Source organism: Desmodus rotundus, chromosome 3 (genome assembly GCF_022682495.2).
Source record: "Desmodus rotundus isolate HL8 chromosome 3, HLdesRot8A.1, whole genome shotgun sequence".
Lineage (NCBI taxonomy): Eukaryota > Metazoa > Chordata > Mammalia > Chiroptera > Phyllostomidae > Desmodus > Desmodus rotundus.
The window spans coordinates 192,888,313-192,949,496 of NC_071389.1; the positions used below are offsets into that span (position 1 = coordinate 192,888,313).

The 61,184-nt window shown below is 54.4% G+C and overlaps 2 protein-coding genes across 2 annotated transcripts; one reads left to right on the forward strand and one right to left on the reverse strand.

The window, feature by feature from the left end:
- Window positions 1-28,914: 28,914 nt before the first annotated feature.
- MB (myoglobin) lies at window positions 28,915-38,251 on the reverse strand. The gene is made up of 3 exons (XM_024579374.4): window positions 38,071-38,251; window positions 32,800-33,022; window positions 28,915-29,617 (listed from the first exon to the last, which is right to left on the reverse strand). The coding sequence occupies exons 1-3, from the start codon at window positions 38,163-38,165 to the stop codon at window positions 29,471-29,473; spliced, it is 465 nt and encodes a 154-aa protein (XP_024435142.1). The 5' UTR covers window positions 38,166-38,251; the 3' UTR covers window positions 28,915-29,470.
- A 10,971-nt stretch (window positions 38,252-49,222) lies between these two features.
- APOL6 (apolipoprotein L6) lies at window positions 49,223-60,638 on the forward strand. The gene is given in 6 exon segments (XM_053919804.1): window positions 49,223-49,277; window positions 55,151-55,321; window positions 57,059-57,086; window positions 59,147-59,706; window positions 59,709-59,950; window positions 60,531-60,638. Coding segments are annotated over 6 exon segments (1,164 nt in total).
- The last annotated feature ends 546 nt before the right edge of the window (window positions 60,639-61,184 follow it).

Here is a 61,184-nt window from a genome sequence, read left to right on the forward strand (position 1 = left end):
TCTCCAAAATATATAAAGAACTCACATGACTGCACTCCAGGAAGACAAACAACCCAGTTAAAAAAAAATGGGCAAAAGACTTGAACAGACACTTCTCCAAAGCAGACATACAGAGGGCCCAGAGACATATGACAAGATGCTCAGCATCACTAGCCATGAAAGATGCAAATTAAAACCACAATGAGGTACCATTGCACACTCATCAGAATGGCCATCATAAACAAATCAACAAACAAGTGTTGGCAAGGATGTGGAGAAAAGGGAACCCTAGTGCACTGTTGGTGGGAATGCAGACTGGTGCAGCCACTGTGGAAAACAGTATGGAATTTCCTCAGAAAACTACAAATGGAACTGCCTTTTGACCCAGCAATTCCACTGCTGGGATTATATCCTAAGAATCCTGAAACACCAATCCAAAAGAACCTATGCACTCCAATGTTCACAGCAGCACAATTTACAATAGCCAAGTGCTGGAAGCAACCTAAGTGCCCATCAGCAAATGAATGGATCACAAAACTACTGTACATTTACACAATGGAATACTATGCAGCAGAAAGAAAGAAGGAGCTCCTACCCTTTGAGACAGCATGGATGGAACTGGAGAGCATTATGCTAAGTGAAATAAGCCAGGTGGTGAGGGACAAATACCATTTGATGTCACCTTTAACTGGAACTCAATCAACAAAACAAACGAGCAAGCAAAATAAAACCAGAGACATTGAAATTAAGAACAATCTGACAGTAACCAGAAGGGAGGTGGGAGGGGATAATGGGGGGAAGGGGGATAGGGTTTTCAGGAACAACTATAAAGGACACATGGACAAAACCAAGTGGGGGTGGAAGCAGGGGAGGGAGGTGGGGATGGCTGGGATTGGGGGGGAGTGGTGGGGGTAAATGCGGACTACTGTAATTGAACAACAATAAAATATTTTTTTTAAAAAAGAAAGGGAGACAATCAGGTAAAAATAAAATGAGGAAAAGGAAACCCCCTCCTCCAGGCCCTAACTGACTTTTTCTGGGGAGGGAGGGGGCGGGGAAATTGATGGAGAGATGAAAGGTCAGGGAGGAATGAGATGGCCGAGGCAGCTGGGCCCTGAGTGTGGTTAGAATCACAGAGCAGTGGTCCCGTCATGCTGGGCAATTTTCCTGGGAGGTCGGCACTGGGAGGTATCCACAGCCCAGCCAGCAGCGCGGCAGCATTCCCGCCAACGAGGCCGCTTGGAGCCTCAGCAGCTGCACCGGGAAATGAGCTGTTCAACCATCAGTCACTCCTGGAAGCTGGCACCACAATGCTCACTGGGTCCAGCCCCTCCTACCTGCAACCTCACAGCCTGCTGCACTGGGGCGACAATGTCCAGTGTCCTGACTCTCTCCCAGGGCCACACCTTCTGGGAAGTGGGGGTTATCTTGGCCACATGCTGAAAGCAGGTGCCGCCTCTCTGAGCCACCAGCAGCCCCGAAGACCATGGCTACAGCCCCTTCCTTAGGTCTCCCTGCTTCTTCCCATGGCCTGTGCCTGGGCCACACCGCAGATCAGACCTCTCCCTGATTCGAACCATCCCAGGCTCCCGCCTCCCTGGGGACACTCCTGGACTCTTTCCTGGGGCCACTGAGGTTCGTGCCTCTTCTCCGTTTGGAATTTCTTTTATCAGCCTTCCGGCTATTTCCTTACCTTGTGTTCCTCCCTTAAAAATACACCTCCTCCTCCTCACTTAATGCAGAAGTCCCAAAGTGGTGGGTTCTGGCTACGAACAACTTGAAGACATATGCCTTTTTTTGACCCAAATTATTCATTCATTTGTTCTCTCGCTGGTTGGGTTGTTATTTTATTCATTTAACAAGCACACTATGTGCCCATCCCCTACATGGGAACACAGAGCATCACACACTGTGGGTTTCGGAGCCGCTGCTTGGGCGAGACCTCCTCTCCAGCACGTGTTAGGGTGCCCACTCTGCCAGGGCTGCAGAGAGGAGAAGAAATGGTCCCTGCCCCCTTGAAATTCAGGGTAGTACACTCAGAGTCTGAAATGAGTAAACCACCCGCAACAACACAAAAAAACCCCTCTTCATCTCAAGTTCAAAGAGCACAGGCACCCATCATTTCTAGTTAGTGAGGCTGGGTATTTTCTGAAATTGGTGGATGCTTATAGCATACACAAGAAGAGCATTTTTGCAACAAAGCCTTTTATCTGGCTTACAGGCAGCTAAAAACATCCCCAAAGCATGCTCTTTAGCTGTCTTTCCTGAGGCTAATTTTCACAAACATCATTTTGAAAGTGGGCCATCTGTGCCAATGTGGGGAGAGTGGGCCTTGGGCTGGGACACACAGGCAGCTGGGTGAGCTAGAGGGTGCCACGCTCCTCTCCGAGCCTCGGTTTCTTTACCCTCAGAGTGAGCCCGGTGAACAAACAGGGCTGCACCAGGTGACCGCTTCTTGTTTTACGGCTCTTAGGCTGGACTCAGAATTTTAAGAACGTGTCCTTGTCCATCGGCTGAGTCCAAGTGCTCGCTGCCCGTGGGGTGGGGGGCAGTGGTCTCAGAGGAGTGGTCCCAAAGGAAGCTCCCTGTTCCCAGCCCAACAAGGCAAGGCTGGGCTTTGGGGCCCCCTCCCTAGCTCCCCACATGCATACCCCTAAACAGCTTCCAGACCACCTCCTGCCTTTCCTTCTCTGACCCCTTCTGTTTCCCCAGCCCCCCTCCCCGGCACTGCCCTCCCTGTACTCTGGCCCAGGGCCTTCTTGCTGGCTTCTTGCACGTGCCCAAGGGGTCACAGCCTCAGGGCTTTGCACTTGCTAGGCCCTCTGCCCAGAATGCACTCGCCCCAGATATCCATGTGGCCCCCACCTGACTTTCTTCAGTCTCCTGCTTAAATGCCATCACCACCCCCCACACAGAGAGACCTTCTGCGAATGACTCTCTACCTACAGAGCCCGGTCACTCCACACCTCTCTCCTCTGCTTCAGTCCCTTCACAGTGCTCGTCGCTGCCTGCTGCATGGAGCCTGGCTGCTCCCACCAGAACGTCCGCTTCCTAAGGCGAGACCTGCATCACTGCTATCCCCCCAGCCCCTAGAGTCTGGCACAGAGCAGGCGCGCAATAGGCATTTGTGGGGGGAGTGAGCAGGGGAGGGAATATGCAGGGCAGGAGAAGGCTGCCCCCATTGCCGCTCTCTCACACCCCCAGTCTGCCCAGGCTGACCCCTGGCCCTGTGAGCCTGGAGGTACCCGTCCAGCCCACAGGATGGTAAAGCGGATGCTGTTCTTGGGGACCCAGTTGTACAAAGAGGTCACTGAGGACCGGAGAGCTGTGGGGGGTCCTACACACAGCTCTGCAAGGTCACAGAGCAGGTTGTCCTGAGTCACTTTCCTGATGTCAAGAATCTGCGGCTTCTTCAGCCCCACAGGCACCCAGCCCACGCCGGGCCTCTGGCCATTGCCTCCGCTAACCTCCTGTCCCTACGACAAGATGCCAAAGGAGGCCACTTCTGTCTCAGACCAGGAGTCCCTCTCTGCCTCCAAAGGGGGCGGGTGGGAAGGAAGTGACAATGTCTCACATGCATGCTCCTTCTCCTATTACCCTCACCACAGCCCGGTGGGGCAGGGGCAACTGTCCCCATTTCATGCCTGAGCCAAGCGAGGCCCAGAGAAGTGCAGAAGCTTGCGCAGGTCGCACTAAGCCAGGAAGTGGCCCAGCAAAGCGCTCTCCAGGTTTCTGGTCTGTTAAAAGGCACCCGGGGTTAGGGCTGCAGCCCAGGGAGCTCCTGCCCCAGAGGGAACACTGTCAGTCAGCGGGAGCTCATCTCCTCCCCCCTCCCACGGCACCTGCCACCTGCCGCCCGCCAGTGTCACATGGCGCTGGGAGTGGAGCCTGCGGGGGTGCGTCCCCTGGGAGGCTCTGCAGGGAGCCCTGGGAGCTGCACCTTGTGGGTGGCGGCAGAGGATGCACACGTGTTCAGGTGCACACACGTGCTCGCTCACTTGCTCTCCCCCCACTTTCCGCAGCTCCTCCAGAGGCGGGGCAGCCGGCTGGGTCTGCGGCCCCCAGACTGGGGGCTCACGTGGAGAAGTCTCCAACAAGCTCCACCGTCAGAAATGGCAGGAAGCCTGGAGACCAGCCAGACCAGTCCCCCACTAGTTCCCTGTATGTCGGATTTAGGGCAGGCCTGGGGTAACATCAGGGTCCTTTGGAGAACATACGCTGAGCATATCTGTTAAATGCAAGGGCTCCGATGTCAGACCACCTGGGTGGTCATCTGGGCTGTCTCCCAGCTGGTCGACCCCAGACAAGTCCTTTGACATCTCTGAACCCCCATTTCCTCGTCTACTTTCCCTAAGATAAGATTTCCTAAGCCCTTGTTTGGTGCCAGGCATGGCTCCAGGCCCTGTGCCGGTATTTACTCCTCCAACCAGCCTCACAAAGCAAATGTCTGTCATCCGATTTATGTCAGAGGGAACCGAGGCATAGAGTGGTTAGGTAACTTGCCCAAGGTCATACAGCTAGGAAGCATTAGAGCCAGGTTTTGATCCCAACTAACAAGGCTCCCGAGTCTCTGAGCTACACCACTATTCCCATCTAGATCCACTGTCCCCTGAGGATTACAGTGAGATACAGAACATTGAACACCGAGCACTCTGTAAGTAATTACCAACAGCAACAATTCCATGGACCTGTTGAGAATCCAGTGAGAGAAACAGATCTTCCCCGCAAAAGATGGCGCATGTGCACACAAAACACCACACACAGTTTCAGGGGGTTCCTGCTCCCCCCACAAGCCCATCTTGGGAACCCTTGCTCAAGCCCAACCCTGTTATTTTCACACCAGGAAGGGAGAGGAGGGGCATGTTGAGTGCGCTCCCGCCCATCATTCATTTCATTGTCTGAGGTGGGTACTACTAGCCCACGGGGCAGATGAGAAAATGGAGGGAAATGTCCAGGCACCATAACAAGCTAGCGGCAGATGTGGTTCTCCTCTTTCGGGGGGCGCTGCTACCCTGGCTGTGTGTCGACTGGCCCCAGGGCCAAGGTGAGAAATGAAGTCCCCAGGTTCATGTCCTTGTGTGGTACATACTCAGCAAAGGGTTGCTGGTGAGAGAATGAGTGAAATGGAGTCATGGGTGGGTCCACACTGGGCCCAGCCATGTCCAAGGCCAGGGACTCAGAACTCCCCTGGCCCAGCTCTTCTCCTGGGCCTTCACAGCTTTTCAAATGAGGAGAAGGAGACGGGGATGGGGGGGTGGGAGGGAGGAATGGAGGAAGAGCTGGAGGAATCCCATGTCAGAAGGATGCCCACAATCCCCTCGTTTTACCAGCAAAAGAATCTCGTCTTACCAGAGGCCCTGAGCCTGACTTGGAACACACAGGCGCGGGTTCTTGGGGTGGCAGCCAGCACTGGACATCAGGTCCCTCAACACCAGCGGTGGTCAGAAGGAAAGAACTGTCCCTCTCGGGTGCCAGGACCCTGGGCACACCCCATGGCTTCAGTTTCCACATCTGCAAGATGGTGACAGTATCTGCCTTGCAAAGCTGCTTTAAGAAGGAAGCCGTCTGACAGCTTTCTCGCCAGAGGCTGTCCAGCACGTTTCCCTCGCTTGTCGAACGGGGACGGGAGGGTCCAGTGAGGACGCAGGCAGAGTGCCTGGCGTGAGACAAGCGTTCGGTGAGCTGCAGCTGCTGCTGTACACGTTACTGGTACAATGCTGGGCACACAAGACCTGCCTCTATGAATGAGGCGTGAGCAGTGGATGGACCAAGAGGCAGGCTGATAAGCTGGTTGGCAGAGGAGTGGGTGGGAGATGGGTGGATGGATGGGAGGAAGGTGGTGAGTGCGTGGATGGGTGGGGAAACTGGCAAGAGGACAGGTGGATGGGTGCATAGGTAGGACAATGGACAGGCAGAAAGATAGGTTTTGGGGTAAATAATAGGTGAATGAGACAGTGTAATAGATGGATGGATTGGATGGATAAGAGGATGGACCAATAGCAATCAGAGACTGATGGCTGAATGGATGGATGGGGTAATTGGGTAGATGGGTGAAAAGATGAAATAAGGAACCAGGGGCAGGAAGATAGGGCAATGGGTGGATGGAAGACCAGGGAGTGGATGGATGGTGCATGTTCCTTCCCCATGAACTGAAGCTGACGAGCTGGTAGTGGCAGCTGCAGAGCTGACATGAACATCCATAGGGTGGGGAAGAAAGAGGTCAGGAGCTTCTTGCTTTAACGGGCAACCGTGGCAGTGGGGCAGTGAGCAGCTGCTTATGGTGTCCCACCGTCTGTGTTCGGACGGAAGCCCTGTGGAGCAAGATGCCTGCGAGGAGGGCAAGCCCAGGGGCCCAGCCTTCATATTCACACAGGCTCCTCAGTGCCAAGTGTGGTGGGAGGGCGACCCTCAGAGGGCACAGCTTCTGCCAGACATGGCAGAAGCTCCACAGCCGGGAGGGGACCCTTAGCTGGAGAGGCCTTGGCAAAGGCAAACCAGAATGTGCCCCTGGGGACAACTGGATCCAGCTGCAAGAACAAAACGTTCCGTTCACTGAGGGCTCGGCAGCAAGAGGGACCTGCTTTGGGTGGGAGGAGCCCTGGGCTTTATCGCTGACCGCCTCTGATGGGCTCAGTGACCTTGGGCAAACCCCTTCCCCTCTCCAGACTCCTTTCCTCACTTGTCATTGAAGCCAAATCACCTCCAAGGTCCCTTTAAGTGATGACACCTTACGACGATCAGATTTCCAGGAGCATCATATGGAGGGGGCTGGGCCACAGAGAGGAGCTGGGCTTCAAAGGCATAGTTGACAAAGCGGACACCTTGGGATGGCTCCCACCTTGCTCAAGTGAAAGCCGGAGTCCGCGCGGTGGCCACCGTGGTCTTTGTCTCGGCTGTAACACCACCACGTCTCTGGCTTCTCACCGCTTGCCCCGCTCGGGCCACGCAGGCCTCTCTGTGCTGTGTGAACGTGCCAGGCAGGCCCCCCCACCCCCGCCCCACCCCCGCAGTCTTGCTCAGCAGGGAACAGCCCTCCCCCAGAGCACCACGTGGCCACTCCCTCCGGTCCTGCACCACCTGTTTCCATCGTACCCCTTGCCCCCCACCCCAGCATGCCCTGTCACCCCAGCATTTACTACTTTCTGACATACTCATTAAGGCTCTTACTTTGTTTATTGGTTGTCTTCCATTGGACCAGACTGTCAGTTCTAAGGGCAGGGACTTTTGTGTTGGGTTCTGTGAAAATTAACAAGGAAATTTCAACTAAAATCGGAGCTGGGACAGCCTGTAAAGAAAACTCCCTACCATTCATCATCAACCACCCCAAACAGGAAGAGACATACGTGGCATTCCCAACAAGAAGCTGTGTCTACTGACTACCCCTGCAGGAGGAAGATTTTCTTCTTGCCCAGCAACAAGCCCAGCCAATAAAATACACTGCAGCTCAGCCAATGAGAAGCCATCATCACCCCGAACTCTTACTTTCTTCCAATGACCTTTCTTTCTTTATTTATTGTTGCTGATGATCTCCTTATCCCAACTTCCCTGTCCCACCCTTCTTTCTATAAAAACATTCCATTTTGTATAACTCCTCAGAGTGTTTCTCTGCTTGCCAGATGAGCTGCTGCCCAATTCATAAATCATTTAATACAGCCAATTAGATCTTCAAATTTTTCTGAGTTGAATTTTGTTTCTTTAACAGTTCCTGGCACACAGTGCCACTCAGTATTATCTGCGGTTATCCAGTAACTGCCGTGTGATCGTTTCCATTATGAGTGAGCACTGGGCTCACTCACTCATTCCTCAGGGCGCCCCCATGAGGTGGACTCGGTTATTCTCTCCTAGTTTACGGAGAGGAGAGCAGAAACTCAGAGAGGGATTTTGCTCGGGTCCCACAGCAGAACTGGGACCAGAACGTGCCAGAGTCAGCTCCAGGGTCATCCCACAAGAGCTTATGGGGTTAGCAGAGTCCCACTGTGCCACCACGGGACCTCGACTTTTGGCAAGTCTTTTCTTCTCTCTGAGCCTTGGTTTCTTCATCTGTACAATGGGACAGTAGCAGCCTCACTTTTGCAGGGCTGTTGTAAGGACTGAGGATACCAGGGGGTGTGAGCGCTTTCTGTAACAAGCGTGCCCAGTTCCACTGGACCCTGCATCCAGAGGACTTCTCACCACTGTCCGGACAGGGCCGCTGGGAGGAGCTGGGGGGGTGGGGGTGGGGACGGGAAGGCCTTAGTGCTTTCCCAGGCTGAAGGCCACGGAGGAGTTGCTCTCTAATTCCTCCACCACAGCTGGGCTGCTCCCGAAGTGGCTTTCCCAGACCCCGATGGCCTGTCTGCTCGGGATAATTATGGAGGAGCCGGCTCCCGAGGGGGAGGGAAGGGCCTTGTGAAGATCAGGACTCTGGGGGTTCTGAGCAGGCACATCCTGTCAGCTTGGGTCTGAGGTTGCAATTCTCTTGGGCAATTCCAAGTCTTAGTTTCTCACCTAGAAAATTAGTTTGGACGGAACAATTTTGTCCAAGCAGCCCAGGGCTGCAGTCCAGAAGAACAGCTCCCTTCCCCCCCTCACCTCTGTGGGATTCGGGATGCACGAGAGTTGTTTCTGAACTCTGGCCTCAGGCTCCACGTGTGAAGTGGCCTGGTTGGGCCGGAAGATCCCGGAAATCCTTTCTTCCTCTGCCATTCTTTTACATCTGGAAGAGGGTTAGGGCTGGGAAGGAGAGAGCATTATTGAGTTCCAACGGTATGCCAGCTGCTTTTTAGATGTTACCTCATTTGTCTGTGTATTAGCTTCCTACGGGTGCCGCCAGCTTGTTGTCGTGCAAAAACACACCCTTATTGCCTTGTGGTTCTGGCGGTACAAGTCCCAAATCAGTCTCCCTGGGTGAAAGTGTCCTCAGGGCTGGTTCCTGCTGGAGGCTCTAGGGGCGAGTCCTTTTCCTTGCCTTTTCTAGAATAAATTGTGTCTTCGTCTCCACATCACACGGCCCTTTCTCCCTCTCTTTCCCCTCCCCTCTGCTTCTTCCCACTCTGAGCCTCCTGCCTCCCTCTTAGAAGGATCATCGGGTAATCCAGGATAATGTTCCTATCTCAAGATCCTTAACTTAATCACAGCGGCACAGTTCCTCTGGCCAAGCAAGTGTTCTGGGCAATAGGATGTGGATAGCTTCGGAGGGCTGTTATTCAATTTGCAACATCTGTCAACGCAAATCTGTTGTGGAGCTCTGTTTTAAATCCCGGCTTCTGACGCTTGGTAGCTGTGTGGTCTTGGGCAAGGACCTAACCTGTCTGGGCCGGTTTCCTCACCTGTAAAGTAGAGATAAGGACTCAGGATTGTTAGGAAAAGCTCTGAATGTAGCGCTTGCCACCATTGTTGAATGAATGTGTATAGTAACTACAATGTGATAATATCAGCTCTGGTTTATTGAGGACTTGTCCTGTGCTGGACATTGAACTGAGTAGTGAGTTTATGTAGGTGAGCTGCATAGACACGATCCAGGCGCTTGTGGAAACTGCAACAGAGCCAAGAAGAGAGACTTAGAGAAAATAATCACGAATAATTAGTTAATTGCCATAGAGGCCCAGAGAGAGCCACGGTCACACAGCTGGGAAGAACAGTGGGTGGGATTCACACCCAAGTCTGTGTGATTCCCAAGCCCTTATTTTCCATGACACGCCTTGTCTCTCAAGGCTGGCTGAGGCCAACAGAGGACCCGAGACGCCAAGCGACTTGCCAAATACAGACCCAGATCTCTGGGCGCCCTGCCCAAGCTTCTTCCTAGGGGATGCTTGGACACGTGAAGTAGTAATGAGTAATGACAGGCAGGGCTCGTGGAGCCCCGTTCTGGGCCAGGACGCAGCATGGACATTTTACACGCCCCATGTTTGGGTCTCCGCAATGCCTAGGAGAAGAGACTTGTTATCCTGTTTCACAGGCAGAGAACCTGAAGTTTTAGGTCACGGGACACGTGCAGGGTCACCTGGAGAGTTCATTGCCAAGCAGAGATCCAGGACACTCACCAAGAGCAGGGCCCTGCATGGAACCTTCAAGTTCAAGTTTGCCTGACCCTAAAACCTGTCTTTAACCCTGGCACACAGCGCCTCAGCCAGTTGGCTTGTCTGTAGTGGGAGGCTATTGTCCTGAGGGTTTAACCCCAGGGTGGACTCTTCCTGAGAGCAGCCTTCAGGAGACAGGTGGCCTGCTGGCGCCACCTAGTGGCCTTTAGCAGACATGCCACTTCCCCTTGGGAGCCATCAGGACTCTCAGAGATAAACAGGAGAAATAAACAGAACTTCCTCCTTCTCCACCCAGCTGGATCCATGTAGCAAATTGATGGAGCTGAGCTAAAAGTGATTGACGACACCAGCCTCAATTTTCTGTTGAGGAAACTGAGGCCCAGACAGAGAATGACACACCAGCCAGTCGGAAGCAGGCCCAGGTGGTTGGAGGGGCTGGCAGGGAGGTGAGCTCACCCCAAGCCCACCCAGCCCCTGGGGCCCTCGTGGAGGGTGCGAACACTGAGGCCCAGAGGCAGAGGGGCATGCAGGGGCTACCCCCTCACGCCAGATGCCAGGCTAGGATTCCAGGAGGCCCGTCCCCCGACCCCAGCTCCACACAAGCACAGGAACCCCAGGTTTATTTGCAGGCAGACCAGGAGCGGAGGATATGCTGCTCCAGATTTGGGCGCGGAGGGACTCTAACCTGGGGACTAAGAGAGGGGTGTGGCCAGTAGGAGCTGACTGTGGTGGGATACCTGAGGAGGGGAGGAGGTCCGCTGGGAAGGGAGAGGGACTCTCTTGGTTGAAGCAATAACCACAGCTCCCCCCATAGGGATATCATGATTCTTAGGGACTAATGTGGCTGGAGAAATCCCATAATTCTTAGGGACAACCTCAGCTGAAGAAATAATGTGATTATTTATTTTTTTGAGAGAGAGGAAGAGAGAAACACAAATGTAAGAAATATTGATGGGTCGCCTGTCCTCTGCGCCCTCACAGCATGGATGAACCCGCAACCCAAGCCTGCGCCCCCAGTGGGAGTCGAACTGGACACTTTTTGTTTTGCTGGATGATGCCCAACCCACTGAGCCACACCAGTCAGGGCATGAAATCCCATGATTCCTACGGGCAACCTTCGCTAGAGAAATCCTATGATTCTTTTTTTAAATATGTTTTATTGATTATGCTATTACAGTTGTCCCATTTTTTTCTCCCCTTTATTCCTCCCCTCCCTGCACCTCCCCTCCCACCAGCATTCCCCCACCTTAGTTCATGTCCATGGGTCGTACATATAAGTTCTTTGGCTTCTCCATTTCCTATACCATTCTTAATCTCCCACTGTCTGTTCTGTACCTACCGTTTACGCTTCTTATTCCCTGTACCTTTCCCCCCATTCTCCTCCTCCCCCTCCATGCTGATAACCCTCCATGTGATCTCCGTTTCTGTGATTCTGTTCCTGTTCTAGTTGTTTGCTTATTTTGTTTCTGTTTTTTTTTTTTTAGGTTCAGTTGTTGATAGTTGTGAGTTTGTTGTCATTTTACTGTCAATATTTTTTATCTTCTTTTTCTTAGATAAGTCCCTTTAACATTTCATATAATAAGGGCTTGGTGATGGATTCCTTTAACTTGACCTTACCTGGGAAGCACTTTATCTGCCCTTCCATTCTAAATGATAACTTTGCTGGATAGAGTCATCTTGGACGTAGGTTCTTGCCTTTCATGACTTGGAATACTTCTTTCCAGCCCCTTCTTCCCTGTAAGGCTTCTTTTGAGAAATCACCTGATGGTCTCATGGGAACTCCTTTTAGGGTAACTGTCTCCTTTCCTCTTGCTGCTTCTAAGATTCTCTCCTTATCTTTTAATCTTGGGTAATGTAATTATGATGTGCCTTGGTGCATGCTTCCTTGGGTCCAAGTTTTTTTTGGACTCTGAGCTTCCTTGGACTTCCTGGAAGTCCATTTCCTTTGCCAGATTAGGGAAGTTCTCCTTCATTATTTCTTCAAATAAGTTTTCAATTTCTTGTTCTTCCTATTCTCCTTCTGGCACCCCTATAATTCAGATGTTGGAACATTTAAAGTTGTCCCAGAGGTTCCTAAGCCTCTCCTCATTTTTTTGAATTCTTATTTCCTCATTCTGTTCTGGTTGAATGTCTATTTCTTCCTTTTGCTCCAAACTGCTGATTTGAGTCCCAGTTTCCTTCCTATCACTGTTGGTTCCCTGTACATTTTCCTTCATTCCACTTTTCATAGCCTTCACTTTTTCTTCTATTTTGTGACCATAATCAACCATTTCTGTGAGCGTCCTGATTACCAGTGTTTTGAATTTTGCATCTGATAGGTTGGCTATCTCTTCATCACTTAGTTGTATTTTTTCTGGAGCTTTGATCTGTTCTTTCATTTGGGTCATATTTTTTTTGTCTCGGCACACTTGTTACTTTGTAAGGGGTGGAGCCTTAGGTATTTGCCAGGGCGGGGCAACCCATGATGCTGCATTGCGGTGCTGTTTGTGGGGGAGGGGTCAGAGAGGGAACAGTGCTGGTTGCTCAGTTCTTGGCTGGCTTTAGGTCACTTCTCCTGCTGCCCACAAGCAAATTGGACCCTTCTGGTGCTGATTACCAGGTGAGTGGTTTTGTGTACGTTCTAGGACCCTGTGGATCTCTCCAATGAACTCTCCTTTGAGGCTGGAAGTTCCTCCAGCTGCTACAACCCCCACAGGTTTTTTCAGTCGGAGGTTTTGAGGCTTTATTTTCCCACACTGGAAGCCTGGGTTGTGCAGTCTGTCTCGCTCCCCAGTTGTTCCTCCCAGTTTATTTGCACAAAAATGTGGGACTGCCCAGTCCTCCAGCTGCCACCTTGCCACGAGTCCTCTCTGTTCCGGCTGCCGGTCTCTCCCCCTCCTACTGGTCTGGGTGGATGTTTCTTCTTTATCTCCTTGGTTGTCGGACTTCCATACAGTTTGATTTTCTGGCAGTTCTGGCTGTTTTTGTTTTTAAGTTTGTTGTTGTCCTTCTTTTGGTTGTGCGAGGAGGCAAAGTGTGTCCACCTACGCCTCTATCTTGAACGGACTGAAATCCTATGATTCTTAGTGACAAATGTAGCTGGAGAAATCCCCTGATTCTTAGACACAAACAAGGTCCTTGACCTCAAGGAGCTGGATACTATTATTACCTTCCTCCATTCAGTAAGCAATCCCTGACCACCTACTCTGGGCCTGTCTTGTGAGGGGGTGCTGAGGACCCACAGATTCCAGCAGGGCAGCCAACCGACCATGAGAACTGGACAGGACCAGCCAGTGAGGCCCCCCGGGGAACCAGCTCTGCAGCCAGACAGACGGATCTAGCTGACGGCACCAACACCTAAAGAGCGGCTCGCGTTTATTGCATGCCTACTATGTGCCAGGAACTGCTGCAGCACTTTCCATATATTGACTATTTTGGTGAACTCCTGACTCCCTCTTCTAACTATGCAACTTTGAGCAAATTCCTTAACCTCTCTGATCCTTGAGATTCTTACCTGCAAAATGACAGCCATAATACCTACCTTGCTAGGTTACTGTGGGGTTTCGATAAGATGGTGTGCGTGTGTGTCTGTGGGGTGTGCCTGGAATATAGGAGGGACCCCATAAATGGTAACCACTGTCAAAATAGAATGTGTTATCTTGGAGGGATGTTGAAGAGGCCCCGCAATCTCACGCCATGGTAAATAGTATCTTAGGGTTGGGGACAGTTGTGTCTGAGGTCAGGACAGGATTGAAGGGAAGAAATTAGGAAAGACCCCTACAAAGGAGGGGAGACTTGGCCAGGACCTGGAAAGAGTGGGGGCCCTGTTTTCTCTTCCTGCTCCTCTTCTGTTTCCTGCTTGGCTGCCCCAGAGCAAAGGACCCAAGAGAGCAAGCGGAAGCTGCAATGTCTTTTACGATGTAGCCTTGGAAGTCACACCGCAGTCACTTACACAATATCCTGTGGGTGACACAGGTCCCCCCTGCTCAGTGTGGGAGGGGATGACACAATGTTGTGAGTGCTGGAGGCCAGGTACCTGGGAACTGTCCCGGAGGCTGTGCGGTCCTTCAGGGATGAACCAGGGAGCAAAAGCCCAGTTTGACTCACAGTTGAGTGTGACTCTGTGTGTGCGTGCATGTGTGCTGTGAGTGCAAAGTGCAAAATACAACACTGCCAACCCAAAGAAACTCCGTGAGACACAGTCCATGAAGCAAGCAAACAGGACGGCGATAACAGAGTGACCGAGGGAAGCTGTCCTCAGGACAAGGCGCTGGGCTTGAGGCTCGAGGGTGAAACCAGCTGGCAGGGGACGGGCAGGAGGAAGGGTGTTCTAGGTAGAGGGGACAGTGCCTGTACGGTGAGGAGCTGAGGACTCCACCAACAGCCAGCGTGCACTTGCCTTCCGTGTGAGGGACCCGCTTTGGGAGAGGACCCTCCAGCCCCGGTCCAGCCTTCAGATGACTGGCCCAACCAGCATCCCGCCTCTGGCCTCATGGGAATCCTGAGCCAGACACGGCCATGCCACTGCCGAATTCCTGACCCATGGAAATTGTGTGAGATAACGTTGGCTGTCTGAAGCCACTAAGTTTTGGAACTTTGTTAGGAAGCCCATAGGGTGTCCAACCTGTGGCCCGCGGGCTACATGTGGCCCAGGATGGCTGTGAATGCGACCCAATGCAAAATCGTAAACTTACTTGAAACATAATGAGATCTTTTTTGTGATTACATGTTGCAATGTGTTTAATGTGCGGCCCAAGACAAGTCTTCTCCTTCCAGTGTGGGTCAGAGACACCAAAAGGTTGGACCCCCCGGTGGCCTCGATAAATGGGTACGATGCTTACTAAGTATTTATATCAGCAGGTGGGCTGATGGGTGGGGAGGGACAGCTCCAGCAGCCACTCGCGAGCCCTGCCTCAGTCTCCGATGCACGCCTGTGTTCCACAGGTGTTGGTGCAGCGAGTTGTCATGGCGACCACGAGAGGGCTCCTGCCCTGAGCCTGTCTTAGGGATGCAGAACTGGGTGTGGCGAGGTGAAAGAACCCCCCCAGTGTCACGCCGGCTGAGTCAGGCTCTGCCCTACCCACAGGTGTCACTGCCACACCACATTGCCTGGGCGGTCCCTGCCCCATCTCAGTGTCCCCTTGCCAGCTCACTGAGCACCAGGCTAGAGTCCCTCCCAGAGGCCCTGTGGTGCCGCAGGGCCAACTGACCCCGGAGCCTAGTGGACATGGGCAGCAGAGCCGGGAATGCCAGAGCTCACGGACCAGAGCCAGCTCCCCTTGTCCAGCTGCTGGGAGGACTGCCCTGTCCCCTACCTGTGGGTGCCAGCTGGACGGGACAGGAGAGAGAGGGCAGCTTCTGTCAAGTCACCCCCAGTGGGACCAAGTGTCTGTGGGGGTGGTGTGGGGTCAGAGAGCTCAGATTCTAGTCAGCTTGTCATCACCAGGCCCCTGGGCCAAACCGCTAAGGTCACACAGAGCAGGGTGCTGGCTGGGCTCACGAGGACCTCAGAAGCTCTGTTCCCTGGATTCGAAACAATACGGTGGGGGCAGAGCTAAAAATAACAATGGCGAGCTGCCAGCCCCTTACCCTCTAAGAAAAGGAGGCTAAAAGGGGCTGTGGGCCTCGTGGGAGCGTGGAGCGCTGCTGCCCACACCGTCACAGGAAGGGAGAGAGCCGAGCCCCGTGGGAGAGATGTGGGGTCCGAGGGGCCTGGGCACTGGCAGCCGGGGTGCAGGTCGGGCTCTACCTGTCACACTACAGTGTGACCCCAAGCGAGTTCCTCAGCTGCACTGCGGAACTCTGAAAAGTTCATCTGGAAATGCTGGGAGGACACCAGCACCTGTGCCCGGGCATGATCGAGCCCGAGAACACTACTATGCTCCGCGATCCGCAGTTCCCCGGGGTCTCTGCAAGGACTTTATGGGTGGGTGTCGTGGCTGCCATTTGCAGAGGACGGAGCTGGGGTTCAGGCTCTCAGGGCCACTCAGAGCTAGTCATGCCTGGAAACTGGCAGGGTTCAAAGCTGCACACTGTTCTTGACCTTGCCCCTAATCACTGTTGAGACTTCGGGGCCTGCCACTGTGTGTGACACCTGTTAAATGCAGCGATTGCTGTCAAGCAAATTGAATGGGTTTTGAGGGTGGATAGTGAGCTCCCCGTCATTCCAGAGGTATGCAAGCACAGCCTGAGCATGGTAAGGGTCTTTAAATGTTGGATTTGGAGTTGAACTCAGTGCCGTTTAAGGGTTCTTCCTGTCCCTAGATGCTAGGGGTCATTGCTGTCCTCTCCTAGAAGACAAAGAGGACTTGGAGATGGTTAGGCTTGTTTTTGTTTTTTGTGTTTTTTAAATCCTCAACTGAGGCTGTGCCCATTGATTTTAGAGAGAAAGGAAGGGAGGGTGAGAGAGAGGGAGAGAAATATTTATGTGAGAGAGAAACATCAATCCGTTGGCTCTCGCATGCACCCTGACTGAGAATCAAACCCGTGACCTTTTGGTTTATGGGATGACGCTCCAACCAACTGAGCCACACCAGCCAGGGCTAAACTTGTTTTATAGTGGGGCAACCTGAGCCCAGGGCCAGCATGTTCCCAATGTCACGCGTCCAGCCCAAGGTGAGTCCAGGTTGGGACCTCAGTCAAGGCAGATGCTCAGTTAGCCCACCTTCCTCTCCTCTGGACCTAAGGGGGGCACAAAACAGGAGGGTGGGCTCCTGCCTCTGAATGACGAGGAGGCACTGGTGGAATGAAGGCACAGGACCTTGGACAGGCATGGGGCAATCCTAGAGCCAAGGGTGGGTGCTCAGGGGGCAGGCGGGCCCAGGGAGCCGGCGAATGCCATCAAAAATTCAGACCTTGGACTTCTTTGGTCCAGTCCCGTCGCTGGACGGATGAACAGTTGAGAACCCAAGGGAGAAGAGTCTCGTGTCCCGGACCTGTAATATCACTCAACCCACAGGGCTGCTGAGACAGTAGGGGGAGGGGGAGGGGGAGGGCGGGGCGGGGCTGGGCAAGCCTGCTGCCCTTGCGAAGGTGAAGGCGGATAATTCACAAGGGGGAGCAGGACTTATGGATCGGGGTCTCCTGGCCTCACTCAGCTCCCCTCCCTCTTCTGCACCAGACAACAGAAAGGGCCGTTGTTTCCCCGCAGTCAGGATGCAGGATGCGCTAAGCCCTGCTCCCGCTGTTCCCCGTAGATTACCTCACTCATCCTGACCCAGCCCCGGCAGGTAAGGACTGCGGCTATCATCACCCCCCATTTCTTCCAAAGAGGAAACTGTGGCCAGAGAGGTGAAGTAACTTCCCCGAGGCCACAGAGCCAGTGGTGGCAGAGCTGAGAGTTACACTCTGGCCGTGGCTTCTGAGTCCCAGGTCTTCGTCCCAGGTCGCTCTGGCTCTGGTGGCCTCCTTCTGAGGGTAGAGGGCGGACCCTCCCTCCTTTCCCTCCTAGTTCCTCTCACCTGACCTTCAGGGTGAGACTGTCCCAACCTCACTCAGCTCCAACCTCACTCAGCTCCACCCTCCGTAAACTGACTCAAGCTCTGGCCAAAAAACCACAGCCCCTGCCTGGGACAGGGCCTGGTGACAAAGCAGCCACAGGGGCGGTGCCCTGAGCCTGGAGCACCCACATCTGCCAGCCAGCCACCCAGCCACCCACCAGGCACCTTGTTTTTATTACCAGCCTTTTTCGGAGACAGAGCTCACATTCCGTATGTGTCACCCATGTAGGGCGCCCAGTTGAGGGGTTTTAGTACAGTCAGAGCTGTGCGCCCCCCGCCCCCCAGGAACCCTGTGCCCCTTAGCGGTCACGGCTCCCGCCCGCTCCCGCTGCCCTAGGCAACCACTCCTCTACTTTCTGTCTCAGGATTTGCCTCTTCTGGACAGTTTATAAATGGAGTCACACAACACGTGGCACCTCCTTTTGAAGCTTAGCATCGCCTTTTGCAGTAAGAGAGTGTTCTTTCGATTTTACAGGTGAGGGAACCGCGACTCAGAGTGGTCAAGTGACTTCCCCAAAGTTACCCAGCTCGGAAATGGTGGACAGATTTGGATTGTGTCTGTCAGGCTCCAGATGCCCCAGGTCACCCTCTCAGGCCTGGAACCCAAAGTGGCCCAACAGTGTCAGGGGCCTGGGGCAGGGGGCATTTAAGGGGTGGGGAGGAAGGCTGAGAGAGTGGGGAAGCGTGTGGTGTGAAGGACTCTGGGGGAGGCCCTGGGTCCTGTCACCAGATACCAGGATCACTGGGAGGAAAGGAAATAAGCAGGGCAGGTGGTAGGGACAGGTGGGGGCAGGTGGGGGCAGGTGGCAGGGCAGGCAGAGGGGGAGGGGTGGCTGACTGTCCCCTCCGGGCAACAGTCCTAGGCTCTCTGCCCTTCCAGCTGATTGGTTCAGTCCCATCTCCTGACCTCCCCACCCTGTGTCTCCCTCTGGAAACAGCCCTCTTCCCTCCTGCTCCCAGACCCTGGCCCCTAAGATGACTCAGCCTGAGCCCTGGAGCTGGCTGTCCCTCTGTCACCTCCTCCTCCCCCACATCTGTCCCTGTCTGGCGGAAGTGCCCAGATCGTAATTATCACCAACACCAGGGTGGCTGTGCCAGAACCTCCTGGGCCAGCATCCTAGGGCGGGCAGCTGTGACCCCACGTCCTCCGGGTCAGCCTTTCATTAGGGGGCACCGTGCACCCCTTACTGGCAAGCCCCCTTTGGGGGAGCAGGAGAACCTCAGGTCCTCTTGCAAAGCTCCTTGTATTTTTTAAAAATGATTTCCGTATCTTGGTCAAAGGAAGTCAAAGTTTAGAATGTGCTTTTTCAGGCTGTTCTCAGCTTTGGACCCCAATCCAATCTGTCCCCCTAGCCCCTTAGGAATCTCTGACTACACGAACCCCTGACCCGGGGAAAGCTTCCCCTTTGATAGGCAGGGAAACTGAGGCTCAGGGAGGGAAAGGGGCTTCCCCCGGGTCGCTTCCCCAAGGTCACTTCCCCAGGTCACTCTGCTGCGAAGGGCGGGAGTGTGACTGTGTGTCCTGGCCCCGTCACCACGGTCCCAGTAAAGTGCAATCCTGGATGTGAGGTTGTGGGCCCCGCCCGCCAGTGTGGGGACAAGGGACTCTGTGACCCTTGGTGTCCAACTCAAATGGTGGTGGCAGCTGCTCCCTACACTTGAGCGCCAGTACTTGACGCACTTCCTCTCCCGCTGATTCGTTTAGAGCCTGGCAGCCTAACCTCTGTGCTCTGTGACTTCGGGCAAGCCAGTGAGCCAGCCCCCTCAGGCCTCAGTCCCCTCATCTGTAAAACGGGCATGAAAGCGAGAGCCCCTGCCTCACAGGGCTGCCATGGGGATAAGTGAGTTGGTCTGTGCACAGTGCCCGGCACACTCGGCATGCTGCGTGAGTGTGAGCTGTTCTTGTCACTATGCTGGGGGACTGCGTCACGGGGGCAGAGCTCGATCCCACCCCACCCCCAGCCGCAAGGAGCTCACAGGGGAGTGCAGGGCACAGTCAAGAAAATAGGGCTGTTGTGACCCAGAGAGGTGAGGCCTGGGATGAGGTTTCTCTACCGCTGGGACCTGGCCCAGCCTGGGCCCCTAAGGAGGTTCACATGCTGTGGAGGTGCCAGGTGGGGGTCAGAGGCCAGGGTTCTAGCACCAGTTCTACTGCCCACCTGCTCTGTGACCTTGGGCAGGTCACTCGCCCACTTGGGCTGCAAGTTCTTGCTCTGCACAGTGGCAGTGCTGGACTGTCTCTGCAGAGGCCCAGGCAGCCAGGCATCGGGAGGTCAGCCCAACTCCCGGGCTATTTTTACCGTGCCTGGGGGCAGCCACACCACTCTTCTTGGAATCAGAACCCCGCAGGTGCAAGGAGCCCGAAGGTCATGCAGCCTGACCCTTCCTGGGCCTGAGGCCTGGCTGGCTCCCCCACCAGCCTCCTTGGGCCTGTAAAGTCCAACCTGGGGGCACAGCTAGACTCCCCTCTGAGCCCCTGGCCTCTCTGCCCCCCACGGTTACCACCCGCTCTCATCTGCACTCCTCGCCGGTAAACATTTTTATTTCGGGCTGTCTACAAAGTCACCGAAGGGTGACGGGATTGGGGGTGGGGGGAGAAGGAGAGATGGAGACTGCTCCTGAGTGACAGAGACAGAGACACAGACAGAGAGGGGGAAAGACAGACAGAGATAGAAACAGGCAGAGATGACGACAGTGGAAAGAGCGAGAAAGAAAACTAGGAAAGGGTTTAAAGAGAAAGAGGAGAAAGACACAGAGAAAGAAATAGTGAGAAGAAGAGAGAACACAGGACAGAGGAGAGAGACAGACAGGGGGCGGAGGTGGCTTCCCCAGGACAGAGCCCTCTGGCGAAAGGTCGGAGCCAGACCTGGGGCCCCGACCAAGGTTTGTGCTCTCTGGGACTTGGTTTTCTCATCTGCAAAACCGAATCTGAGCCAAGGGTCCCCCAAGGGCACCCTGGATGCTGGGGGTGAGACCCTGCAGTGTGGGGCTTCGTGAGGAGGCACTGGGACAGACCCCCAGGGCTGCTGAGTGCAGTGGGCAGGCCTCCGCCACCTTCTGCCTCCTTGTGTCTGCAGGCCCGGGGCCAAGTCTCCCTCGTGGCTGTCCTGTCACCTCCTCTGCTTCGCCCCTTTCTAGCCATCGGTGCTCTGTGGACAAGGACAGGTGGTCCGGCCACACACAGACACTTCCCAGAGGGCGGGGGCCCTCTCTCAGGCACAGGGAGACGGGGTCCACTTCCTGCTGCCGCCCACCGGCGAGGCTGCCCCCCACACTCACAAATTATGACCGATGGTGGAGAGCACACAGAAACGCCAGCAGCCATTCCAGGAGCTTGGTGAATGCTGATTCCTTTACTCCTCATGAAGGCCTTTTGGGTATTCTTTTTAGTCCACAGATGAGGAAACCGAGGCTCAGAGGGGTGGGTTAACTTGCCCTAAATCGCACCCTAGGAAGGCTGGCTAGAGAGCCCGAGGTGTCGATGACTGAGGGTGTGTCACACTGTCTACTGGTTTTACCTTCATGCATGAGTCTGTCCAAAGGTGACAGCTCACCCTCATGGAGAGTCCCCACGTCCCAGCACCAAGCCGAGTGCTGGGTGCTCCTAGGAAGTTCTTGTTTTCAAAAGGGGACATGAAGCAAAGACTTGCCTTTTCCTGCTTTTGGGTGTTGGGTGAGGATGTGATACTGGGGGCTGTGGCAGCCATTTTGTAATCTTGAAGGGAAAGTGAATGACCAAGAAGCAGACCGACAGCTGTGTGAGTGACCCTGAGCCAAAGCCCTGTCACTAAGCACGATTAACCCCAAGAAGCATGAGAGATGAGCATGAAATATTGAACCGTTATGTTTTAAACCATTACATTTGGAGTATTTATTATGCAGCAATAGAAATCAGACCAGTGAGTGTTTCACAGATATTTGGTGAATTAAATGTACTAGGTACCTAACTAGGTAATTTTTTTTAAAGAGAAGCAGCCATGTAAAAGAATCCAAGGGTTTCCATAGAGTGGCAGTGACCTCAGGTCCCCTGGAGTGGCTCACCTCTGCTCCCGAGAGTCCCTCAGTGGCCTCTCATGGACACTCCCGTGTAAGGTGAGAGGTGAGATATGAGTGACCCGGATCTGGCCAACCCAGTAGCCTCTGGAACATAACCCACAGCTTCGGATCCTCGCCAGCCCTGCCTGTAGTCACTTAGCGGGGGATTTGGTTCACTTGTCTTCAACTGGCAGATTAGTGGGTCCTGCCTGGAGAATGTCATCGAAGTCATCAGCACTGCCTCAGGTTGCCGGCAGAATGGAGGGCAGGACCGACTCCAGGAGCAGGTCCCTGGACAAGGAAGCATCAGCCTGCCCTGAAAGGGTGTCGAGCTCACCCCTGTGTGGCTGGTGACTCCTGCCCAGCCTCCCAGCCCCATGCTCCCTGACCCCTCTCTGCCTGCTCCTGTGCTCTGTACACACTCCTCTCCCCCCACCCTGTCCCGCTGGATCGCAAATGGCCTGAAGCTGGAGGTTTTTGTCTCATTCACCTTTTTGCCTCTCCTTGTCTAGCAGAGGCATTTCATATGTGGTGCTGAATAGGTGGGACTGTCCCAGGCCGTGGTCATGCAGTCCATTCTTGGTTGTGTCTGGTGATGGGGAGATCACTTCTCCCCAGGCAACCAGTTCCATTTTTAGAAGTCTAACCTGCTGTGATGGCACAAAAAGCGTGACTGTGGGACATCCTGTCCCTCTCAGGGGCCTGCCTTTCTTCCCATCTTCCCGAAGAGGAAGGCAATTGAAATGTTTTTAATTTTTAAATTGCAGTTGACGATCAGTATTATATTAGTTTCAGGTGTACAGTGTACTGATTAGACATTTATATAAGTTACAAAGCGATCCCTCGATAAGTCTAGGACCCACCTGGTACCATACTCAGTTATTACAATATTATTGACTATATTCTGCCAATTTGTACTTCTTAACCCCTTCGCCTTATTTACCAATCCCTCCAAGTCCCTCCCATCTGGCAAACACCAGTCTGTTCTCTCTATCCATGATTTGTTTCTGTTTCGTTTATTTCTTTTGTTTTTAGATTCCACATGTAAGTGAAACCATATGGTATTTATCTTTCTCTGTCACGCTTATTTCACTTAGCATGATATTCTCTAGATCTATCCCTGTTGTTGCAAATGTTAAACTTTCATTCTTTTTTATGGCTGAGTCATATTCCATTCTATTTCACATCTTCTTTATCCATTTGGCTTGTGTGGCCCTTGGGTTGAAGCAGGCCATGTCTGAACTGCTGGGAGAGAAGCTACCTTGATGTATGTGATGAAGGCCTGGGTGGTGGAGAGAAAGGGGGAGAGGTCGAGGTGACAGAGAGTGTTAAGAGGAGACAGCAGCCCTGATGCCTGAGGGAAGCAGGTAGGAAAGGAGAGGCAATTGACGCGGCCTCTGTACTGGGGGCTCTTTTCATGTCCGTCCAGACGGCGAAGAACGGAACTTGTCCGCAGCTACCTCGGTAGCTGCGCTGTCTTATTTAAGTGTGAGTTGCTCTACCACTGAGCCACACGGTCTCTGGTTTTTAGGGCTGGGCCTCCCACATCCAGTCAGCGGTAGGTCACTTTGTGCTCAGGTGCAGGTTTCTCATTGATGTTGCGACCTTTCCTGGTGTGGATGCAGAGTCCCAGTGATAGAAATCTAGCTTAGAGCCAGCCTGTGCACTTTCTAAAATTTAATTATTATCTCTCATGGGACTTTCAGGAATATCCTCCCCTACACCACCCCAGCCCCCTATCCTGTTTGAATATCAGAGCAGGAGCTGGCACCAATGCAGAAGCCCTGAGATCAGTGATTTTCAGCAACATCAGACTACACCCCCTTCTTTATATCAAATATTTGGTAGCGCCCCATCGCTATCCTGAAATGAAGCTCACTAATGCTATAACCTTCCCTCACCCACAATTTTAAAAATTCAGTATCATATCCTAACTATAATATGGATAAAGATAAACAGAGGGTTTTTTTTTTATCCTCGCCTGAGGCTATGTTTATTGATTTTAGAGAGAGAGAAACATCGATGTGAGAGAGACACATTGGTCAGCTGCTGCCTGTATGCACCCTTTTTGGGAATAGAACCCATAGCCTATGTACGTGCCCTGACCAGGAATCGAACCCACAACCTTTTGGTGTAGGAGATGACATTCCAACCCACTGAGCCACCTGGCCAGGGGCAAAGTCTTTTTTTGATAATGAAATAAAATGCTTTCCAGTATTTAAATGCTCGGGCGTGATGGTACTAGAGGAGATAGGAAGCGGCTGGAGGCTTGTTACCTGTTCACAGAATCGCCACGTAAGCCACGCCTACCTGCGCACGTGTGTCGGGTCAGTGACCACGTAGTCAGGACAGGCTGGGTTGGCTGCAATCACAAGGACCCCAAGTGTCTCACTACTCCACTGCGCATTTCTCAGCCACATTTCCTGTTCCGTGAGGCGGGCAGGGGCTCTGCTCTTCCTAAAGAGACCCGGCCGCATCACAGAGGCGCCATCTAGGCCTGCGTGGTCACGCTCACGGGCTCTTCAGACTCGCGCTGGAACTGGAGGACACAGCACCCGCATTTCATTGGCCCGAGTAAGCCATACGGCTGCACCTGACTTCAAAGGGTGGCGAAGAATGCCCTCCTACCATGTGCCTGGGAGGAGAAGACACCCAGAGTGACTGCCACAGCCACCGAAACTTCACCGTGGCCCTGCCTTGGGGCGGGTTGGTGTCATTTTCTAAAATGGTGAACAAGTCTCGGCAAAGTTTCCAATAAATTCTCCCCCCCCATAATTCAATATATTTTTAAAGTGTTCAAAGATAACGTATTTATACATAAGGTGTATCCGTTCTAGAGACAGGGTCAAGGGCACGGGATGGACCTTCACGAGGTGTTTTTTCTGCACGTTAGAACACCCAGTGTCCCTTCCTCCCCGCCCCCACTGAAGGTCAGCCTCATCACCGCCACAAAGTACACATGCCGAAGCGCCCCGTAGGGGACAACGCAAGCCCCACCGGGAGCCCTGCTCTAGGCTAGTGGTCGTAGCAAACCCGTCGCAGTGGCATAGCCCCATTTGGCGTATTTCTAATGAAATACCACGCAGACCCCCAACATACGTGTTGGCTGAAATGGACACCACTACTCTTGTTGAGGCTGGGGCATCCATCCTGCCCAAGGCCCCTCCTCCGTGTCCCGCACTGCCCACATCTGTCAGAAGAACCTGGGGTCCCAGCGCTCAACACCGAGGCTCCAAATAACGCAGTTTCCTAGTCCACTAGGCCCGCAAAATGATCCCCGCCCTCAGAAGCGTGGGGTGGGGGGGTCCATCTGCCCACTGAGGGCTGGAATCCGATAAATTATGTGAAAACTTTTGATGAGCAGGTTGAAGCGACAGGCCCGGCTGGGGGAAAGGCCACGGCCCAGGCATGAGACGCTCGCACCTCCATCGAGCCGGCCGTTTTCTCTGGGGAGGCAGCATCCTTTGCCAAGTAGAAATAATTTCCGCCAAGACCCTGCCCGTCTAAATGTGTTAACACAGGTTCAACATTTTGCTTCTATTTCTGTGTGAAACGCTGGCATGGAGAGAATTTTTACAGTTGTGGGTGCCCTAGGGCCGGACACAGGCCGCAGAACTGACCTGGGTCGGTGAGGGAAGGTTGTGTGGCTGTGCGGTAGAAAAGCTGTCGTTCACTTATCCGGGATCAATGAATAAACAGAGAGAGGGCGAGAAGCGCGCACACCTTGAAACGGAAAAGGGGACACAGTTCGAACTATCGATGAAATGCCAAACCAGTGTGTGTATCTGTGACACACTGCATGCAGCCTGTGCACCGGTTTTTGGTCTGCACTTAGCCAAAGCCTGTGAAGCCAAGAGCTCAAGTGACTGGGCCCACACACTCGGCTCCTCACCGGGGACTGCCTGTGCGCACCCAGGCCTTTCCCGCCCTCCCGCCCTCTTGGCCTGGCTGCGCCTGGCTGCGCCTGGGGAGCCGCAGCCCCTGGCAGGGCCCTTTGAGCTGGTGCATAGACTCCGGCATGGGTCAGGCTGGACAGGTCACTAGAAATGCAAAAACCCCACCAGATCCATAATTATAAACTGTGATAAAGATTTCCACTTCTGAAAGCCCAACAGGCAAGATACTGTGAAATACACTCCACTCCTCACAGCACCATGATTCTGGGCAAAAGTCTTTAACAAACTTTAAAAATGGATAACTGAGCCAGCAAGAAAAGAAGGGATACCCTGCCTCAGAACACGAAACAGCAAGGTGATGGGAACTAGGTGGGAGTCATGAAGGGCAGTGCGAGCCGGCCCGAAACACACCCTACAGGCAGCACCGAGGACAAAACGGAGGAACGTGGGAAAGGCGACTTTTGAAAGAGAGGTTTTCTGTATGTTTATAGGTAAATTATATATCATATATCCTTATTATATATTTTATGTATGTATATGTTATATATTCTCATACAGTTTATATAAAAATATATGATATATTCTCATATACTCTATATAATATCTCTTCAAGTGCAATATTTTTATGTATTTATTTTATATATACATATATGTAAATCCTATAGGTTCTGCCTCTCTCGAGAGCCCAGACTAATGCACCACCCTCTGTGTGACGTTAGTCCACAGCCCACCGTGACAGGGCCCCATCTCCCTGACTCCTCAGGGCCCCGCCATCCCCACCCCCACATTCCAGAGCCCTCTGCTTTGTGAGCTCCCCGAGAGGGCAGGGCCAGGCCTGTCTGCTTTACCACGGCACCCCAGAGCCGAGCCCAGGGCCTGGCACGGTTCGGGCGTCGGTAAATATTTGTCTGGCAAACACATTCACACACCACCATCAGCAAGTTAATTTTGAGGTGCTCTCCCAGTGCAGGGTTGCACCCGATGCTCTTCCCCTTTCTCCGCTCATTGAAATCCCCCGCTGTCCTCAGACTCTGAGGCCTCCTCCTTCCCACTCCCGCACCAGGGCTGGGACCCCAGTGAGTCCCAGTCTGGGGCCTGGCACGTAGCATTTGCTCGATAAATGTTTGGAAAATCAATGAAGAATAAAAACCACAGCAGGATCACATTTTGAGCATATTAGCCTGCATTTTCCCATGGGATCTTCTTTCCTCCTTGGCTCTCTGCTCATCAGACAGCAGGCATTTCTGGGCCCAAGCCTCAGCAAAGGATGAGGCCACTGAATGAAGGAAAAATAGGCCTCTTGCCTGGCTTTGCAGATTCAAAAGCTCAGGCCCTGAGAGGACCACAGAGAAACACGCCCAAGAAAAAAGACTTGAAGAAAGTCGTGAGGCGTTCCTGCTTGCCTGGCTGGAAAATCATTTTCTGAACGGTCAGAAGGAGGAGAGTGGAAAAGGAAAGAGATTGGCGGGTGGTGGCTCCCAGGGAAGGCGGTTTTTTCCCTGCTCACGGCCAGCTCGAGCTCAGAGAGCACCTTCGTGAGCTGGGAAAAGGCTCGACTTCTGGGCGTGCAGCTTGGCAATGGGAGCCCAGTCTGGACCCAGCCCTCACGAGCTGCCTCAGCCAGGCCCCCGCACAACTCACACGGCCACACGGCAGCTGTGCCAAGCCCTGGAGGGGGCGTGAAAGCTCAGACAGGCCCATGGGTCTGAACACAAGAAGCCTATGCCTCGCATCCCCATGGGGCAGGGGAGCCCCCAAGAAGAAGTGGCCTCAGGCAGAAGGAGCCTTGGGCAGCCTCAGAGTCTCTCAAATGCGAGACAAGGATGGGTTAGGGGGCAGCATCCCTGAGGGCACAGGCCACTGGGGACAGATGACAGCAGCAACCAGACTGCCCCTTGCTGTCCACACTTGCCAACAACTTGGCATGCAGAAGCCCCTTGGAATGAGCCAAAACCTCAAGGGAATGTGGAACTGGGGAGAAAGGTCACAGGGACTGAGATTAAGCATCTGCCACCCAGCCACAGTGGGGTTTCCAAACACAAATTCAGCCAACTTATATATGTTTTTAAAAAGTGGCGTTGTGGTGCACATTGAAGGCGTAAACTGAGATTTTTTCTCTAACTCGCTCTGATCGACAACTATTTGTTGAACGAGTGTGAACGAACGCCAAGCAGCTGGTACTTCTCTGCAGCCTAAGCTCATTCTGCCTCGTTCGACTGGCACAGGGGCCTCCCTGAGGGTCGTCACAGGGCAGGGCCGGCTTCCTCAATGGGAAACCCTGCCCACATACCCTGTGCAGAAGTGCCCGGTGCCTGGGGTTCGATGGAATTCCTGTAAATGCAGAGAATATTTCTCCAGGCTCCAAGATCACAAAGCGCCTCCCCTCCCCTTCTCTCCCACCTTCTCAGATACCCTCGAATTCCCAAAGCCCAGTGCAGACGCAGACCGATACAGAGGTGCACCCATTAATGTTGTCGTCTGATGCTGCGGCACAGCTGGAAATGAGCCTGCTAGGAGTTTGGACATGTCTGCATTCGGAGGGCGAACTCTGCCCTGTTCCGCGACTGTGGAGCTTGGAGTGGTCTGAGATTTCGGGGCAGTGAGGTCGGGCTCACTCCAGGGGGCTGGGCCCTGGGGTGGACGCTGGAGGGCAGGAGGCACCGGTGCTTGTCCTGGGAGCCCCTGGAAAGGTGTGGGGCCAAGGACTTGGGGATTCCCAGCGTTGGTGCTGCGCATCCTGGGTGCTGTTCAAGACCCTCGCAGCTTGGATACCCAGATGGACTCAGACCACCAGGCCCTTTTCCACAGCCCCTGCACTTGGTCTCCTGTCCAGCCTGCTTCCTGGCTGCCGCAGTCCCATGCCAATCTCGCCAATGTTTTATTCTGGGTCCTTGAAGTAACGCTTAGACACCCTGCCCGAGCACTTGGCCTCTGTAGATATGGGTTTGTCTCTTGGCTTGTGAGTCATTCCCCTGTGCCTGTCCTTTCTCCATGGCCAGAAGGTCAGCACTTGTCCCTGGCTGGCCGCCTAGCTGTCTCCCTAGCTGGAGTCCCCCCCCTCCCCCGCCTGCCACTCCTGCCTTCTAGGCCACTGTTTGAACCCAGCTCTGCCACTTCTAGCTAGTGTCCTTGGCATGTTACTTAGGTGGTTGTGACCACCTGGCCATCTCCACCTGGCTCTGTGCCCCGCTCCTGGCACTGATCCCTCCATGTGATAAAGGTTTGTTGATCTGCCCACTTTCCCCACCAGACAAGGCTCTCTCCCCCATTCCCAGTGCCCGTCATAGTCCCTGCATCTCTGCCACTGAGCAGTGGCCTAAGGAAGGCAGTTCCCCAACCTGTCTCCCCTCCTGCCCCCACCCCACACCTCCTCCCTGCTTCCTCCTCTCCCCCCTCCTCCCCACAAGGCCCTCAGTGTCCTGGATTTCATTGCCTGCCCTCCCACCATTTCTCCCTTGACGTCCCCTTCACTTGCTCTAGGGGATGAAAAGCTCTGGGCAGAGACTGTGAGGTTGCAGAGTCTTTTATTAAAACCAAGTGAGTCACTCCATCAGCTGAGAAGGCACAAGTCTGCTCCAGACACACCACGCCTCTTTGGGCTGGGTATGGCGGCCCCCCCCCCCCAGCCTCCTTCTCATTGCAAAGGGACATTCTGCTGTCCTCAAGAGGCAGGGAGGTGGAGCAGAGAATTAGGTGGCTGGGGCTTAGTTTACAGCTTGGATTGGGGGTAAAGGTGAGAGTGGAGGTGTGGGTGCGTTTGGAGGTTGGGAGGAATTGGGTGGGGATTTAGGTGAGAGGAGATTTAAGTATGACCCACACTCTGCAGGTCACAGTGAGCTGAGGGCCATGCTCCTCCCTGTTCCCAAGGTGATGACCCTCCACAGGGAGCCCCGCCTCAGGCTGTGAAGCCACCTCAACCATCCCACTCCCCAGCCCCTCCCCTCTCCCACCACCTCTCACACACAAAGCACTCAGAAGCAAACTCTACACAGCTATGTGAGGTTCAGTCCCCCCCTCCCCTGCACCTGGGCTCAGGTGGGTGGGGGTGGGAGCTTTGGGGGACTTAGCCCTGGAACCCCAGCTCCTTGTACTTGGCAGCGATGTCGTTCCGGAAGAGCTCCAAGGCCTTCTTCATGGCTCCCTGGGCGTCGGCGCCGAAGTCCCCGGGGTGCTTGCTCTGCAAAACCTGGATGATGGCATCTGAGATGAACTGCAGGGAGGGGTGAGAGGGGGGCAGGTCACTGGGCCGGCACACACCGTTGGCCAGGCGGGAATTGGTCACCGAGTGCCACCTTCTCTTTCTTCCAGGGCCAATTATCGAGCACTTACTATACACCAGGCACTACTGAGGGGTCTCTATAGATTAACTCCTCTAGTCCCCACGACGCATGAGACAGGGACGGTGGGGACACTGAGGCCCACCTCAGTGCCGATGAGGAAAGGGTAAGTTGCGTGCCCAAGGTCCCGTAGCTAGGTGGGCCAGCTCACCCACTACCCTCCTCAGCTGGCTCTCAGGAGGAGGGCCCCGCCACAGCCAGGCAGGAGCTGGGGCACCGCCGCCAGGGGTGGAGGGGGTAGGGCAATGCTCACATCCGTGATTTTACCCAGCATTTGCTGTCAGGAAATCTCGACAGAAACGTGTATTTCTTCCATTTTCATGTATTTAATTTTTGCATGTATGGCCTAGTGTGGCCATCACTTTGAATAGTCTGTGGCGTTGGGGGGTGCAGGGCGTCACGCTTTTTGTGCCAAGCACAGCCTGGGAGGTCAAAAACACTGGTGGGAGGGAAGGAGCTAGAGGAGTGGGAAAGGGACCCGGCCGTGCTCACACCCAGGACAGTAACGTAGCATATTGGCCTCACCTCGGGCGTCTTTACAACCACACGTCCTCACCTGGAATGCAGGTGGGAAAACCTACAGCATGGGGCTGCTTTAGTCTGGTAGGTCTCTGGATGGAAAATGCTCCTGCGCTTTTTCAATGGTGAATCAAGATTCGACGTCAGCTGCAGCACTGGTCAGTGGGCCCAGCGGGGTCATTTACAGAGGAGAGGCCCAGCGGGGGTCACATAGCAAGGGGGCAGCAGAGCTGGAGCTCGCACCCGGGGATTGTGGGCAACCGACTACCGGAGCCAGGTCAGAGCCAGGGGCCGCACTGCGGTTGGGTCTTCCCATTTTCTCAGGGCCCCGGGGTGCAGGTGACCGAAGCCGGGGTGGGAACTGTGGGCTGAAGGAGACCCCAAGGGGCACAAGTCTCTGTAAACACCACTTGGCTCAAAAGCCACAAGCACCTACCTGTGGCCCTTGATTTGGGTTCATATGTCAAGTTCACCTTTACTGTCATAGATCGACAAAATGAAGTGGGGGTGCAGATGCTGAGGAGCAAGCCCTGCCTTGGAGAACTTGGGGGACCCAAGTCCCAGGCCTCGCTCTGCCCTGGCCCACCCCCGGGTGTGACTTCACCTGTAAAATGGGGGCTTTGATGACCTCATCAAGCGCCCCAACTCAGCCTTTCCTAAGTCTGTGGCAGAGCCACTAATGTCTAGAAAATTGTGGGATGGGGCAGCTGGACAAATGAGAAGAGACAGTCACCCTTAGCGCCCAGCCCCCTTGGCAGCCGCCTGGCTCCCAGGTGGGAAGGAGCACGGGAGGAGGCACCTGGGGGGGGCAGTGTTCAGCGGGCGCTCTGTCTCAGCCGTCTGCACAGCACCTGGCGAGTTTCCCTCCGCCGGACTCTGGTCCCCTCGCTGGTGGTGCCACCCTGCCTACGTGGCTGTCTCTCTCAGCCTCGGTTTCCCGTCCCGAGAGAGGGGGCGGTCACCCCAGTCACACTGAGAGCCCGCCCCATGCCCCGGGGTTCAGTGGTGGGAGACAGCCAGGCGCTGCCCCTTGAGGAGCGCAGTCCCAGCCAGAAGACAGCTGGGTAAAGACATAAATTACAGCGCAGCCAGGCAGGCGACGTGGTGGGGTGAGGATCAAGTGCCTTTGCTGGGGGGAGGGCTGGCGCCGTGGGGGCAGCTGACTGCCTCCTGCGGAGGAGGTGGCTTCTGAGCGGAGCCTTGGGCGGTGGACAGGGATTTGCCCAGAGAGGATGGGGAGGGCAGGGACCACAGCCAGCACAAATCTCAACGGCAGGACTGGCTGTCACGTCTGTGACGCTGAGTGGGTTGGGCAGCCAGGACTGTGTGTGACTGCGTGGGGGGGGGCTGGCAAGGGCTCAGGGAGCAGAGGCTGAAGAGGGTGGTAGTGCTCTTGATGGGGACATTGTGTCACAGGAATTAGGAGCTTGGGCTCCAGAGCACCACAGACCAAACGTGACCTCCTGGCTTGTTAATTGTGTGGCCTTAGGCCAGCTGCTTAAGCTCGCTGAGCCCTCAGTTTCCAAATCTGTAAAATGGGGATAAAAAAGGTACCTGCCTGGGGCAGAGACTGCTGATTGCCTGCCTAATGGCCATTTTCTCCTTCTTCCCTGGTAACAGAATGCTAATGTATTTGGAATGGCAATAGACTACATTTCCCAGCTTCCCATGCAGATGGATGTGGTCTTATAACTACTGGACAATGAGGTGTATACAAAATTGTGGGATGGGATTTATGGGGCTCCTTAAACTCCTTAAAAGAGAGCCTTCCTCTCTTCTTCCTGCTTCCTCTTTGGAGTATGGACTAGATGGCTGGAGCTCTAGCAACCAGCTTAGACTATGAGAACGAAGAATTTGTATCCCTAGGGCTCCCATACCAGGCCTGGACTCCCTACCTCTGATCTTCTTTTGTGTCAGAGGTAAAGACACTGAATGCAATTCCTATCCTCTTGGGGTAATTGTGAGAATCCCATGCAGTGAGCCGGGCACATTCGGTCACCATTACCCTGATCCTCATCGCTGCCCCAGCCTGCCTGCTGCTGCCTCCCCGACCCCAGACCTGAGTCCTAGCAGCTGCGTTCCGGCCACATGAGTCCTGTCTGTCTCAGACCCCCGACAGCACAGGGGCTGGGGTTCTGCAGGAATGCAGACCTCATGTGAATCCCGACTCTGCCATTTGCTACCTCTGTGACCATACACAAGCTACTTAAGCTCTCTGTGCCTCAGTTTCCTCATCTGTCCAGTGGGTATGATAATAGTATCTACCTGTGGAGAGAATGCAAGTTGTGCACCCCATCCCCAGTCTCCCCTCCCTCCTCAGTAGCGACATACTGACTTGAAAGAGAAACACATGTGTCATCTCAGCGACCCCAGGAGGGGACAAAGCCCCCTTCACAGATGAGGACAGTGGAGCACATAGAAGCAATGACATAGGTCACCCGGGAAGTTAGTGGCTGAGCTGGGACTTGAACCCCAATCTCCTCCCTTTGAGGCCTCTCCTTCCGCCCTCCCGCCGGCCCCTGGCCCTGCTTCCCACCTCCAGGTACTTGACAGGGATCTTGTGCTTGGTGGCATGCGACTGGGCCAGGGGCTTCAGCTCTGCCTCGTGTTGCCCCTTCTTCTTGAGGATGCCCCCCAGGGCAGTGAGCACCGTGGCACCGTGCTTCTTCAGGTCCTCAGAGGCCTTCATCTCGTCCTCTGACTTCAGGTTCTTGAACTTGTCAAACTTCTCCAGGGTCTCAGGGTGACCCTTAAAGAGACTGTGGGTACAAGGAGGGCCAGGGTCAGGCACGGAGCATGCAGTGGGGTCTGGAGCAGGCCAGACTTGAGTTCAAATCCAGACTCCCTCACTCCCGCAGGCTGTGCGACCTTGGGCCGTTCACTTCACCTCTCTGAGCCTCTGCTTTCTTGTCCGAGGGACAGGGAGCTAGTCCCTGCCTGTGGAAGTGCTGTGAGGAATGAGGTCGCACATGCTGAGTGCCACACAGTAAGTGTTGCATAAATGCTTGCTATTATTTTTTTAATTAAATTTATTGGGGTGACAGTGGTTAGTAAGGTCGTGTCGGTTTCAGGTCTATTATTATTTTTATCATCGCTCTCTTCCCCACTGTTTCCGTGAGAGGCAGGAAGGAAAGACGTCGCTGTGTTGCACCCTGGCCTCACCCCAGTTTTCTCTGAGTTGTTGGGAGAGTAGATGTCAGAGTGGCATCGAGGGAGGAGCAGAGGTGGGGGCCAAAGGGCCCTGGATTTGTTGAGCACCTGCCACGTGCCCGGCCCCGTGCTGGGCTCTGCATTTCCCTTAGGGTTGTATTGTCCCTGCGTTACAGTGAGGGAACAGCAGCTCGGAGGTGTGAAGTCCTAGTTCAGTATTACGGGGCTGGTGTGCAGAGGAGCCAGACGGAAATCAGGTCTGAGTGACTCAAAATGCAGTCCCTGCTGGGGACCATCTCTGCAGTGTCCCTGCTAGGGATCACCTCTAGGCTGCTTAGATACTCCCAGCTATGGGAGGCTCCCTACCCGCTGTGAGAGCCATTCCATGCCAGAGCAGCTCTCAGGTTCAGAAAGCTCAGGGTTATTTTGAGGCCAAGCCCTGATTCCCTGCACCTCCCATGCCCCTCACAGTACAGACAGTAGGAGCTGCCAGACAAAGGCCAGGCCCTCGCTCCTGCCCGGGGCCCTGTGAGCTGGCCACAGAGGGATTCTGCCCCTGATCCCGGACCAGCACCTCCAGCCTGGGGCCTCAGTCTTCCCTGCTGGAGTTGGTTAAAGGGAGTCATCGCTAGCTCTGGGTGGGGGTGAATTTCCCCAGTTTCACTCATGGGCCACCAGAAGGCCACAGCACTGGGTGACTAGCCCAGGGTTACTTGGCCAGTCGGTGGCAGAGCCCAGACCCAAACCCAACAGTGAACGTTTCCATTACTCACTCTCTCTGCCTGGGTTGCACCCTGAGTGTTTGTAGGGGTAGTCTTGCCTGTCCAGGCTTTCTCCCCTCCTGTCTAATGGCTTCAATTCCTTGAAAGTTTCCTCTTTCGTCGCTTCCTGGCTCTGCAACACCCATGAACCCAACTGTGGACACACTCCAGTGTGCACCAGTATCTCCCAGCACACACCTGTACCCACATGCACGCACACACAGACTTGCACTCACAGAGTGCACCACACAGCACGGACAGGGAGTACACCTCCCCACCTCCAGGAGCTATTCTGTCCGCAGCCCCCCCACCACCCTACGCCCTGCCATCTTTCCCAGAAAGCTCAGGGCTGTCCACAGCCGTGGCCAATGTCACCACCTCACCCCGGGGCCCAGGCCAAGCATTCTGTGCCACTGACAGCTCATCTCTGGCACCTTTCGCCCAAGGGTCCCTACATAGCTCCTGGCTATTATTACCTGGCGACAGTGATCCTGGAACCCCTGCCTGACAGAAGCGAGACTGAGCACCCACAGGTGGAAGCCTGACGCCGGGACAGTGGAAGGAGACTGTCTGGCACAGAATGGGGCTGAGGACCTGGGACCCAAAGGGGCCAGAGATCTCAGACATTCCGGGAGCCCCCTCCAAGTCCCAGAGAAGGAACATGGGACTGAGAATTACAGAAGCTGAGTTCCGGCCCCAGTTTTGTCTCCAATGCACTGTGTGACTTTAAAGAAGCCACTCAGCCTCTCTGAGTCTTGGTCAACCCATCTTTCAACCACAGTTGGTCTAGCTGATTTCTCAGCCAACAAATTCTAAGGCTTGACGCCTGCCCCACCCTCTACTCTAAGCACTAGTCAGCCACAGAGGGAGCCCAGATTTATTTTGAACAGTTCAGGAGAGTGCATCTGACTAGGGCCCCCCAGAACATTCGGGCACCACACAGCCACTTCCCTCCCTTGGCCTCAAGTCCTGCAGCCACGGGCCCCCCGGGCAGCCCCAGCAGGCTGTGCCCAGACTTGCCTATCAGCAGAGCCCCCAAAGTGAGCCAATGGAGCCCCTCTCCCTGTGGAAATGGGTGGGGGCCCTTTCTCGAGGGTTTCAGAAACGTCCCCTTGCCTGCTGTTTTCATCTTCAGTTCCGTCGTTGGCCTGCCTTGTCCATCACAGGCCCGCAGGCAAGTCAGAGAGAAAGGAGGGCAGTTCCCAGCTGCCCGTGAACTGACCCCGGTCGTACTCCACCCCAGAAGACGGAGGTCTCTCTCAGGGCTGCAAAACTCCCTCTCTGCTCCAGAGCCAAAGAACCAGAGTGGGGATGGGGACTCCTCACCAACACGCCAAGAACGGGGGCCAGCACAGCAGAGCGGTGGAGAGCAGACAGGCTAGAGCCAAGCTGCCCAGACTTCAGTGCTAGCTGTGTGACTTTGGGCAACTTACTTAACCTCTCTGTTAAAAATAATGTATACCTCAGAAAGTTGTTGTGAGGCTCAAATGGGTTAATATGTGTGAAATACTTAACACAGGGCCTGGCAACCAGTGTGTACTGTTTGAATATTTGCTGTCCCCTCCTCCTCCTCCTCCTCATTTCTACCCCCATCATCTCTTCCATCCTCATCACCATCCTCATCCTCATCATCACCATCATCACCATCTGCATCGTTCCCATCATCGCCTCCATCACAGCAGTAGTATAATTGTTAGGGTCAGGAATTTGTGGTTCTGCCTGTGGCTGCCACTGGCTGTCTCGGACCCTCGGGCCACATTTCTTCCCTGCCCAGAGCCCCCTCAGCAGCCTCCTTCATCCTGAACTCCCACTCCGGGAATCAGAGTCTTCAAACACCCTTCCAGCTTCTGTGTTCTAGAACTTTACGACCAACCTTCAGCATTTTATTAACAGACTCAGCTGGACCATGGCGCCCTCTTCTATGATCAGAGGCATGGGAGGAATGACCCCCCAGGTTCATTATCTGGAGCAGAACTAAGAGGCCAGGTCACTCGGGGACATTGGCAGGCCTGGGAGTTAGCCTCCTCTCCCCTCCCCCTCCCCACACCCCGAACCCTGGGAAGGCAGGGCCAGTTGTCATGTTCTCTGCATGTCCGGCTTAAGATGTGATGGGGCGTCAGGCCCTCTGGAGCCTTAAGGGGCCCCCAGCCTTAGACATGACATCTTGTCCCTGGCACCTGGCCCGTGGCAGGACTCTCTGATCCACCCTGGGAAGGGAGAGAAGGTTTTCTCTGATGACGCACTCCCCTGAGTCTCCTGCAAGGCATCCAGTCGCTGCCTTGGGGCTGGCAGCCCCAGGTCACCTTGGAGGGACTCCTGCTGTGCAGCCTGGCCTCCCACCCGACTACCCTGTCTCCGCCCCATGAGCAAGGGGACCATGGATGTGGAGGCGGCCAGGGCATGCAGGCGGGAAGGATCTTAGGGACCACAGCAGAAAACCCCTTTGATCAACCAACAGGGAAATAGGACCCAGAAAGGACTGATGACTTGTCCAAGGTCACACAGCAAACTGGCGGCTGAAGGGTTGATGTCAACCTGGTGGGGTGGGGGGAGCCTTTTGTCCAGCCTGCAGATGGGACCTGCTGCAGCCCCAGCAGCCAGACGACAGAGACGGGAGGAGAAGGATGTGAGAGAAAACCCTGAGATGAGTCAGCAGAGAACTCCCTTGCCTGTCCTTCCTCCAGCGTTCCTGGTGCAGGCTGCCAAGGGCTCGAGCTCTAGGTAGCGGAGCTTCCAGGACTGACCCTTCTCCCCGGCACAGGAGCTGGAAATGGGGGAAGCCTGGGAGCTGGAAATGGGGGAAACCTGAGCAGACTGAAAGGGCCCCTGAGTGGAGAGGAGAACCTGCTCTGGCTAAGAAAGAAGGAAATGTTCACCTGTAAATTAAAGCACAGAGGCCAACCCATCCGCTCGTGGCAACCCTGTGGCCCCTTCCTCCTGGTGCAAAAATGTCAATTTACACCACATTGGGTGTTTGACCTGGGCTGTCCCAGAGCAGGGACAAGGGGCCAGATGACGCGGAGGGTGTATCACCATTTGGGGTAGAGGGCAATGGGAAGATGAGATTCTATTCACAAGCACCCAGCCATCCTCTATTACAAAACTTGGGCTTCTTTCCTCCTGTGGTTTATTCTGGAACCCCTTGCTGTAGAAGACAAGATGTGTTTGGAGACCACACCATCCTGAGCTCTCAGAATCAGACATACTCCAAATCAACTGTTTTCTAATTATAATACTTTAAAGGCCCCTGGGATGGGCTTCATCTACCACAGTTATTAACATTTTCAGAACTCTACCTGCCAGCAGCTGTGCCGGGCCCCTTACATGCATCATCGCATTTAATTCTCACTTCTACTCTGTCATTTGCAGATGTTAGCATCTCCCCCAGTGCACGGGGGCGGGGGGGGAGGGAGGTTGAGGCTCAGAGAGGTCATGTACCTTCCTGCGGCTCACACAGTGCTCCGTGGCAAAGCAAGGTCTAGAGCTACAGTCTCATCTGGAAGGCCAGACCTTAGCCTTGACACTTCATAGACCTTAATGGACTTGTGACTCTGGGGACATCTGTCCCCTCTCAGGTCCTTGTTGTTCTCATCCAATAAGTGGGGCAGCTGGGTAAGATCTCTCAGGGCCCTCGTTAACTCTGACTGTCTATAATTCCCCTTAGGGGGCTCTAGGCATTCAGGTTTGCTCATCAACAGGTGTGAGATGTACCCCCTTTCCCTTTCTGATTCTAATCCCTGACACTTAATAAGAACACAGGGGAACCAAATGGGCATTTTCACAAACCCAATAAGAGAGCCAACTGGTCAACCCCAGGACCACCATTCCATTTTGCTGTCAGACACCCTTGGTCTTTGGGAGGCAAGTGACAGGACAATGGAATGTCTTCCTTTTACCTGATGAGGACCGCTTGCCCATGGCCCGGGATGTCAGCCTCCACCTTCCCCCAGATATTCAGCACGGCCTGCCACTCCCCGTCGCTGAGCCCCATGGCGTAGTCTGAAGAAGACAGAAAGAGCAGGTGCGGACTGACTGAGTGTCCCGGCCCTGACAGCTGGGGTCTGAGGCCGCCTGGCCCCAAAGGGCTTTTATACCTCCCCCGATCTGGACACCGATCACTTGACAGCTTGCTCTCCGCCCCCCCACCCCCGCCTTCTCGAAGGGGTCTAATCTTTTCCTTTCTCTAGCCCTCACATGGAAGCTATTTTGGGGCAGGTGCCATTGTGGGGAGGTAGGACAACTCAGGCCACATGGAGGCGGGGGTGGTTGTGTGTGTGGACGGAGTAGGGAGGAGGTTGGGCTGCTGTCTGGACTCTCAGCAGCCAACAGAAAGGGCACCACCAAGGCCGATGCCAGCAGCCTGAAACCCAACTCTCTCTGCCGTCAGCGACCCCGAGAGGAGCCACGCTGTCTCTCTAAGCTCCGGCAGCAGGGGCCCAGGCCGGCCCTGGGGCATTCCTGGCTGCATCAGTCTCCTTGTCCACATTCTTCCCACTTTGCCAGAATGCCCCTCACCCAGCCAGAAGTGGTGGGACGGAGCCTAGAGGGTTTTATGCTTATGACCGGCAAAGGGAAATCCATCACCTCTTGGAGTCGGACTTTTTCTCACTCCACCCAGAAAACTGGCTTGCTGGCCTTGCTCAAATATTCTCCTCTGAAAAGTTTTGCTTGGCGTACTCCCTCTAGGCACCTCCGTGTTATTATCTGTCTGTGGTCCTTTCTTATTGCTCACCTCCCGGCATCGTATTTCTTTGTTTCCATTTGGGCTCCTCTGTTAGTACTCAGAGACTGTGCTGGGTACCAGGCCCTATTCCAAGCACTTTACTTTTGGTGACTCATCATGCTGGATACCGACATTATCCCCATTTCATTGAGGGGAAGTGAGAGAAACTTGCCACGGTCACACAGTTCGTCCGTGGAGCTAGAATTTGACCCCAGGAATAGAACCCCTGAGCGCCTTACTTTCATGTTCAAGCGGGCAAGGCCTCTGTTTTAATCATCTGTGTGGCTCTCGGACCTCACACAGTGTCTCGTACCACTTTTGAATCCAATAAATGTTCATTGAATAAAAAGATGGATGGCCTTTCGGGAAGGCCAGTGAAGGTGGCTGGCTCCTGGGAGTGTTCATTCCATTCATCATCATCCATCACCTGTCCACTGACCCATCCATTCCTTTATCCGCTCTCCATCTGCCCATCCACTCACCAGTTACAGAGTACCTACTGTGTGTCAGAAACTGTTCCACATGTGGAGGACAACAAAATCAAATAAACCACACCTCTGTGTTCAAGAAACTCCCAGTGTCCTTGGGGAGACAAGGAAGAGGAACGAAATCACAGTATGGTTTGTCTAGTGCTACAATCGAGGCACACACAAGCCCTTGCTTCCATGGACACAGGCTTTCACCACTTGCAAAGTGCCCTTGGAGGCAGGATTGCATCGTATCTGCACGGAGGCCCTGGGAGGTAGTGAGCATCACCCCTTCTGCAGCTGCAGACAATGAGGCACAGAAAGAATAAGCAAGCATGCTGACTGTCCCGGGCCGGTACTGGACGCGTCCGTTATGACTACTCTACATATATAGCGCTTTCTAAAAGCAACTGTCCTGCCCCAGCCCCTGCTGAGGGGCAGGCATAGCGGCCATGTTCTTCCTGCAACTTCCTGCCTGACTCAACTGATTGGACCAGAGCTGGCACCTGGCCCGAGGCCAGCAAGTCAGGGCTCTGCCCCACAGCCAACGTCTATTAGCTGCGTCAGTCAGGTCCCCTCTTCAAAATGTGAACAGGGACACTGGGAAAGAACCGACTAGGCAGTAGGACATGCAGCGTCAAAGACAGTCAGTTTCGTGACCAGCACTGAGTTAAGAACCCCGAACCTGGAGCCCCTCCCTGCAGCCTTGGGTCTGGAATGCCCTCTACGCTGGCCTGTTACCTCCATGCCGGGCCCAATTACCACGGAGGATTACCGTGAGCTGCCGAGTGCTGGCCGGCCCCCCACCCCGGTGTATCCTTTCAATGAGCCATCTTATTTCCTGAGTCACCTGGTTCCTACGACCAAAAGGGTCAGGCGCCCGACCCTGACAGTGTGCTCGGAAGTCACACATGAGTCTTCACCCGGGACGCCGAGCCGGGCAACCTGCAGGAACTCTCCAGCGTCAGCAAAGGAAGATGCAGCAGCAAAATGAGTAGCTAAAAATGCCATGGGGGTTTTCCGGGGAGCTATCACTCATTCACTTGTTCATTTATTCATTCATTCATTCGTTCAACAGCCTGGAACTCAGGGCCCGCTCTGTGCCAGGCCCAGGATCAAAAGGAAAGGAGGCTCTGAGGGGGTCTGCTCAGATCCTCAGCAGCTTCAGCCCCTACTTCTGGTCACTTGCTGGCAGGTGAGACCAGCAGGGTGGTGGGGCAGGACAGGGCAGGGCCGATTAGTACCCCACCTGGCTGTTGGAGGACAAGATTTGGAGGTTGGTAAGCGGCAGAGCTGAAAACCAAACTTGAATCTACAGCCTTCCTCCCATCTCCAGCCCCTGAGCTGTCTGGGGACAGCCTGGGTATTTAAAATCTCATCAACTCATTAGCGATGCTAAAGTGTTTAATATGAAGCTGTCACCCCTTGGCAGGCACCCACATTAACGGGCACACGCGTGGAAACCTGTGGCTTTGAAGTTGATGAACCTTTGAGTTTTACCATTTAGGCTAACAGGCAGGAGCCGACATCTGTTTGCACTTACACATCTCTACAACAGAACAGGCGTTACCTAACGGTTGCTATGGCTACCTGGAGTCGCCAGCTCTGTTTGGGGGCTATAATTATCCCTCTGACAGCCTTCAAGTGGCCAGAGCAGGGAAGCAGGGAGGCGAATGAAACAGGAAGGCCATGCTGCCTTTGCGTGATGACCTTCTGCAGTCTTGCACGCTCGTGTCACACAATTACGCAGAGGCGGATTAGTCTGACGCCCAATGAGGCACATGGATCTCACCAACTCAGACCTATCCCTTCTCTTTTTCTTCTCCATAGCACAGACTCCTTTGAATGTGAAAATCTGAAACTTGAGGGGTCATCCTCAAGCCTGCAAATTCTGGAGTCTTCAGACCCCAGAATTAGAAGTCTAGGGTGCCAAAGTCTTCAACTTTCACCACTCTGGATTCTTGGGTTCTAGATTCCAGAACCATAGAAAGGTAGAGCTAGAGAAGTGTACTACAGGGCCATAGTATCCTGAAGCTTATGGGGCATTCCATGGTATCTTGTCCAAGTTGCAGCATCTTCCTACACATCATCATTGAGCAGCTGCTTGAATACTCCCAGGAGCTGTGAGCTCACTACCTACAGCTTTAGAGTCTTCTTTATATTGAACCAAAATATGCCTTCTTGTCATGCTTACTCCCTCGTCCTGGCTCTGCTGGTTCCTTGAGGATGTGGAGGACCAGCTGGGCCTCTCTCATGAGGGAAGCTGCAGCTTCACCGAAGCCTTTCCTTGTCCAGACTCAACACCCCCAGGACTTCAGCGGAACACCCTCTCCTGGCAAAGTGAGCCAGGAGCCTGCCTGGCGGGGAAAGACTGGCTCTGTGCTCTTCAGTATCTGGTGACTCTCACCTCTCGTCATAAACATGCACAGAGAGAACTTCCCAGCCGGGGGCTTCCACGCCCACCACACATGTCTGAGTCCCCGGGGGGCTGTGCACCAGGGCCCTCTCTTTCAAGGGACACAATCCAGCTCAGATGGCCCAGGAATGGCTAGCCCTTGGGCTTCAAGCCGCTCCCCACAGTGACTCGGGGGGATTACACTTTAAGATACTATCAAGGGGCACCAATGATGGAAAGAATGAGAACACTGGCTCTACAAAGCCAGAGGTCTCCTCAACCTTGACCGCTTCCCTTCTTCTGCCTCCTCCCCAGGAGCCACCCCTTTGGAGGCAGCCCAGCAGTGCCTCCCTCCCGCCCAGCTCAGCTTGCTCCTTCCTGGCAGGGTCTGCCCTCCTGGACCAGCGCCAGGCTGGACTCAGAGCAGGGCTGGGCCCAGAGCCTGCAGCACCCGCCTGAGGCCTTCTGTGGGGCAGTGGGACCCCCAGCTTGCCTCAGACCTCACTGGGGCCCACCACCCACTCCTACCAGTCCCTGGCAGGCACCATACTGACCAGGTCTCCCCTTCACCCCAGCTGTCCTCCCAAGCCTCCAGCTGGGCAGCAGGGCTGGGGGTGGGGAGAGGTGTCCTACAGCAGCCGGGAGAGACACAGGGAACTAAAAATACAATTCCGCAGCAAGACTCCTCCTCTCTCTGGAGGCCCTGAGGGGCTTATTGGAGGGGGGCTGGTGGGGACACAGGATCCCAATAATATTCCTGTCAACAGGTATAGCCTGGGGACACTGCCTCCCTCCCCTTCCTCTTTCCTCCCAGCCTTGGAATGGCTCCTCCAGACCCACCTTGCACCTGTCACCTGGATGGGGTCCAGCCCCACCTCCACAGCACCCCCATGTCCCCTCTCCCTCCCTTCCTGGCCCATTCCAGCTCCCCTTCCCAGATTCTGCCCCTGCTCCCACCTCCACCCCTTTCCCAGCAGGTGTGCCCTCTTCCCCCTCTGGGCTCCAACACAGGTGCAACCTGCTGGCCTTTCTCTGCTTTGGGGTGCAGCTCCCCAGTGCCACCCTGTGAGCTTCCTTAGAAGCAGAAATAAAAAGGCCACAGACATCCACTGCATTCATTGTACCCCAGGGACACTGCCCTTCCTAGCAGCCCCTTTCAATAGACATTTTTATAAGCCCCATGGAACACACGAGGAGACTGAGCCGCAGAGAGGTTAAGTAACTTGCCCAATGTCACACAGCTAGGAAATGCCACACATTAAATTTGAACCCGGGTAGCGTTTTTGCTCTTCACAATTAGAAACTGGTCTAACTTTGGGGTCCTTCCTCTTCCCCCTCTCATTTTGTTGATCGCAGCCAGCAGAGGGCCGAGTCAGCAAGCTCTCTCAATGCTTATTCTACTGAACCGAGTGGTCCAGGGTCTTGGCTTCCTGGGGGTAAAGGCAAAGACAATTGGAAGGCTGACAAACGGGAGGCCCTGCTGCCATCTAGTGGAAGCAAAGAGAAAAGTTTCTACCTCTGGCTCCGCCCCTTCCTCGCTCCTTGGCTCACTGGCCCACCCTCCCAAGCTAGCCAGGTAGGGGGTCATTTTCATCTGTATATTCATGGCATTGACCAGAGACGGTTTTTCAAATTATGAAAAAATGAACAAGCCATGGTCCTTGCTCTCAAAGGACTCAAAGTCGAGTGGAGGAACACCCCCCCAAAGAGATTGGGAACACGACCGAGATTTGAGCCAAGGACTGTGGGAGGGCGAGAAGGCAGCCGAGGTCTACAGGGAGAAGGCCTGTTGCAGAGGGGCAATCGGCTGGATCTGAAAGTGTGGAGGAGCGTTCCGCGGGGCCTGCTAGGCAGAGATAACAAACGGTGTGCGCAATAGCCGGAAGGCTGCAGGGGACACGCCGGGACAGGGGTGCTATGAGAGGGGAGGCCTCCTGGGAAGGTCCTCCTGCGCCAGGACCGGTTTGAGACGCTGTGCTGGGGCCTGGGGGACCAAGGTGAGCATGACGCAGTCCCCGAGCTTTAGGGGTGATGGGAGGGAGGGGTGTATACACGCTTTGTGACAGGACAGGTGGTCAAGGACAGGGTTAAAGGCTCTGGAACCAGACGCGGGGATTAGATGCGTGGCTCGCCACGTGCTAGTTTTGTGATCCAGGAAAAGTACCACAATTTTCCAGGGCTTCTGTCTTTCTCTCTGTAAGAGGGTAGTTTGGAAGATAATTACCCGTCTGTCTCAAATGTGGTCCTGGGGATGAGAAGAGGGGTGTGTGTACAGGACCCAGCGTGGTACCTGGCGCAGCCAGGGCTCAGCAGCTGCTCACTGTGATATAAGGTGTGAAGGAATCATAAGGGAAGAAATGATTAGCTCCACCAAGAAACACGTAACCGAGCAGGTAATGCCTGAACAGGAACTTGAGAGATCAGAAAGGGTTTGTTAGGAACAAAGTGAGGAAAGGATATTCCAAACACAAGGACCAAAACGTTTAAGGATGTGGAAGTTGGTGTGTTAGGACTAGTTTGGTGACAGAAAATCCAAACAACACGGCTTCCACAGGAGAATATTTATTTCTCTTACACATAGAGGTCCAGAGGTAGTGGTCCAGGGCTGGTCTGGTACCCACAAGGTCAGGGACCCACCTCAACCGACTTTAGTGCTCTGGCATATTATACACATGGCCTTCAACTCTTGACCCAAGACGGCTGCTTGAGCTCCAGCCATCATGCCATTCTTCCAACCAGCAGGAAGGCAAGAAGAGTTACGAAGGTTGTGCCCTCTATCTTTAGGGATGCTTCCGGAAGTTGTAAGCATTACTTCCTCTCACGGCACATCACATGGCTGCACCTCTTTCCAGGGGCGGCTGTGAAATGTAGTGTTTATTATCACATGGCCATATCCCCAGATAAAAACTGGGACTTCTAAACAAAACAAAACAAAACGAAACTCTTGGATACAGACAACAGTTGGTGGTTACAAGAGGGGACGAGGGTGGGAGGATGATAAAATGGGTAAAGGGTGTCAAATATATGGTGATGGATGGAAACGAGACTTTTGGTGGTGAGTACACTATCATGTATACAGATATCAAATTAAAATGTTACAGACCTAAAACTTATACAATGTTATTAACCGATGTTACCTTAATAAAAATAAATAAATTCAAAACAATCAATTAAAACTGAAAAGAGAGGGAAGTTTCATGACTTAGAAGGAAGTGGGAAGCCAGTAGATTGAGTGTAAACTGGAAATTTCAGCCACCCGAGTTGAGAAAAGCGGGATTATGCAGGGAAGCACTCACAGCTGGGTGCTTCCGTGGTGGACAGCGTGGTGGGAGGAGTGGTGGGGATGTGGGCAGAGAAGTAGGATGTGGCCAACCACGGAGAGCGGCGGGAACCATGGGGCTTAAGGTTCCCAGGACCCGCGGAGGGGTTTCAAGCAGGGACGGATCGCAGACTGGTTTACTAGGTGCAGAGGGGACTGCGTCATGGAGGGAGGGGACACGTCTGGAGGTGGAAGACATCCCTGCCCGACAGTGTATTATACACATTTTCTCGCACGCTGCAACGTTGGGAGTTGTGCAGCGAACACCATATACCTGCACCCCTTAAACTCTACCACGGACATTTTACTAGTATTCCCGCATTTCTACCTTTCCTCCACGCAGCCATCGATGTGTCCCGTTTCTGTGGCATTTCACAGGACATTGCGGGCTGTGTCTGACCAGCTCCCTAAATGCCTCAGCGTGCATTTTTTATTGAGGTGTCAGATTTCCATCTGATGCAGTGCGCGTACTTGGCCGATGCGTGCACCTGCGAAGCCAAACCTCCTATCAGGATACAGAACATTATAGTCACCCCTGAAAGTTCCCACATGCCCCTTCTGGCTCAAGCCCCGCCCTCAGCACCTCTCAGAGGCAACCGCTGCCCAGATGTTCTGTTCTGTTTGGGGAAGCGAGACCTCTAAGAACCTGCTGTGGACCCACATCTGGGGTGGGGGCAGGGCAGAGGGAGAAGAGGCGGAGGGACGGCTCTGCAGGGGAGGCTGGGGAGAGGGGAGTGAGTTCTGGCTCAGGATGGGGACGCCATTTACGCAGGCTGGAGGGGACAGGTCTCCCTTGGGACAGAGGCATCTGGAGTGTGTGCAGGACCTCTGTCTGGCGGACGCAAAGACACACATGCGTCTCGGAGGCTTGCACTGTCCTCTGGCAAGATGGCCAGGGGAGTGGCGGCCTTTCTCCAGCCTTGACATCCTCCCCAGCCCAGCCCTAGTGCTCACAGGGCCCCTGCCACCAGCAGAAGGGCCACTCTCCCCTGCTGTCCCAAGGAAGGCCACACCCCTGCTTTCCCCATGGCAGCTGCATGGGCGCCTAGATGGCCCAAGATGTGGGTACCACTGGTGGGCAGGGCACAGAGAGGAGCCCCATTCCTAGGGGGAGCAGGGAGGGCAGCGCCCCCCTGGCCCCCACTCCTCCCCACTCTTGCATCTTCTCTTTCAGCTTCCGCAGGCGTGTGCCCTTCCCTGTCCCTGCACCACCGCCCCTGTCCTCCCTTCCCAGGTCTTGGCTGCCGAAAGCCCCTCCAGGGAGGCCAGAAGCTCTGTGCTCCCTGGGAGGGGACAGCGGGAGCAGAGACACAAGGGGAAGTGGGGACCCACAGCCAGGCTGCAGTTGGGCTTCTTCTCATCTGCCTCTGATCACCGTGGCACAGAGGAGTTGTTCTCAAAACCTATCTGGTCCACAGGAGAGACTCCCAGTCTTTGCATTAGTGGGCCTGGGAGTTATTCCTTAGAGATGAACTCTCTGACCTGGGCCTCCCGAGAGAGCACTGGCCCACACGCAGAGCTGAGGCACAGAACACCTTGGATTTATCTGGCAATTTGGAGAAGCCTCCATTTACCCCATCCGCGCAGGGCCAGAGACTCTGTTAGTGTAGAGGGAGTAGTGGAGGTCACCTAGGAGAGGATGTGGAGAAGAGGAGAAGGACCCTGGAAAGAACCCCACATTGAGAACTGGGAAGGGGAAGAGGAGATGGAGAAGGAAGCCCCCAAGGACCGGGGGACCCCCGAGACACCATCAGGAGCACAGGCATGGTCCGGCTGGCATTTGGAGGTTGGGGGCAGGGAGCCGAGCAGAAAGTGAGGGTAAATGCTAAGGGCTCCTTCCTGCGTTCTAGGCATGGGTGAGGGCCGAAGCGCAAACAGGTATGTTCATATATGAGGCAAAGCGCTCGCTGCTGCAACAATCCCCCAGGTCTCGGGCGGCTTATTGGCTCTTACCAGCAGCCCCACAGGCTTGGTTCTCCTGTTTCTCACAGACCAGTGAGAGCTGGGGGCAGGGCGCTGCTCCACGCGGTGATTCAGGGAGCCAGCTCCGTCCCAGGGACTTCAAAGGCCTCGGGACCCTGCATACCCAGCAGGCAAACAAGAGGAGAGAGAAATGAGTGTGAATGAAACTGGACAGGTGAGGAAGAGGAGCTGGGAATAAAACGGTCAGACGAATGATGTCTTTAGACCCTACAGGGCACATCGAGCTTGCTCAGTATTTGCTGGATCTCTGCCGGTGGTCACTCCCCAGGGGAGTTCCTCTGGGGACGGGGACAGGCGAAAGGGCCCGGGGGTGGGGGGTGGGGGGGGAGGGCGAACATACCGGGGTGTCCAGGTCTGTGCTGATCAGAAAGGCGTTGTCGAAAACGGGTCATTGGAACGGGGACTCGGAAAACGGTTGGAGAGTTAGGGTGACAAGAATGTATGTGGAATATTCACGAAAACCCGTGAAGATCAGTGTGGCTGGGTCAGAGGTATTCGTGATCCACACTGGTCGTGGATGAGGTTGGAATGCGGCTCCAGAATGACTTTGAACTGAAGAATTTTGGCAGCTCTTCAGGAAGCCCTGAGGACTGGATGTGGCTGTGGCTGCGGCCTGGGGTGGGGTTGAGGGAGGGCTTTCCTGGCCATCTGGGATGGATCTGCAGGGTCAGTTAAAATTAGTCTCGATGGCCCGGTATTGAGAAGGAAAACAGTTGGGCCAGCTCCTGTGGCCACTGGTGTTTGCTTCTCGGAGGACTCTCGGCCGTCCTCTTTTGGACTGGGGGGATCTCAGAATGGGAGCCTGGCTGTGCCAGGATTTCTGCTTCGGGCTGTGGGAGCAGCACCTCCAGGTTTTGACCTTGGCAGCTGGAGTGGGGTGAGGGCAGTTTGACCCAACTCCCCCATCAGCCTCTCCCGGGCCACCTGGAGGGGTCTCTTCTCCACCTGGCCAGCCCCTCCTTCGGGGGGGGGGGTGTCTTCTTCACCAGCAAGAGCAGGCCACGGACTCGCTTAGCTCACCTCTGAGGAGTGTTCACATTGTCGTTGCAAACTGAGTAATGGCTGTACACTTTAAAATTATGTGCTATGCAGCAGGCTCAGCCCAAGGCCCCACCCCCAGGTCCTTTCCCCTCCCACACACACACCCAGGCCCCGTCATGCGCAGGAGACTGCGGTAGTGTCAGGGGCGGGGAGGGGCACCTACCACACTGAGCACTTACCAGGAAAGACTGAGATCCTGTGAACTGGCTCCACTAAGCATCCCTCCTGCAATAGGGAGCAGTGGGGATGCTTCTCAACAAGGGGCAGTATGGTGGGTTTGAGTTCTGGCTTCGCGGTCAGCGGGGCGACCTCAGGCAGGCCCCGAACCTCTCCTTTCCCAGTCCTCTGTCACATGGCAGTCGTAGGTGGGGTGTGCAGTGAGGTTTAAATGAGGCAGAATACCGGAAACTACGCCTGGCTCAGAGTGAGCACTCAGTATGTGGGCTCGCGATCCTAAAACTTGGTTTTCGTTATAGCTAAGAAAGAAACCATGTTTTAAAAGAGAAACCACTTAAAAAAAAAAACAACTGAGTTGAAACGGCTAGATTTTGACTGTTACACAACAAGTGTGAAACTGATGGACTGGGAGGCCCGCCGGCCCCCGTCAGTCTTGTACTCCCATCGCCTGGCACACGGCCAAGCTCACGCTGACAATGGCAGCGGCACCTGCCCACTCAGCACCACACCGTGAGAGCGCCTGCTGCGCTGGCTCTGCGTCCTGTATAATAAGCCTGGGCTCATTCGGCCTCCCGACCCCTTAAGCAGGAGGTGCTTGGTGAATACTTGTTGAATAAGGAAGCACCTACCGGCCGGGGCCAGGTGCACAATGGACGGAGAAGTGCTTTGTAAACTGTAAAGTGCGCAGCTTACGAGGATGTAACATACTTAGCACTGCTTCCCGAGGGTCTAGGGTCCCATTCTGTTGTTGGCTGAGCTGCAGGCCTCGGGGGAACGTGCCTGGGGCTTGTGGCTGCACCTCTCCAATCTCCGCCTCCAACTTCACACGGCTGCCCCCTCTGTGGGCCTCTGTCTCTGCTCTTCTGTCTCTTCTAAGGACACTGTCCATGGGTTTAGGGCCACCCTAAATCCGGGATGACCTTATCTTGAGATCCTTAACGTAATGACATCAGCAAAGACCCTGTTTCCAAAGAAGTTCATGTTCACGGGTGCCCGAAGTGAGGACGCGGATGCAGCATGTTGGGGCCACCAGCCAACGCAATGTTTCTCTACGATGGAGGAACGCAGGCCCAGGGGAGAAGGGATTTGCTCAGGACCCCGCAGGGCAGCCAAGGGACAGCCTGCTCTCCTGACACTGGGCGGGAGCTCTGTCCCAGCCCATGCTGCCCCGGGTCCCCAAGATTCTCTGGGAAAGTCTTCAGTGAAAAACCATCTGGACCCCATCTGGGCTTGGGGGAGCCCGCCCTTCCTGCACAGAATGGCCGAGAACATGACGGGGTGGGGGGGGATCCTTTTCCTGCTGGCTGCATGCCTGGGGCCTTGGCTGCCTGCTCTGGCTCTGGTGGAGTCCCCGTGTCTCCTGCCCCGGGGTCTATGCTCCCATCTCCTTCTCCATAGAGGCCAGGGGCAGCTCTGGAGACCATGGAGACCAGAGGGGAACGAGGTTCCCCCTGACCTTGGGGTCCCTGTTTTTCAAGGAGACGACTCTTGTCCTCTTTGGAGAGAGCCAGAGAACAGAGCATGTGCTTTATTTTTTACTTTTTAAAAAGATTTTCTTTCTTTATTCTTAGAAAGGAAGGGAGGGAGAGAAACATTGATTGGTTGCCTCTCACCAATCCTAGGTCCTAACTGGGGACCTGGCCAGGAATCGAACAGGTGAGCCTTTGATTTCTGGGGCGATGCCCAACCAACTGAGCCACATCAGTCAGCGTACAGCGCATAGAATTTCAACAGATGAATCCACCTGTAACCCTCAGGGCTAGAGGCCGGGCTGCGGAGCACAGCGATTCAGGGTCTGGCCTCCGGGCCCAGCCACCTGGGCTCTGGCCCCAGCTCTGCCCATGGCTGTGCGTGTGGCCTCGGGCATGCCATCTGCTTCTCCCAGTCTCACGGCTCTCGGCGGTGGTGAAACGGGGCCACAGCAGACTGACCTCCTGGGGCGGTTAAAGGGTCGACCTACGCACATAAAGCCCGTGTCGCGGAGCCCACAGTAAGATCAGCAGAGGTGGCTCTTGTCGTTGTGCTTGGTCCGTGGGGACCACGGACCAAAGCTCAGGCTACAAATAAAGCCAAATGCCTACTGGGATCGAATTCATATGACTTTTAGCCCGAGCTCTTCGTTGCTAAAAGATTCTCTCTTCTAACCAGTACCGTTCAACCAGGAGATGAGATGAGACCAAACAGGAAGCATTCTGTGATACTGTGGTTTAGAAAAAGAAATATCTATATTTGGTCTTTGACACTGTTCCTTGCACAGAGCACCAAAAACCCTTGGACTTTCCTCAGGGATGAGAGCAATAAAGGTGTCTTGTGTTAAGAAGGTAACTTTTGGAATGTTGCTACCTCACCCGAGGGTGGGGGCTGGTTGCCGGTGGAGCCAACCAGGTGATTAGAGGTTGGATATTTCAGTCCTGCCCCTCACCACCTCCTGGGGAGGAGCAAGCAGCTGGAGATTTAAGTTCAATCGCTAAGGGTCGTTGATGTAATCAACCATATCTGTGCGATGAAGCCTCCGCAAACCCCCAAAAGGATGGGGTTCAGAGAGCTTCCGGTTGGTGAACACAGGGAGGTGCTGCTGGGAGAGTGGGGCCCTGGAGCGGGCGCCGGGGCTCCAGGCCCTTCCCCATGCCTTACATCTCTTCCATCTGCTGCTCCGAGTCGTGTCCTTTATAATGAGCTGGTCACCCAGGAAGTAAGACGTTTCCCTGAGTTCTGTGCACTGTTTGAGCTACTCTAGCAACTTCCCCGAACCCACAGATGAGGTCGCCGAAACCTCGCAGGCGACACCTGGACTCGAGATCTGCGTCTGAGGTTCGGGCATCTTGCAGGACTGAGCCCTTAGCCGGTGGCATCCGACACTGTCTCAGCGTTGAGTTAGATGGCCGGCGCCCGCGGCAGCAGAGACTTGCTTGGTCCTGTGAGGAAAGGAACCGAACGATGGAATCGGGTACAGAATCATCTGTTCCCAGCACAGGGCTCCACGCCTCAGGTTCTGCCCGTGGCAGTTCCCATCCCCCATCCCCACAATCACAAAAATAGTTCTTTTTAAACTCGGGCAGGAGAGAGAAGGGGAACATCCCGTCAAGAGTCTCTCAAATCTCCCGTGAAAGGCGCGTCCGGTGTGTATAAAAATGAGAAGGATGGCCAGAGTGGATGGTGGTCTTTACCACGTGAAGAGAAACTCACCCAGCCCTTCCGGACCACTGGGAGTGGGTGCAATAGTGCTGCAGGATTGTTAAGACAAAGGGCAGGGGCCCAGGACCCAGCGATCAGGGGCCAAGTTCAGTGCCCTCCCTCCGGCTCCACTCCGCCTGCAGAATTCCAATTTCTGAATTGCAGGGCTGCTTCCAGGCAAAGCAGTCGGGGGAGGGGGCAGCTGCGCCCCATTTGGCAAGTCATGCTCTCCAGGCACACAGCCCTGTCCCTAACTGACCTGGGCAGGGAGAAGCAAAGAGACTCCGGAATCCACAAATGTCAGGGTGCGAACGTTCCTCCAGGACCCTTCTCCCTCCCTCCTGACCTGAACCGCTGAGCCGGTTTCGCGAGAGAGCTGCCAGGGTCCCAGCACTTCCAGGCCTGTGGATACTGAGACCCAGCTGGTATTGCTGTAACCACTCTAAAGCGCCCTGCTCTGAGCATAGCTGGCTTCTTCGCTGTGCTGACCTCCTGCTGCCTGCAGCCTCAACCTTCACCTAACAAAAGACCTCAGAGAGCAAAGAGCAGCAGCATGTTCTATGGGAGATGCACATAAAACTTGCCAGCTTCACCATTTAAAAAATTACTTATTAAATTTGGAGAGAGACAGATGAAGGGAGGGAGAAACACTGATTTGTTGTTCCACTTATTGATGCACTCATCGGTTGCTTCTTGTGTGTGCCCTGACTGGGGATCGAACCCACGACCTTGCTGTAGAAGGACGACACTCTCACCACCTGAGCTAGCAGGCCAGGGCACCACCGTCACCAGTTTTAAGTGCACAGTTCATGGCGTTAAGCACATTCACATTGTTGGGCAAACAGCACCGCCATCCATCCCTCGTGGGGCAGAGGATTTTTCTCACCCACATCTCTGGGGGCTTTTCTTTCACGAAAGCAGGTGTGGTAAACAGCAGCCCTAGTCCAGTGGCCGGCCTGGTCCCTGAGGCTCCCAGGACTGAGGAAAGCCGGCAGGGAGGCCCAGATGGCATGGCTGCCTGGCTGGCCAACTCCACTGGGGGGACAACCTCTGTTCAGAGCGTCCCCAAGTGCGGGAGGCCGGGTGCTGGTGTCTATGAATCCCAGCCCCGTGGCCCACCCACCTGTCATTCCTGCTCACAGTGCCTGGGGAGGGGGACATGTCAGTCAGCCCCCACCCCCTGCAGAGCCAAGACTGGCTGAGTGGGCCACACCTCCTGCAAAGCAACAGCCCCTGTGTGGCCTCAGGTTGGGCCAGAGAGAAGTGGGGACTTGCGGGCGTGTAACTCTGAACGAACCACATGGCACCCATCTCAGCTTGCACACACACACAAGTGTCGGCCCCTGACTGCGTGATCGGCTCACCCCCACAGACTCGGCTCTTGTCCAGAACTGGCTCTGCCATTCCTCAGCTGCAGGAACACCAGCACGTCACCAACCAACCTGAGGTCTCATATTCCTCGTCTGCAAAATGGGCGCGTGAGGACCACAGTGGTGTCTCTCAAATCGTGAGGGCCAGGTGTGTTTCAGAGGCTCCGACTTCAGGGATTTGGGGCAGGTGCAGATGCTATACACTACAGGACATCTGAGCGGCCCTCCTTAGCCAAACACAGTTAATATTTCTGCAGTGAAGCAATGAATATTCTAATTAAGTAGGATACATCAAAACTGAAATTGCACCAATTCAGGTCAAGTTTTACCACTCACTAAAGTATGGAAAAAAGCTTGTGTTTTCAGAGCATTTAACATTTCACAATTCAGACAAGAGGCATCCGAGCTTCAGTGTCGCCACCTCGGAGGGTAGGACAGAGGCAGGACGGCAGTGCTTACAGCTGTGCACGGTGGGATCGTCGAGTGCTCGCGGCACACGGGGCACCGCGCGGCTGGCTCACGGCTCCTCGCCGCAGCTCTCTGCCACCGGAGCCTCTTTAATACCCATTTCACAGACGGGGAATCCAGGCTGAGGCTCCGTGTGCTGTGCTCAACCTCAGTGTCCTTGCGTGACCAGCGACCACTTGTCCCTCCCAGCCCTCTGACTTTGGTTTCTCCGTCCCACTCCCTCTGCCATCTGCTAGACAAAGAAGCAAAAAGAAAAGCAAAAGTAGAAGGCCTTTCTCAGAAAGCCCTGTTTTCCCAGAGCAGCTGGTGCTGCTGGCGTTGGCATTTAGGTGCCTGCAGTGCATAACCAGAACCCAGTTTCACAACCCCTCACGGCATATATTGCTGCTCAGAGCAGAGCAGCAGCGCTCGGGACTAGGCTCTGGCCAGCCACACCGGCTGGGGACTCCGCACTTTTCTTTGTCCTCTGCAGCCTGGCTGCTCACAGTCTCCTTCCTGCTGGACCAGAGGCCCCCAGACAGGCGAGGACAGAAGACGTGGACGGGAACCTTCCTCTCGCTCCGGACCTGAGGCTGCAGTGAGAACAGATAGGACGCAACAAAGGAGGGGAGACTGCTTTGGGCCCCCCAAAGGATGATGTTCCCCAAGGGTTGGCTACAAAACAGGAGCTGTTTGTCAGGGCTGGCCAGGGGTTCAAATCTCTGTCCTGCCAGTTATTAACTTTGTGAGCCTGTGAAAGGTCTAAAGTTCACATTTTTTACTGATCCATCAGGACAAAAATCTTTCCCTCATAGACCACTTGAAATTTAAATGAAAACCTGATTAAGAGTGTGGTGTGACCCCCCAAATGGCATCTCCCCTGCCTGGCATGGCCAGGGACCGAGGGCCCTGAAGGCAGAGGGCCTGGCCCCTACATGTGGGAGACTTGTAGGCCACAGGCATTTCCCTAGAAGTTCTCCACAGAGAGGTTTAGGGGTGCCATCTTTGTAGGAGAGGCTGGGGGGCTTGTCTTGAAAGTGCAAAGCCAAGCCCCCAGGGTGTTTTGTTTCCTTACTTAGACTGTGTGGGGAGGGAGTTGCTTGTGGGGGAGGAGCTGTTGGAGATCACAGGGGACCAAAGTTGCCCCAAGCAGGCACACAAGCCCGGACTGGTGTAGCTCAGTAGATTGACCGCCAGCCTGCAAACCAAAGGGTCGCTGGTTCGATTCCCAGTCTAGGGCACATGCCTGGGTTGTGGTCCAGGTCCCCAGTCGGAGGCGCTTGAGAGGCAACCACACATTGATGATTCTCTTCCTCTCTTTCTCCCTCCCTTCCCCTCTCTCTAAAAATAAGTAAATAAAATCTTTAAAGGAAATAGGAGGTCTCAAAGGAAGTAACATTGCTAATCCCGCCATCAATTCCATTGATGGCCTCCATTGGAGGCCAATGGGGAGGGGACCTGTTCCGACCAAGGAGCTCCCTGCCATCACCTTTGCCCAGGACAGTTCCGTCACCAGGGCCCCTGGCGCTGCCCGGTGCTAGACATCTGCTAGACACAGCCAGCTCCCGGCCTTCCTCGCAGTTGCAACTTCTGAGTCACTCTGTTTCATGTGTCTCTTGTGAGAAGTGCAAGTAGTGGATTTTGCTTTCTGACACAATCTATGAGTCTTTTCCTTTTAACAGGGGATTTTTAGCCCATTTATAATGATGAGAAATGCAGAAAGTCCTGTTCCATAATTTTTATTGAGATAGGCATTTTATCAGCTATTTCGCAGGAAAGTAAAGGGAAACTGAGAGATTGGTCCTGAAACCACAGAACGGGTAAGTGACAGAGCAGAGCCCTGACCCTCTCGGCCACGCTGCCTCCATGCCGATTCGGAGGTCGGCTCCTCCTCCAGCCGGGCGAGGCGCCAGCCAGACACCCTGTCGTTCTGGACATGGGAAAGAGCAGAGGCACACTTTTGAACAACGCAGCAACAGAGACATCTCAACTCTGCCAAGACAAGTGCTCCTCCACCCCAGCCTTTCTATTGGAGTCTAATGCAGAGTCCAGTAAGTCTTTGTGAGGGAGGACAGAAATCAGAAGGACCCAGGACACTTGGACACACAAGGACACACGTCACAGACACGTCACACACCAGCATTCCAGCTGAGTCTCCGGTGCCTCTCCAGCTGCCGTCTCCTCTCTGTCCTGGCTTAACTGCTAGAGTGTCCGGGGCCCCGACCTGGACCCACCCCCCACCCCCCGCCCCTTGGTTTCTTTTACTCTCTCCCGAGGGCTCACATGCAATTTTGTGGCTTGAACTACTTTCTATACACGGATGCCTCCAAAATGTAATCTTCCAGCCAGAACCAGACTCACCTGTCCGCAGCCGACTCCACGTCACTTGGACGTATAATCGGCTATGTCAAAGCCAACCCGCCCCACACTGAGCTCTGTACCCGCCTGGAACACCTTCTACCCGTCTTAGCAGCTGGGGTCTCGCTGTCAAAGCCCTTCAGGCCCCAGACCCAGCACGTCCTTGACTCTCCTCTCTCCCGTACCGCAGCCGCTGACAAACCCTGTGGATTCCTTCAGATCCAGTCGTTCTCGTAATTCCTACCAACCTGCTGCGAGCAGCGGGTCCCTCTTGCTCCGACCTCTGCGTAGCTTCCTGACAGGTCCACCTGTTTCCTCTCTTGCAAACCTGGAGTCTGTTTTCCAGCCCAAGTGATCATTTTAACACATAAGTTAATCAAGGAACTATAGCCCATAGGGCACCTTAGGGCTTATTAGAAAGGGCCTACCCACGAGTGGGTTAGCCGTGTGAACACATAGCTCTACAAATGGATGGCAACTATCTATCCATCTATCAATAATCAATCAGTCAAAGTGTCCCCTCTCCACACAGACACGGCACTGCCCCCTTCCCTGGCCCTCTTCCCTGGCCCCCAGGCCTCACCACTTGGCAAGAAGAGTCTGGGATGGATTTCAGACCCCACCTGTATGCTCGGACAGGGCCTTTTGCAGTTCTCATAATAGTTGTGTGGTACGGGAATGTAATTTGGACTTGGGGGCCTTATAGATTGTTGCTTTGGGGTGGGATCAGGGGTGGGAGGTGGGGATGGCTGAGGTGGGGAGAGCAGGGGCGGGGAATAAAGACAACTGTACTTGAACAACAATAAAAAAAAGAAAAGAAAATTGTTATATGAAAAAATTGTTGCCTTGCCCCATGAAGATCATCTTTTAATCATTATAATCAATTTGTTTATAATAGCCAATGGCTGGAAACAACCCAAACATTATCAACTGACAGAAGAATAAATAAGTGATAGTGTATTTATATAATGAAATACGGCACACCAATCATTTTTAGAAACATTTATACGAAGTTCAAAAACAGGCAAACTGATCAGTGGTTACAGACGCCCGAAGAGGGGCTTCCTTGGGGTGGGGACAGTAGTGACTGACAGCAGTCACAGGACCTTCTGTTCTGCATCTTGACCTGGGTGGCCATCCCTTGGTGGTTATATGTGTCAGCATTTATAGGGCCGATGAAGACTTCAGCCTGTGTCCCAGCTACACCTCCATGTGCAATGGAGAAACAGTAGTTTGTGAATATTTAGCCCATTAGACGTTTTCCACAACCATTCTGCTGGCCCACGCCTGGAGTCCCTGTGCACTTGAATTTCAGAGGGTTTCATGACACCTGCGGTGACCTTGTTTTCATGTTTCCAGCCAGAAAGCCATTGGGCTCCGGGGACACCGCTGATTCTCCCATGGACAAAATGATCAAGGGTTCAGGTAAGAATGCAAGGCTGGTGTTGGTTTGCAAAGGTGCTTCAGAGGGTTTTGTCCCTGGGGAAGGGCTACTTCTGCAGAAATGCTCCGGTATTATAAAGATATGCAACCAATGTGTTCCGAAGGTACCAGTCACGATGCGGGCCTGTCTCCCACTTAGGAAAGCATATTCTCCTGGGGGAAAAAATACTCCACAAGGTAAACTAAATCTTCTGGAGAACAAGTCAGGATCCAATTAGGTGCGTGACATTGAGCAACGGGACCCTGAGGGTATAAATTGTCCCACTCGGGGGGCCTCACCTCTGCGAGGCACTTGAAGCAGGAATTCAGTCTTCTTGGCCCACGAGTCGCCAAGAAAGCCCTGTGCTGTTGCTGCATCCGTGAATGAAGCCCAGTTCTCTGTGGGTCAGCAGACGTAGTATCACCAGCCTCCAGCACAAGGCGGACAGTCAAGGAACGTTGGCGGAGTGAACTACTGTGAGTTTACCTTGTGGAACCAGGTTGCAATCTGACACTATGTCAGGGGGCGTGGCTGCCTAACTCGGGATGGGCTGTGGCCCGAGCGTCTGTATTGGAGGCCTTCGGTTTAATTAAGAAACACAAGACGCCAAGCTTACCTTTGCTGTTGAGCACGTTAAAGACAAAACCCTAGAATTCATGCAAAGCGGTATTGTCCATATTTGCAAATACATATCTATTGTTGTTTCTCTGTCCCTGCACACCAGGGAAAGGCAGAGGTGAGGGTGGGCTGGATGGTGGTACCTGCCAAGGTTCCTCAGCACGGTCTTCCTCCTCGCCCTCATGCCCCACCCCCTTCCCCACTGCAGCCCCCAGCAACCTTCTGCTTGGTAAACCGATTTACAGCAGCTGATAATTGATTACGAGCTCATATTCATGCATTCGTTCATTCATTCACACTAAAGGGTTTCTTGGTGGCAGATTTCGTTTTCAGCCTTTTCCGTTGAGGAAGTGTGTGTGTGAAGAGAGAGATACTAAAGGGTATGTGTACATATATTTGCCCCAGCGAGGAATTCCTGAGCACTGGACATACTCACGGTCCTGCAGTCGGCACCCCACTCAAAGCCCCGACTCCGTGGCCGCGTTCCTGTAGGCGAGTCCCCTTCCCCCTCTGGGCTTCCATTTTCTCCCCCTGAAAATAAAAGCAGGCTGCTCAGATCCTCTCCGGGGTTCATTTCAGCCCTGACACTCCTCTCTGAGGCAGGGAAGCTGCCCCTACCCGGCCTCCTGGTCTCACCCTGAAGGAAGTACACGAGGAAAGTGCCCAAAGGTGTAGGCTTTGCTCTTCCCTGGTTACTGCTCTCCGGTGAAGGACACACTCAGCCGGGCTGGCAATGGTCCCTTCATACTTCCTACTGTGAGATGTTGGGGGAGGAAGGGCTTGGGCCCCGTGGTCCTTGACTTTTTCCATTAAGACAAATCCTGTCTGCTTGAGGGGCCAAGGAAAGCTGGCCAAGTGCCCAGGAGAACATTCAGAACATTAGTGACCACATTTCTCCTGGCTGTCTCGGGGTGCTACTCCCGATAGAAGCAAAGACTCCCCATGGGAGCCAAAGTCAAGGCCATCAAAGTGGAGGATGCACTCTACAATGTGGTGCCTCCTCCCTCTGACTCACCTCCACGTACTCAGAACTCCCACCTCTGCCCCCCACCAGGGCTCCTCCTTCTCCAACGTGTTGCTGCCCACACCTCTCCCTCCTTCAGTCCCAGGTCCCTGACCTCACCTAGGATCTCAGCACTTCCCCGCTGCCTCTTGCCACACCAGTTCCCTAGTCTCTCTGAACAGCAGATGTCCATGAGGACTGCTCTCCTTTCTCCATCTCGTTGGCCAAGGCTGTGCTTGTCCCACGTGCCCCTCTAGATGCCCCTCTTATGTGTTTCTTCTCTTCAAGGAAGCAGCAGCTCCCAGCAATCTCTGGGACTATTCTCGGTCAGGTCGGAGGTACCGGAGGTGTTAGGGACATGCAGGGGGGATTCAAAGTTGGGGTGGCGAGGACATCCGGACCCCACCTGGGCCTAAGAACCTGGCTTTCCCATATGGGAGGTTGAGGTCAAATCCTTACTTCACTCATCCACAGGGACAAGGATGACATTCTTCTGGGTGAAGATGTGGAGCAAGAAGATAGAGATCTGTCCGATGAAGAAAGACTATTTTTGAAAGAGTTTCCCACCTATAACGCGGAAGTAGAAGCAGCCATCACTAACTTCCATGCCCTTGCGGATGACACAGATGAAGCCCACAAAGCATTCACCAAGGCCAGCATGGTGTCCACCAGTGTCTATGTCGTCGCCGATGTAATGTGCATCCTGGGTTTCGTCCTCGCTCCAGCAACAGCGGGAGCGAGCCTGATGCTTGCTGCTGATGCTCTGGGTTTTGAGACAGCAGCTGGGGCCGCCAGCGCCATCACCGACATTTTGGAATACCTTCACAAGAAAGAAATCCAAGCTCAGGCCAACATCCAAGTGCCTAACACTGAGCAACACTTGGCCATGAATGTTGCAAAATTTGCCTTTAAGTTTGGAGCAAACGTCAGGAACATCGAGAAGAACGTCCATGCCTTTCAGATAGCCGAGAACTACCCGCGCCTGGTCGCAGCTGCCGATCATCTCCTGATGGCTGGCCAAGTCTCGTCCAAACGAAAAAGCAGGTGCAGAGGGCCTTCGGAGGCACAACGATGGTGATGAAGTATACTGCTCGCTTGCGGGAAAGTGGGATGGCCTGCTTCGCCCTTGGCATGGACTTGAGAGCCCTCATGAAGAACGTGAGGGACCTGAAGGAGGGAAGAACAACAAAGTTGGCAGAAGAGCTGAGGGCCAAGGCCCAGGAGATACAGAGAGAGCTGACAGAACTCACCAAGCTCTATGAGCGCCTCAAGCAGAAGGTGAGCCTGTGCCTTCCCTTGGGGTGTGGGTGCTGGAGGTTGAGGAGGTGGAACAGGGGTGCCTGGGCACCCCAGGGGTTACGGGAAGGGTGTTAAGGAAGCCATGGTATGAGTGAAGTTTTTGTGGATGGTCCTGAGGACCTGGGGCTCTTGGGGATGAGGAGCCGGTCCTGACAGACCTGGTCATGCCTGCTGTTTCTTCCTTGATGTCCCTTGAGGGGCCGGGAAGAGGGTCTTCCTGGTTGGAGAGAAGAGCACACTGAGCCGCAGGGAGTGTTAGGGACTAAAATGTGTCCCCGTAATGTTCGTATGTTGAAGCTCTACGCCTGAGTGTGACTATTTAGAGATGACACTCTGGGGAGGCAATCGGGGTGGAATGAGGTGGGCCGTAACCCTATGGGACCGGTGCCCTTACGGGAGAAGGAGGGAATGCACGGGGGGGGGGGGTGTCTCCCTCAGCCTCAGCTGGCCCACCTGACAGGCCACGTGAGGCCACAGCAAGAAGGGGGACATCTGCAAGCCAGGAAGGGAGTCCTGACCAGGAACCAAACTGGCCGGCCCCTTGACCTGGGCCCTGCAGCCTCTGGAACCATCAGAAAATGCCTTCCTGCTGTTGAAGGCTCCCGCAGAACAGCCTGTGGTGCCCTGTCACAGTGCCCGAGCTGACCACGACAGGGAGCTTATGTGACCTGGCCAGGTCCCCCGGCCAGGTAGGGTAGAGCCAGGATGACAAGGCCGGGGAGCCTGACTTCAGGGCTGGGCTGGATCCGCCCTAGCGTCGGGCCCTGGAGCCCCCAGAGCTGTCCTGTGATGGGTGTTTTTGTTTCTTGCAGGAAAAATGGCAATGGTATAAGGAAGGAGTACTCTGGCTGACAGGTGAGGACAAAGCCAGGCTCTGCCCCGGGGCCTCTGTTGGAATAAAGGGGACAGGGTAGGGGTGGGGGAGGTTGGCAGAGGAAAGGCCTGGGGACTCACTAGCTGGGCGGCCTGCTGGGTCCCCAGGGCACTGTCAGTTAGGAAGTGTTGTGAAGGTCCGTCTGTCCCCTCTCCTCCATTGCCACTCTGACTCACTGCCCCTCATTCCTTCGTGACAATGGCGAGGCGGGGGAGGGGTGCTATCCCAGGCACTTTGCTCCTTCTGACCCCATTCACTCTGTCCCACAGTCAGTCCGCATCACTGTGTCATGCTGGGCTCTATACTAAGTGCTGATGACAAGACAGTGGGGTCCCTGAC

What these genes read in the sequence shown, in the direction of transcription:
- MB (XM_024579374.4), bottom strand. Translation starts at nt 38,165, where the DNA reads ATGGGGCTCAGCGACGGGGAGTGGCAGGCCGTGCTGAATATCTGGGGG. An exon ending in GGGCAAGCGGTCCTCATCAG is followed by an intron (nt 33,023 to 38,070) that starts GTAAAAGGAAGA and finishes TTGTACCCACAG; the next exon opens with TCTCTTTAAGGGTCACCCTG. An exon ending in TCCCTGTCAAGTACCTGGAG is followed by an intron (nt 29,618 to 32,799) that starts GTGGGAAGCAGG and finishes CCCTCCCTGCAG; the next exon opens with TTCATCTCAGATGCCATCAT.